The sequence below is a fragment of the Mus musculus genome, chromosome 18, assembly GCF_000001635.26.
Source record: "Mus musculus strain C57BL/6J chromosome 18, GRCm38.p6 C57BL/6J".
Taxonomy (NCBI): Eukaryota; Metazoa; Chordata; class Mammalia; order Rodentia; family Muridae; genus Mus; species Mus musculus.
Window position 1 is genome coordinate 6,738,471 of NC_000084.6, and position 72,089 is coordinate 6,810,559.

General features: G+C 40.1%; 1 protein-coding gene and 1 pseudogene across 2 annotated transcripts; one reads left to right on the top strand and one right to left on the bottom strand.

The window, feature by feature from the left end:
* On the bottom strand, positions 21,603-22,489 carry Gm7466 (predicted gene 7466; annotated as a pseudogene).
* Rab18 (RAB18, member RAS oncogene family) lies at positions 26,697-53,136 on the top strand. Of its 2 annotated transcripts, none has more exons than NM_001278447.1 (7): positions 26,697-26,862; positions 31,584-31,639; positions 40,007-40,086; positions 44,650-44,722; positions 46,100-46,218; positions 46,469-46,535; positions 50,010-53,136. In NM_001278447.1, exons 1-7 carry the CDS (start codon positions 26,795-26,797, stop codon positions 50,183-50,185), a joined length of 639 nt encoding a protein of 212 aa, NP_001265376.1. In that variant the 5' UTR covers positions 26,697-26,794; the 3' UTR covers positions 50,186-53,136. The 2 variants fall into 2 exon arrangements, with proteins under 2 accessions (NP_001265376.1, NP_851415.1); NM_181070.6 differs by having other exon boundaries at positions 40,025-40,086.
* Positions 53,137-72,089: the final 18,953 nt, after the last annotated feature.

Below are 72,089 nucleotides of genomic sequence, written 5' to 3' on the forward strand. Positions count from 1 at the left end.
GAAATGAATTGCCACTGATCATGGATCAAAAGCCTCAATAATACAAAGGTTAGCTTTCTAAAAAAACTAGTTTATAGACTCTAAGCAATCTCATAGCACACACTCAGTGAAATCTCAAGAACAAATCTAACAGATGGACTTTTGGAACATGAAATTTTGTTTCCAAAGTGTGTGCAAAAAGACAAACTCTAAATTTACCATTTGTATGCAAAAGAAAGACTATGGTTAACCAAACTATTCCGAAATAACTCCAGGATGGTACATTCCTTCAAGTGGATTGAAGGTGCCTCCCAAAGTTCTGGAGTGATGGTAGCAGAGTGTCAGCAGGGCAAGTGGATTATGGCAGACATTACAAAAGTACTCCTCTCTTTATATAGTTCATATTCTACAGCACAAGGGACAGGATTGTGGAAAAGCAAAGCTTTGCAGTCAGAGTGTGTAAGCTACTGGATGCCCAGAGTAGGTGAGTCAAGTGAAACTGAGCCTCTAGTTTCACTGCATGCACAGAAATGAAATGCAGTCAGATTTGGGTAGAGAGGGGCATATCAAAATGAGTGCATTTATAAGATAATAGAGCTGACTTCCTTGGGTTTTTAGAAAGAATGGTTTATTGTACCTTAAAATTTCCAAAAGCTCATAACAGAAAGTGTATAAAAAGTCAACTACATTGCAATTGAATTCCATTTAAAAAATAAAAGCTGTAAAAATATACACTAAGTATGGAGTGGGTGTTTTCCATCTACAGAATTGACAGGGAAATAGTTTTCAAAATTCTAAGAATTTTGGAGTAAAACAACATCAACGTTAAAAACTGGAAAAAGAGAACGAGCCTGGCGTGGTGGCACATGTCTCTGGGAAGCAGAGGCATGCAGATACCTGTGACTTTTAAGCTAGTCTAGTTTATATACCAAGTTCCAGGACAGCCAGAACCTCATAGTGAGCGCCCATCTTTAAGAAAGAAAAAGGAAAAGAAGAAGAAGAAAAACAAACAAACAAAAAAACCGATAGAGCCTTCATCTTTAATCTCACTCAAGAGTTTGTGGCACTGACTAAAGCTGCCACAGTGATTACCGAGAATTGGCAAGGAAGCAGAATTGCAAGAGCCAGCATGTGCATGATATGAGGTTGGAACAGGTGATCACGTGACTCTGGGAGCTGTCTGAACTTTATGGTAATGTTCAAGATAAGCTCACCCTATTACTTACAAGTTTTACTTTTTTTTTTTTTTTGCATATAGCATACACACACACACACACACACACAAACAGACAGACAGACACACACACACCCATCACTGTTTTCCCCTCCCTGCTCTCCTTTGGTCCCTCCCCAATCCACTCCTCCATTTCTCTTCAGAAAAGTGCAGGCCTCCCATACAAGAAGACCAAGCTACACAGCTGTTTCAGTCTTAGGTACATTCTAGACACACATACTGGAATCCTCTTAGCAAATTCGCTGATAAGATTGACCAAAACTAGAAACAAAATGGCCAGAGAAAGTGGAGGAAGAGAAGGAGAAAAAAAGACCAGGATGAGAGGAAGAAGAGGAGGAAGAAGAGGAAGGGGAAGGAAAAGGAGGAGGAGGAGAAGGAGAAGGAGAGGAAAGTTGTGTTTCATACAGGAATAAAATAATCACCTGCAATCTAGATGTATCATATGGACAATTAAGAAAATAGCATAGATAGTAAAACTATAAATGCCAGAAATTATTATCATAGAAGATGGAGCTGCAGAGACCTACAATAGAGAGGTGGGGTGGGTTAGGAGCACTGCTCAGGAAAGACGCTACAGGGTAAGCAAGTTTCTATCTTTTCACCTTCATGATACATGGGTGTACAATTTTAGCTATTGACTAAGCATGTGTGTGCATTTTATGCATGGATAACATTTGCAATTAAAATGTATATTTATGTGACTGTGAGAAACAAAGACCAAAAAAACCAAAAGGGATTGATAGTTGGCTTGATTTGTTTGGTACCAATAAACTTACTCACCAAAGCAAGGATTTGCTTAGAAACAGGTTAAAGATGAGAAAATATGCACAATTATAAGAAGAGAAGCCTTTACTATATAGTTCAATCCTAGACAAGGTTTGCAATGCTACAACACAATTGAGCTACAGCATCTTCATCCAGTAACCGCCTTGTTCAGTGCATTCTTGCTGAATCCTCCTGGGTCCATAATGACTTCTGAAACAACAACCTCCCAGTTTTCTCTGAGAAGTAGAAGATTCCAGAACAAAATTTTTCTAGAAATATCTTCTAGCTGAATCTTCCAGTATTAGAGAAGAGAATGACTCTTATCTAGTCCCCTGACAATTTTCTGTCTTTGAGGTAAAGAACTTCTGAAATACAATAGTGAGAGGGAATGATAGTCTAACTTTGGGTTATGTTTGTAAATGTTAAAGATATGTGTTTGTTCTACACTGCTGCAGGTATACTATCTTGGCTTTACCCTGCATAGTTGTAATACAAGCTGTAATTTTTACAGCTATATATAACTGTAAATAGTACTGAGATATTTGAGGAATCTTTAAACTCCTCCGAAGAAAAGCAAAAATAAAACGTAAGATTACTGCTGAGTGCACACATAGGGGAGGGACAGGGAGAGAGACAGATACACACACACACACACACACACACACACACACACATACACAGAGAGAGAGAGATGCAGAAAGACAAGACAGAGTCAGAGACAGGCAGAGACAGAGAGACAGAGTCACAGAGAGACTGACTATACTAGAATTATTTCCTTTAACAGGAACATTCATATCTCTACAATCCCAGTCAAACAAAAGATCTATGTGTTCTGGGAGCGCAATTACAGTGAATATTCAAGTAAAAGGAAGTTAAGGGAACTTGAGGAGCCTTTCTGGGAAAAACATGTCGCTGAGTGCATACCTGGAGTGAATACATGTGTTATGTTCATGACATGGCTAATTTGGAATAAACTGCCTTCAGTTCTGTAATCATCCTTAAGACAAGCAGGTTGGGTTTAGATATGACTAACAGGTGAAGGTAGGCAAGAAGAAGTAGAGACTGTGAAAAGACCACCAGAGGGGATGAATTATGTGATAAAACAATGTTTTAGGAAATGAATGGCTCCATAAGGACATTTTATTTTATTTTTTTTTAAAGATTTATTTATTTATTATATGTAAGTACACTGTAGCTGTCTTCAGACACTCCAGAAGAGGGCGTCAGATCTTGTTACAGATGGTTGTGAGCCACCATGTGGTTGCTGGGATTTGAACTCCGGACCTTCGGAAGAGCAGTCGGGTGCTCTTACCCACTGAGCCATCTCACCAGCCCCCATAAGGACATTTTAAACTTTTGTTAAGTATCTTTTTGAGAATTTCATAGATATGTAAAGTGAATTCTGATTGCTACAAACAACTCTAAGATCAATACTCCCTAATCTCAATTCCCCCTCTAATGTCAACACCCCGGCTAAGCTCCTCCTGCCTAGCTTGTCTCCTTCCTCTTCTTTCTCACTACAAGTCTCCTTCCTGCATTTATGACAATTTGCTTGTTTTGTTGTTATTGTTTTTTGAGGCCTACTGAGTTAAACCAAGGTCACCTGTATGACCATGGGCTTGGTACTTTCCATAGGAGCCTGATGGTTCCTCAGTGGGTATACAACTTAAAACAATGACTACCTCAGAATCTACCAGGAGTCTATAGTTGAGCAGAAAGAAAATGAGTTTTGCTTTGGAAAACTGCAGGATGCTCAGGTGCTATGCTCTGATAAGGGATGCTGGCCTTTCCTATGGTGTGCAGGCCATGCCATGCCAGGTCAGTAGCTCCAGTTCTCTTTATGTTCCTGAAACTGAGGCAAGTGAATCAAGCTCAGAGCAGAGAAGGGAGGGCAGCATGCATGCGCTTGATTTTTCTGTACTTTAGCACAGAGAACTCTTTAAATTTGGAAGTACTTTTGTTGTTATTGTTGTTGTACAATATAGAATGAGACTTCACACTTTATAGATCTAGGTTTAGGGTTCGTTTTCATCTATAAACTAAAGGCTGGCAATATATACTTTGCCTGTGTGTTGTTGAAAAGATCAAGTAAGTAATAAGTTGTGAAGATATGCAGTAAATCACAGATAAACTATGAGTCTGCTGTTGACTGCATCCTTTTTTCCCAGCATCCTTTGTTGTGGACACAGTTCTAACGTGTTGGTGGATCATGTGGCCCTATAATTATCAGTTGTAGGAGGTACAGTGGGAGGCAAAGAAGCTAAACAGGAACATACCCGTGGCTTGGTTCACACAGTTTGCTAGCCACACCCTCTGTTAGAATCATAAGTTGGAAGATGTCCTGAGCGTCGTTGTATGGGAACAGAAAGTTTCTAAGCAACCCTGTCACTAGCTCTGAGTTCTCTCAATCTAACTTTAAGATTAAGATACAGGACTAGAACAAAGGAGGACTCTTACTCAGAAGCAACCACTGTCTTTATGGTAAAGCAACCATCCATGTACTGAATCATTGATGAGTTGGGTACTACACAATTTGGTTTACTTAGTATTTCTAGAGACCAGCATGACTGAATAGGTCTTCTAGATGGTTATATTGTGCAAAACATAATATATATTTGAATGGAGTATAGATATGGTTGTCTAGAGAGAGAAAATCTCTAGACCTTTCCAGGGCAGAAAACACATCTTTTATGGATATAAAAAGCTTATGATCTGAACCTGTGAGCATGTAAGCACAAGGTTGCAGTTAAAGGGAATGTTCTCATTTCTGTTTTTGAGGCTTCCCAGGCTAAGCAAGGGAATCTTGATGCTTAGGAATATTAATATGTGTGTAGGCACTCTGCAGAACAACAACCAACGGTGACCAGACTAACTTTTCTTACCACCAAAGGGTTCCAAGTGAACATATGAATTGGAATACCTCTTTATTGTGGGAAACTATCCTGCTCATTGTACATTGCTTAGCAGCATTCCAGTCTCTGCTTATAGATGCCAGAACTGTTCCACAAGCTGCGATAACACAAACTGTCTGCAGACTTTGCTAAACAATCCTTGTAAGACAAAACTGCTTTGGGTTAAAAAGTATTGCATGAAAGCTACTCATTTAATTTGCTGTTCAAAAGTGTTCTGTCTGCTCCTTAAAAATGTGTGGCTATGAAGGAATTTGGCTTGCCATATAATTGGCTAGTGATTTTGAAATATCAGTAATATTTGATGACACTTGACAATTGATAACACATTTCTGTATTTAATCCTGTGTAGAAGGAAGAACAGAAAAATTATTGGATATTTATTACCTGTTACCTGTTAAAAGACTTATTCCAAATACATTCTCACTCTGCACCCCAGCAGGTCTGTTCATGGAGTCACCCGCTCAACTTTTTATAGACGAAACAAATTTAAGACACTAAGTAGCTTTGTTAGGGAGTCAGCTGTGCTCATCTGTCTTGGAGATTTACTGCTCTTGATCTCATACCCCTAGTTCCCAGGACACACTGATCTTTTACATTGCTGGTGAGGACAGCAGTCAACTACCTATGGGTCAGAAGTAGGCATACTATAATATTTAGTCATTTTAATGGCAAAATTGTACTTTTCTGTTTTACTGTTTAAGAGCCTATTCATAAATCACCAACTTGGAGTATATGCTATTATAGTTTCAGAGCCTCAGAAAGGTTCTCATGAAGCTAGGTCTGCAGGGCGGCAGCATTGACCTCTGGTGTCTGACTTTAAAAGGTGGGATATGGTCTGCATTACTGTTAGTCATCAAAGACATAGCACTTGAAAGAAATTGATTTTGTCCTCATGGAACCCTGGTTAACTTCTAGAAGAGAGATGTGACAAATGCCCAAGCTTGGGGCTAAAAATTGACAGGATTTCATTATTATTTTTTTTTACAGCTGCATAAAACCCCACTGAACACAATCATTTTCCTAGAAGTCCTGTGGCCAGGACATCTTCAGGATGTATTCTCAATTCTGAGCATCTTGCTCCTTGGCTCAAATCCACCACCAGCACTTCCATCCCCTGCCTCTTTTGGTAATGTTTTCTTCCCTGATGCCCAGGTCCTTTCCCTTTTAGGAGGTATAGGACAAGGGAGTGGCTTGCCAATTTCTCCTCATGCTGGATCTACATCTGCACATTGGAAGGCCTGTTTGTCACTTTACCAAACAAGAAGCTATCTGCTCCCACTCACATAGCTCTGAAGAGCTGCCAAAGACTCAGCAATTTCTCTCAGTTTTTTACCTGCCAGCTTCAAGAGTCCTCCAAAGCTCTGTATATAGAATTCAGTATACACAGTTGTTTTTCCATTGATAAGATTTCATTATATGTGTGTGTGTGTGTGTGTGTATGTATATATACATAAAGAAAAAATTGCAAAATTAAAGTTTTCAGATACTGAAACACAAACTATACACAAAAGCACACAAACTATACACAAAAGCACAAATTTACAAGTGCACATTGCTATTAACTTTTATTAACTGGGAGTACTCGTGTAACCAGCCTCCAGAACAAGAAATAGAACCTTACAAGCATTACAAGCTCTGTTCCTTTAGCAGTCAGTGTAATATTTTTAATAACAAAGAGCTTTGTGCTGAGTAATATAGTTTTATGACTGTTGTCTCAAGCTCTAGCACACGTTGGACTACATAGTGAGAATCATGCCAAAATAAAAAGCATATACATGTGGCATAATTGCTTATATGAGTCTGGAAATGCAGCTGCTGCACTAATATTGTTGGTTAAGGGTATGAGAGAGAAAGAGAGAAGCTTGGTTCTGGGATCTCTTAGCATGTCCTCACATCCGTCTCCTGTAGGCTTATCCCCCAGGGCACTGAGGAAGCTCCAGTTCTTTTTTGGTTCTATAAGTCAGGTCCCCATCACTACGGCACAAGGCTGAGATCACCCCGGGAGGGAAGACTTTTCTGGCTTATGATTCAGTGTGCCATCCAATACTATCTGGCTTGTAAGTGTTCATTTGAAACTGTCCCTTGCTCCCCTTCTCTCTTCATTTTTTTTTTTTAATCTTGGCCTCTCCATAATCATCTGTGCTAAAAGAAATTCTTCCTGTGTTCTAGTTAACTATCCACAGGAGGTCAAAGTCCATCAAGGTGTGCCTGCCTAGGAAGAGAGAGCAAACCCCTCTGACTGAGGAATGACTTCCTTCCCACACAACACAGCTCCTTCCACACTGGAAGTCCTAAAGCTAGAGATTTTAATGAGAAAGTGTTTTCTGTTTTCCCTAAGGCTGCCTTTGACAAATCTATTTTCTTCCACCAACTTCAGCCTGCCAGGTATTTGACTGAGCAGAAAACCATGCAAATCTTAAGCTCCTGTAACAGGATCAGGCCTATTACTTTTAGGCCTGTGATGAGTGAGGCTGGCATCCTCGTGAGTATATCAACTCATGGAAGCCAGAAAAAGAGAAGGATGGAGAGGAGGAGGAAGAGGGAGAGGGGGAGGGGAGGGGGAGGAGGAGGAGGAGGAGGAGGAGGAGAGGAGGCGGTAGTTGGTGCTCCCCTATTCACCCTCAAGTGCACCCTCTAAAGTCCTAGTCATTGGGGCCTGGGTATTTCTTTCTTTTTTTTTTTTTTTTTAAGATTTATTTATTATATGTAAGTACACTGTAGCTGTCTTCAGACACTCCAGAAGAGGGCATCAGATTTCGTTACAGATGGTTGTGAGCCACCATGTGGTTGCTGGGATTTGAACTCGGGACCTTCGGAAGAGCAGTCGGCGCTCTTAACTACTGAGCCATCTCGCCAGCCCCCATGGGTATTTCTTTGGAATATATTTTTTGGCATTTCCCATGCTAACCTTTGCTAGTTCTTACAGAAGGATTACTATAAAATAAGCCACCCCAGCTCCTCCTCCCAGGTCTCCTCACTGTCAGTCCCAGGTGCATATACTTGTTCTTTCTTGCACATAGTCCCTCTTTTGACATCCACACCTCAAGATCATGCTACTTAGGAGAAGCCCTTGTCACGAAACTTTATCATGATGCTTGGACTTTGATCACCACTCCTAAACCAAGAGCTAAATTGTAGTTGTATTGTGTGTTTCATTATAGTAAAGCATAGCATCAAGGAAAGTGTTTGCAAATTTAACATTTTTTTTCTGTTTTAAAATAGAAATTAAAATTCCTCTCTTCAGGCTACTTTTAAATTTTTCCTCCTATTTTAGTTGGTCTTCATGTTCCCTTTAACCCTGTGTTGAAAAAGAATGGATATCACCTTGGGTGACTTGCCCCCACTCCAGACTTTTAGGACATATCTTTGCTAGAAGCATACTGCCTGAAAAAGTTTTCCCTTTAAGTCCAGCTCCAAGATAATCTCAAAGCAAACAGTCTTCAAGTCTCCATAGTAAAATCCATGGAGGATGTCTGTTGTTGGTGGCAGTCATGACTAGAGGACTAACTACACCAGTAACAAGAGTCATCCTCGCCTGAAGACTGCCCACTGTGCATACTCCCACATGCTGAGGTAGCTATAACTCATTTCATGTCACAAAACCCAAGGCCTAAGAATTGGGATGGCTTGCTTCTGGTCACCCAGTAAGTGAGTAGAGGGTTTTAGTCAGGTCTGTCTGATTACTATTAGCTCTTCTAAGTTGTTATTTTATGTTCTGAATTAAGGCAGACCTTCTCAGGGGCCTGGTGCTTTTACATCAGCCTTGGGTTTCTGACATCTCCAGTCACATTCCAGCTAAGGCTTTCTTAGTCTCTTCATGTCTGCCTGAAGACAGCATCTTTCTGTTCTCCTCCTAGGGCCCTGCCTTCTTCCAGGAGACAGCTACTCAAAATAACAACAATGTTGTGATCTCTACAGATTGATAAACTCATCTTACTTCTTCCTGGGTAGCTCAGTCACTTCATGAGAGCCACCCAGAAACCATTCCTGAGCCAAGAATTAGAGATTTCCTCAATGGATTCAGGAATCTTTGGTTGAAGAGTAAGGGGAACACAGGCACAACACATTTCAAGGATACAAGGTATTAGATATATAGGAGAGATAGAACCTTTCTTCATCTATTTTCCTACGATGAGGACCTGTGCACTGGACTGATCAAAGGATTATTGAGAGGAGAAAGGTTTATTGGCACCTATAGTGGACACACACATGACAAAAGTCGTGAGTAGCTCCCAGGTGGCATGAGGTGGTCTAAAAGACAAGTTTGCAGAAAGGAGACGGGATGAAGAAGACACTTTAGGCTTTGAGGAGTGAAATCATTAGAAGGTGAATATGCAGGGAGACAAATGGGACTTTGATGCTGTTCTTGCATGGTTCTTCAGTTGGTTACTGAAGCGCCATCTCTGCTTCTTCACTTTCTTCCTAGCCACAGACTTTTGCCAGAAAGAGTATTTATAGTAGCCTTCATTTCTCAAACGTCTCTGCTTTTGTCATAGAAGACAAGCTCTGGGAAGGAGTCCTTCTGTTGAATTTCAAATACTTTCAGATCAAAATAACCCTCATGTCAAAGCGCCATATTGTAGGATAGAAAAGTGTGATTGCCCACAAAAGTAGCAAAGAAAAGATCCGATGAATATGTAAATCTATGGAACACAAAATATAGCACTTTAAATGTATGAAGAGATAAGTCTCTGAACTAAAAGACCCAAACCTAACATTGGATCAAAAAGGAAAAGTGCAGAAAGAGACATATAATTTGACAACATGATGAAATGCGAGATTCTGTAGAACAAATTTAAAGATACATAAGTAGAAAACAATCAACAGTATATAGATATAATAAGCATTATGATAACAACAATCATATCTGGGAGATAGGAAAAGAAGCAGGGAGGATCACCAAGTTCTCCAACACATCCTCCATGTTAAATGTCTTATAGTAAACATGTAAGATGCTTGATCCATGGATAAACTGGGCGTTCATTAGGCTCATCATCTGCTGCCCAGATCAGATATACACATTTAAATATTTCATGATTTACTTTTAAATCATGACTCCTCTCCTAGAAGGATCTGTGAGTGTATGACTGAAAGTCTGGCTTTATGTCAAAAGGCATCACAGGGGCTGTCAGGAGCTAGCTATTGTTGACTCCTAGTGCTACATTCTTCTGTCTGGAATCCAGAAGGATTCGGGTCCTTACTAGTGCTAACACAAAAGGCTTTGCATCTTTCCAGGCCTGTTTTAACGCTGCCAAGCCTTGCAAAAGGAACTTCCTTTTTTTAAACAGCTCCAGTAAAAGTTTGAGAATTACATCCCATGGAATTGAGTTGTACACCCTTCCTTAGAGTAAAGCATTATTTTCCAGGGAGTAAAATACCAGGTAGGCCTTGGTGATATCTTGGTGTTATCCCCACATTGGTGAAATAGCCAATAAGCTCCCCTCAGCTGACATTAAGAGAGAGGTTTTGCAACTAAAGCAGAATTTTCTGTTTGCAGAAGAGACATACTTTGAGGAGTAAGAAACAACTGACATCTATCACAAGAAAAGAACAAAAAGTGATTTATTACTATCATTGCCATTATCTAACATATTTCCCAAATGGTATTTCATGCTAAAGGATATATAAAATATGCAACATGAAAGAATTGTTTTACTTACAAAACACACAGCAGATTTAGTATAGTTTATTGACAAGGAGAACCTGATCTAAAGTACAGGGCACAAGCTTCTTTGGAACAGTAAGTGTAAGTGTCAGGTACATGTCCTTCTAAGAATTATCTCAGAATGAAGGAAGAACGGGACACAGACCCAGAGCAACAAAGCTGGCAAGAATGGACCTGGAAACAGATTCCAGCCAGCTGGCTTAACCTCCAGGGCACTATTAGCTCAGTACACAGATGAAGGCAGTTCATGCATGAGTAGAAGAGAGGCTGGTAGGGTCCCAGCTCTTTTTTTTTTATTACATATTTTCCTCAATTATATTTCCAATGCTATCCCAAAAGTCCCCCATAGCCTCCCCCCCACTTCCCTACCCACCCATTCCCATTTTTTGGCCCTGGAATTCCCCTGTACTGGGGCATATAACGTTTGCGTGTCCAATGGGCCTCTCTTTCCAGTGATGGCTGACTAGGCCATCTTTTGATACATATGCAGCTAGAGTCAAGAGCGCCGGGGTACTGGTTAGTTCATAATGTTGTTCCACCTATAGGGTTGCAGATCCCTTTAGCTCCTTGGGTACTTTCTCTAGCTCCTCCATTGGGAGCCCTGTGATCCATCCACTAGCTGACTGTGAGCATCCACTTCTGTGTTTGCTAGGCCCCGGCATAGTCTAACAAGAGACAGCTATATCTGGGTTCTTTCAGCAAATTCTTGCTAGTGTATGCAATGGTGTCAACATTTGGAGGCTGATTATGGGATGGATCCCTGGATATGGCAGTCTCTGGATGGTCCATCCTTTCGTTACAGCTCCAAACTTTGTCTCTGTAACTCCTTCCATGGGTGTTTTGTTCCCAATTCTAGGGAGGGGCATAGTATCCACACTTCAATCTTCATTCTTCTTGAGTTTCATGCGTTTAGCAAATTGTATCTTATATCTTGGGTATTCTAAGTTTTGGGCTAATATCCACTTATCAGTGAGTACATATTGTGTGAGTTCCTTTGTGATTGTGTTACCTCACTCAGGATGATGCCCTCCAGGTCCATCCATTTGCCTAGGAATTTCATAAATTCATTGTTTTTAATAGCTGAGTAGTACTCCATTGTGTAGATGTACCACATTTTCTGTATCCATTCCTCTGTTGAGGGGCATCTGGGTTCTTTCCAGCTTCTGGCTATTATAAATAAGGCTGCTATGAACATAGTGGAGCATGTGTCCTTCTTACCGGTTGGGACATCTTCTGGATATATGCCCAGGAGAGGTATTGCTGGATCCTCCGGTAGTACTATGTCCAATTTTCTGAGGAACCGCCAGACTGATTTCCAGAGTGGTTGTACAAGCCTGCAATCCCACCAACAATGGAGGAGTGTTCCTCTTTCTCCACAAACTCAAACAAGTCAATGGCCTTTCTCTACACAAAGAATAAACAGGCTGAGAAAGAAATGAGGGAAACAACACCCTTCTCAATAGTCACAAATAATATAAAATATCTTGGCATGACTCTAATTAAGGAAGTGAAAGATCTGTATAATAAAAACTTCAAGTCTCTGAAGAAAGAAATTAAAGAAGATCTCAGAAGATGGAAAGATCTCCCATGCTCATGGATTGGCAGGATCAACATTGTAAAAATGTCTCTCTTGCCAAAAGCAATCTACAGATTCAATGCAATCCCCATCAAAATTCCAACTCAATTCTTCAACGAATTAGAAGGAGCAATCTGCAAATTCATCTGGAATAACAAAAAACCTAGGATAGCAAAAACTCTTCTCAAAGATAAAAGAACCTCTGGTGGAATCACCATGCCTGACTTAAAGCTTTACTACAGAGCAATTGTGATAAAAACTGCATGGTACTGGTATAGTGACAGACAAGTAGACCAATGAAATAGAATTGAAGACCCAGAAATGAACCCACACACCTATGGTCACTTGATCTATGACAAGGGAGCTAAAACCATACAGTGGAAGAAAGACAGCATTTTCAACAATTGGTGCTGGCACAACTGGTTGTTATCATGTAGAAGAATGCGAATCGATCCATTCCTATCTCCTTGTACTAAGGTCAAATCTAAGTGGATCAAGGAACTTCACATAAAACCAGAGACACTGAAACTTATAGAGGAGAAAGTGGGGAAAAGCCTTGAAGATATGGGCACAGGGGAAAAATTCCTGAATAGAACAGCAATGGCTTGTGCTGTAAGATCGAGAATTGACAAATGGTACCTCATGAAACTCCAAAGCTTCTGCAAGGCAAAAGACACCGTCAATAAGACAAAAAGACCACCAACACATTGGGAAAGGATCTTTACCTATCCTAAATCAAATAGGGGACTAATATCCAATATATATAAAGAACTCAAGAAGGTGGACTCCAATCAAATAACCCCATTAAAAAAATGGGGCTCAGAACTGAACAAAGAAATCTCACCTGAGGAATACCGAATGGCAGAGAAGCACCTGAAAAAAATGTTCAATATCCTTAATCATCAGGGAAATGCAACTCAAAACAACCCTGAGATTCCACCTCACACCAGTCAGAATGGCTAAGATCAAAAATCCCAGCTCTTTTTTGATGTGTCTCCACCAGTGTTTCTTGGTGCACTGGGATTACAGGTACATGGCTGTAACACTCAGGAGACAGCACTGTGGCAAGAGATTCGATGTGGTACTGGAATGACTGCCTAGAGTCTGTGCAGAGGAAGGGCAATCAGCCTAGTTGTAAACAGCTAAATCTTTGACAATGTTGAGACAAGCATGGCCCAGTCCAGAGAATGTCCTCCATGAATATCAAAGATTATGAATGGAGGCTGGAGAGATGGCTCAGTGGTCAGTTCTGTCTACCAGAAACCCATTTTAAACACAACCACACAAAGCAAAAAGATAATAGCAATCACATCTCAGTGATAGGGAGCAACTCAGGGATAATCACCAAGTATATCCACCCTGACTTCAATGCTAAACAAAAAACCACCTAATATAAGATGCTCATTCCATAGATAAAGTGGGAGTTCAACATGTTCATTATACTGCTCAGATGTGCATTTTTAAATATTTCATAATATGTAGTAATATTGTTAATATATTAACATAAAATAATACTGTAATAACATATAATTATAAATAATATTAATCATAATAAACTTTAAAAGATTTTTAATAACTATGGTACATATAGACATCAGAGCAGAAAAAACACCAAGCACTGAAGGAATAACTGTAAAACAACAAAAATGTCAGTTAATCAAGAATACAACGATGCTTATCTGTGATCCACAGCAGAGCTTCAGATATCAGATGCAAAGCCTAACAGAATTCAAAGGGAAAGTAGATACTCATATCTGCATGATTAAATGCTCCCCTTTTATAGCAGATACAGCACTAACAAAGCTATGAAAGAGCTGAATAGCATCCATCAACTGGATTGAATGGATGTTTATAGAACTTCAAAACCAGGATATCCACTGCTTTCAAGTGTGCATAGAATACTTGTCAACACATGTCATACGCTAACCCACAAAAGAGATCCCAGCATGTTTAAAGTAGATATAATTATAGCAGTCAAATCAAAGTAGGAACCAGAAACAAAAGAGGGAAAATCTTGAAACTCTTGGGAATTAAAGTATTTTTGTAAAATATAATTCACAGGTTAGAAATGAAGTCCTAGAGATGTAAGAAAAGTCTTTGTGATAAATCACCATGAAAATATACCACCTCTCAGCTCCTGGGATGTCACTGCAGCTGTGAGCAGGGACAAGTATTCTAGCCTTCAGTGCTTGTACTGGGAGAAAGCAGCCAAACCGGCACCAACAATTTCTTTATACAGAACTATAAAAGCAAGGACAAAATAATCTCAAAGCAAGTAGAAGCCAGGAAACAATAAAAGATAAGAAGTATTAATGTAAGTGAAAATTGAAAACTCAAAGAACACCAGTAACACAAAAGATAACTCTTTGAAAAGATTAATAAATTTGATAAACCTCTAGCAAAAAGAGAGAGAGGTAGAGAAAGAAAGGAGACGGAAGGAGGGAGGAATGAGAAAAAGGTGCAGGATAGAAGGGGAAGGAGGGAGGAAGGGAGGGAGATCTGCAATTCTTGAATTCAAGAAGCAGAGGAAGGAGGGCTGCAAGTTACAAATCAAAGTGAAAAGTATTAAATTTACAATTTGCTAATATCAGGAAAAATACAGAAGAAACCCCTATGTAGCTTTCACATAATTAGAGGAGAATGAACCACTCTGTTTACATATATGTGACAGTTCGCATGAACTGGCTTAATTCTCAAAAACCAGCAGCTACCAAACTGACTCAATTAGATAACCCAATGAGTCACATAACAATATAAAATAATTCACTGTTTAAAATGTTGACAACTTGGAGTACATCTTTCCAGGAGTACTCAGCTCTAAATAAGACACCTATATCACACCCTTCCCCCAGGGTTCAAAGGTCATTAAAGAAATGACAGAAAGAATATAAGAGCCAGGGGTAATGGATGTCTTCAGCAAAACATTTGTTGGACATGATGACACCATTGCATAGATGAAAGACAGTGTTTGAGACTGCTTGCACAAGACTTGCATAAGATCAAGCTCCAAAACTCTCAGCATGTCCAGGGAGGGGCAACTGATGACTGCTGGGTGAGGAAGACTACATTTTGCTCAGGGGTGCAATTTCTGAATGGCTACCCATGTTCCACTAGGTAATCCTACACCAATGCACATACAAGGGCTAAGTGGACTCAGGTTTTTTTGTTTTGTTTTTTGTTTATGTCTTTGTTTTTAACTGACAGCACATAGAATTGAGAGGTAAAGAAGGGGTGGGAGAAAGCTGGAGATGAAAGAGGAGTCCATTTGATCAAAAGACATTGTATATATTTATGGAATTCACAATAAGAAATTTCTAGACATTTCTAGGCTGAAATAGTTTTATTGATAAATTCTATGAAGCCTATTAGGAAGGAACTCCAATTCTACTGAATTTCTAAAGAACAACATGAATAACACCCTCATCCAAATTTATAGATACACTGGTGAATTTTAAGAATATTTAGGAAAGAATTAAGTATAAAGTATGTATGTCATTTTTCTAGAATCCCTTTTTAAAAAATTGAAAAAAAAAAAAAAAAGCCAGGCGTGGTGGCGCACGCCTTTAATCCCAGCACTCGGGAGGCAGAGGCAGGCGGATTTCTGAGTTCGAGGCCAGCCTGGTCTACAAAGTGAGTTCCAGGACAGCTAGGGCTATACAGAGAAACCCTGTCTCAAAAAAAAAAAAAAAAATCATCAAGAATGTTAGTAAGTTAATGCTAACTTACTAAGAATAAGCAAACAAACAAATAGTAACTCAGAGCTAATTGTGCTCTATCTAGGAATGTAAGAGTGGACCACTGGTGAAAATCAGACCATGTAATTCATTGCATCAGCAGGGACATGTTATATCAACTGAAGCAGAAGATGCATTTGACAAGCACAGCAGCCATTCAAAATGAAAATTTTACCTGGAAAATATAGAAACATCCTAAACTTTATCAAAATCATCTAAAACATATCCCTTTCAGTCATGTATTGTTGAAGAATGACCACATCCTATATGACAATGTACTATGCATGTGCTGTTTATTTGTGCAATTATCTATGTTTCTAAGCTCTATAGATATCCCACAAATTAAAAGTTAAAGCTTAACAAACACAGTTTTCAATGCACAACTTTTAGATATGATCAGTTTTGAGTACCATCAGATTGCAGCATATAAATAAAACATAAAATTGGATTCTTACTATGGAAATAGCAAAGTCTTTAGAGAGATAGACTTTGAGAAGTAGCCACCAAGCCAGAGGACCTGAGTTGTATCAAAAGAATCCACATGGATTGAGAAAGACAATTTCTGCAAGTTGTCCTCTGACCTCCATATGCAACACACACACACACACACACACACACACACACACACACACACACACACAAAATATATATATATAAATAAATAAATTTAAAAATGGAAATAGTGACATAATGGAAGCTCAGGGGATGAAAGCATTCAACAAATATATTCTCACATTGGACTGGAGTGTAAATATGGAAATCTTACCCCTTGATTTATGCTGTGTTATGAAAATACCCAAGCAGTCCAAGAATTTAAGAGAAGTACAAGTCTCTGTTGAAAGTTAATGTGCTCAATTGTACTGTCTTGTTATCTACAAAGTACTTTTATCAATGTTTCAGAGACTAAAATATGGAAGAATTACAACAAGCAGACAATCACAACGTTTAAGTTTTGTCTCTATAAGTTATCTGGACTAGAGCTTCCATCCCTCAGTTCACAAAGCTTTGCTCTCATCTAGAGTACCATTGTTCACCCACAAAAAAAAAGGGGGTTGGTGATATGACTGGTTCCTTGCATTATTTTTCTTTTTTTTATTAGATATTTCCTTTATTTACATTTCAAATGTTATCCCCTTTCCTGGTTTCCCCTCTGAAAACACCCTATCCCCTCCCTCCCTGCTCCTCAACCCACCCACTCCTGCTTCCTGGTCCTGACATTCCCTCCCGTACACTGGGGCCCTCATAGGACCAAGGGCCTCTCCTCCCATTGATGACCAACAAGGTAAAGAGATTTTCCGTCTCTCTCTCTCTCTCTCTCTCTCTCTCTCTCTCTCTCTCTCTCTCTCTCTCTCTCTCTCTCACACACACACACAGACTTTCTATTATCAACATGTCTTGCCCAATTGGCACAATTGTTATATCTGATGGTCTTACATGTGTACATCATTATCAATCAAATTCCATTTACTTTAGGATTCAGTCATGTACAGTTTATGGGTTTGGAGAAGCTAATAGCCAAGTATCACTGTCCTAAAGTCCCTTGTACAATACTTAATTCCCTCCTTCCTCACAACTCCTAATCTTTGAAAACCATTTTATTCATTTTTGGTCATGTGTATGCATCTGTGCTTATGATTCCAAGAGAGAGGAGGGGAGGGAGAGGAGAGAGGAGAAAGGAAGAATGAGAATTTGCATGCCCACAGAGACTAGAAGAGGATTTTGGATCTCTTAGAGCTCTAGTTATATGAAGTTTTAAACCACTGGGCATGGGTCTAGGATCCAAATTCTGATCCCCATGGTCGAGCAGCAGGCATTCTTAACTGCTGAGCCAGCTTTCCAACCCCTTCCAATCTTTCTGTTGTCCTTTGTTTTTTCAATAATCATTTTATTTGTTTTTACATTTCAATGTTATCTCCCATCCCAGTCTCCCCTCCACAACCCTCCCAGCCCCTTCCCTTTGCCTCTAAGAAGGTGCGCCCCTACCCATCCACTCCTGCCTTGTTCCTCTAGCATCCCCCTTCTCTGGGGCATCAAGCCTCCACAGGACCAAGCGCCTCCATTCCTACTGATGCCAAATGAGGCAGCCTTCTGCTACATATGTAACAGGAGTCATGGACCAGCCCATGTGCACTCTTTTGTTGGAGAGTCCTGGGAGCTCTGAGGAGTCCACTAATTGATACTGTGTTCTTCTTACGGGATTGTAATCCCCTTTAGCACCTTGAGTCCTTCCCCTAACTCTTCCATTGGGGTCCCTGGGCTCAGTTCAATGATTGCCCGTGAGTATCTGCATCTGTCTTAGTCAGGTGCTGGCAGAGCTTCTCAGAGGACAGCTATATCAGACTTAAGTATGCAAGCGCTTCTTGGCATCAGCAATAGTGTTGGGGTTTGGTGTCTGCGGATGGAATGGATCACACAGTGGAGTAGTCTCTGGATGGCCTTTCTTTCAGCCTCTGCTCCATTTTTGTCCCTGTGTTTTCTCTAGACAGGGACAATTCTGGGTTAAAATTTTTTAGATGGGTGGGTGGTCCCATCCCTTCACTGGGTGCCTGGGAGCCTCTGACATCCCTGGTGTCTTGAGATTTTCTAGTGATTCCCAAGTTCCCCACCCCACACTGCTACTTATTTCTATTTGTTTTCCTGGCCCTCTGGACTTTTCCCCTGTCTCTTCCCATACCTGGTCCTACCCCTCTTCTTTTCCATCCCCTCCCTTCTCCCACCCAGATCCTTCCCTCTCTCTGCCTCCTGTTATTATTTCGTTCCACCTTCTAAGTGGGTGTGAAACATCAACACTTTGATCTTCCTTCTTGTTAAGTTTCATATGGTCTTTGAGTTGTATCATGGATATTCTGAGCTTTTGGACTAATATCCACTTATCAGAGGATATTATACCATGTATGTCCTTTGGGGTCTGGGTTACCTCACTCAGGATGATATTTTCTAGTTCCATCCATTTGCCTACAAAGTTCATGAGGCATCATTTTTAATAACTGAGTAGTGTTCCATTGTATAAATGTACTACATTTTCTTCCACTGAGGGACATCTGGGTTGTTTCCAGCTTCTGACTATTATAAATAAGGCTATTATGAACATAGTGAAGCACATGTCCTTGTTATATGCTGGATAATCTTTTGGGTATACGCCTAGGAGTGGTATAGCTGGTGTTTGTATTCTGTCTGGCCTCCATCTGCTACGCTCTCCGGTCGAGTCAGCTGGACAAGCCGAAAGGCTTAAAAGTCACTCATGAGGCAAAAGAGTTTCAAGGAAGCTCTCCTCCTGGAGTCTAGCATTCCCTACCCATACATTAATTTTCCATTCCCGCGTTGGTCTAGTGTATGGATCCACGTGCTCTCTTTCAGTATTTTCCTATTATAAGTGCTTTTTAAAATTGAATTCTGACATGGCTAAAGTCTTCTGCCAGTGTTCCAACAGTCCTAGAAATGTCCTTGAGCAAGATCATGGGCTTAAAATTCAGTAAGATTGTAAAAGCTAAGTCACTCCCTTACACAGGAATTTACCATCACTAAGGAAGAAGGAAGTTTCAGACCAAAGGAGAAACCAGAATAGATACTTAGAACTGTAGCAGAGTTACACCCATACACACACACACACACACACACACACACACACACACACACACACACACGTATTTACAATGGCCTAAGGGGAAGGTGGACTATACAAGAGACTAAAATAGGAACTATGGCAAGGGCGCGAAGCCCTTGACCCTGGCTTCTAAGAGTAGTGAATCTTAGGTGGAGCCCTTGTTGATCCCAGCTGTTATCAATGAATTCTATCCCAGGAGGTTCCCGTTAGACCTTTTGTGTTTGCATTCCTCTGTTTTATGTAAGATTCTGGTTACCTCAATTGTACCTTGTGAATATGTCACCCAACTTCCTTATTGTCCTCTGCATAAAAGGTCTGATGCTCGATTTAAAAATTACACTCAGATTCCACACGAACTCTCCTGTGTGTGTCTGTTTGTCACTCATTCATCCATGCTTTGTCCACCCGAGACTAGAGACCAGTTCCACGCAGACACAGGGACCCAGAGGGTCTGCGGCACCCATCCCCATAGGTACCTGGCAATAGCCAGGTAAGCTCCTCCCCATGGTTACCTGGTAACAGTCAGGTAGGCCTGGCCCTATAAAAGGGGCTGCTTGGCCCCTCCTCTCTCTCTTGCCTGTCTTGCTCTCTTGCAACTCTCTTACATTTTGCTCCCCCTCTCTTCCCATTCCCTTCCCCCCTCTTTCCACGAGGTTATGGCCGGCCTCTACTTTTCTACTCTCTCTCCGCCTTTCTCTGCCTCTACTACTCTCTTAACTCTCCTCCCCATGCCCTGAATAAACTCTATTCTATACTATATACTGTTGTATGGCTGGTCTCTCAGGGGGAAGGGATGCCTTGGCATGGGTCTGCCGGGGTACTCCCTTCCCCCACACTCCACCAGAACATATCTTAATAGCTCTTTCTCTTTTTATGATTACAACAGCTGGGTCTTCAGGTAGAGATATTTCCAATTTTCCAAGGAACCTCCAGATTGATTTCCAGAGTGATTGTACTAGCTTGCAATCCCACCAACAATGGTGGAGTGTTTCTCTTTCTCTGCATCCCCGCCAGCATCTGCTGTCTCCTGAGTTTTTTTCTTAGCCATTCTGATTGGTGTAAGGTCCTTTTGATTTGCATTTCCTTGATAACTAAGGAAATTGATCATTTCTTTAGGTGGTTCTAGGCCATTCAAGATTCTTCAGTTGAAAACTCTTTGTATAGCTATGTATCTTAATCTTTTATTTTCAGTAGAAAGTCATATATCATAGTTAGAATCACATGGTGTGAAATGTTACTGTTACAGTGCTTGGCTGGTATCCATGAGGTTCTGGATTTGAGTCTAATTACAGTAGGAGGAGGAGAAAAGAAAACAAAAGAAATGAAAAGAGGGGAAGTGAGGGAAGAGAGAACAAGGCAAAAAGGAAAAGGAGAACAAGAAAGGGATAGTAGTAAAGATGTAATCTTGTTAGCAGTCAATGGTTTCGGAATGTAATAGGAAGCATTAATGCAGGGATATGGAGAAGTCAGTCATGTCTAAAGGATGTAAAGGAATCTGACCTTTCCCACCTATTCAAAGCTAACAGAGTGTCACAGAGAAGAAAACCGTCAAGTACAAATCATCTCTTAGCATGACATCTCCTTGACTATCTCTTTGGTGCCCTGCTCTCTGCCATGGAAGAACAAAAAGCACCACTTGTCTAAACTTTTATTTATTTATTTTTAAGAGAGAGAGGGGAAGGAAGGAGAGAGAGGGGAAGGAAGGAAGGAGAGAGAGAGAGAGAGAAACATTCTGGTATTGTAGACTCAGAAGGCTATTTTTTAAAATATTTATTTATTTATTATATGTGAGTACACTGTAGCTGTCTTAGACACTCCAGAAGAGGCATTTGATTTCGTTATGGATGGTTGTGAGCCACCATGTGGTTGCTGGGATTTGAACTCAGGACCTTTGGAAGAACAGTCGGCGCTCTTAACCCCTGAGCCATCTCACCAGCCCCCTTGTCTAAACTTTTAACTGGGCTTATTTTCAGTGCTAGAATAATAACAGTTGCTTCCATGGAGTAAGGATAAGTAGAGGAGTTTGGTTTGGGCTGTAGTGAGCAGAACAGAAAGACAAGAGGCAACTACTGACCTCAGAAAGACAAGATAATGGAACAACAGCAGACCCTGGACCACTTTGGGTTAAGTTTCTTTTTTTTTTTTTTCCATTTTAGTGGACATCTTTATTGTTTAATAGATCATCAATTTCTGCAGACTTACAGCTGGGATTTCATCAGATTGCCATGCTGAGTCAAGAACAGTGAGTGACGAAGCTAACCAGAGGCTACATAAGTCAGAGAGAGAGCTCAGCCTTTACAGCTCACTTCCTTTCTCAGGCAGAATATAAATAGACACCCTCTACAATGCACAATGGTTTTAGTCACTAAGGAATTTAAATGGGCTCTTGAAGAACACAGACAAATCCTGATGCAGTAAAGACGAGCTGAGATGCTGTGCAACTGTTTAAGGGTTCCTGGTGCCACATCTCAGCCACTAGCTGAATCTTGCGCTAACACCAAATGGAGATGTGGAAAATACTAGGTTGACTTAGGAGCTGTGCACAGGAACCAAAGGCAGGAAAGAAAATACTAAAAATTGCTGAGAGCATCCACCCCAGGAAGGACTTTACCTTCCAGGAGCTCTAGACTGGCACCGCCCCCAGTGCTCACATGGCTGACTTTATCCTCTGTGTTCTATTTGGCCCAGCAAGTGGCAGTGTCTCCACCACCTATGATAGTGATGCAACCCCTAGAAGTGGCTTTCACCACCTCATCCATGAGTGACTTGGTTCCCCTGGCAAAGGCTTCCCATTCAAATACCCCAACAGGACCATTCCAAACAATCCGCTTAGCTCGGCCCACAGCCTCGGCATATTTCTTGCTGCTCTCAGTACCACAGTCCAAGCCCAGGCAGCCAGCAGATATACCAGAGGCCACAGTAGCTTGGCCAGTCTTGGCATTCTCATCAAATTTGTCAGCAGTGACAAAGTCAACAGGCAAGGTAATCTTCACACCATTTTTCTCAGCTTTGGACATAAGGATGAAGGCAAGAAAACCTGCTGATCATGCTGAGTCATGCTGGCCTGCTGGGGAAGCTGCTCTCTAATCTGGACTCCTCCCACTGACTAATATTTAGTTTCATTTTGGGGCATGCAACTTCAGCAGGAGAGACTATCTTGATTTTTAGTTGGTTAGCAGGTACTTAGTTCACAACACTACCCTGTCATTCTAGAAGGAGCTACTGACCTATTGGTGGTTGATGGCTAGAGCATCAGGAAGGGCCACTTTTTTCCAGGGCTGTCATTGGCACATTGCCCATGTCTCAAGGCAAAGTCCCACATCTGCACACATAAGAGTAGAACTAACTGGACTTGCTGGGTTACAAAAAACAAAACAAACAAACAAACAAACACCAGACAGAAAGTTGAGAGGGAGTGAGCTGGGGAAGCTCAATCAAGGAGGGGTAGATATGATCAAGACATGTTGTATTCATGTGTAAAACTCCCAAAGAGTACACACAGTGGTATTTATTTAAATGCTCCCCTGAATTTTAGAACCATAGCTCTACAGACATTCTGAAAAATCTGCTTCCAAGGATGACTTTCACATAAAATGTAATGATAACAGTATATATTTCCTGCTCACTTCTTCCCCCGTTTTCTATATTATCAGTGGTCCATGACGGGAAAGTGGAGAAACATTTGGTATCTCAGTCATCCTTTTCTTTTCCTTCTCCAGCCAGAGAACAATACCCCCATATTTTTGTACTTATCCCTTTATTGACCATCCCTACAACTTCAGGTAGATATTTCCCCATAAGGTCCCTATGCCTTTATTCCTCTATGTCCTTACTATTGCACGTACATGTGTGCACACGCACAGATGCACACACACTCCCTTTTTCATCAAAAAAAATTTTACTGATGTCTAAAAACTTTTCATACAAACACTGTCCTTGAAATAAAGCACCAACTCCGTACATAAGATGTTAACATTGTACTTAACCGATCTTTCACTCCTTGTAGTTTCCATTCTTGATTATATACTAGCCAGGGCTGGGTCTTTTCACACTGTTGTTTCCTACAGTAGCAGGGCATGATCCTGTCCACCATTCTCATTGAAACTGAACATTTTTTTTCTTTCCTTCAAGAAATTCTGGTTGCTGTTAAGCTTCAGCGACCAAGTGTCAGCCCTCTGCTATCTTCATGTTTCAGATCCTCAAACAAAAACAAAATAAAAATATAGAGTATGTATGTGTGTGTGTGTGTCTGTCTGTCTACATGTTTATGTATGCAGAGGCTAGAGGTCACCATGGATGTCTCCCTTGTTTTGCTTCATCATCTCTATATTTTTTGAGGCAGGGAGGTAAGTGGAAACACTTACCCTGGAGTTTACTGAATGGCTAAGCTGGATGACCAATAACCTCCATAGCTCTGGCTGTATGTATGGGTCTCCCTGACCCATGCTGAGGTTCCTGATTCAGTCCTGCCACATCTGGCTTTTACATGGCTGCTGCTGAGCCAAGTTCATGTCAACATGCTTACATGAGGCTCTTTCCCACCTTCCCATCTCCCTAGCCCCTAAAAGAATATATTTAAATTTCACTTATGCTAAGCATGTATAGATATTTTTCTTAGATTATTTTCTCAAAGTTACAGTTCACCTAACAGTACACAACTGCTTATTTCTGTCCAGCAGGACCTGATAATGGGTGTGTGGCAGATGATACTGAGGGGCCTTTTTCCAACTGAAATGATAAGGATAGAGTTTTAAAAGCTATCCCAATCAATTTTAATAACAGGTAAGGAAAACTACATTGTTACAAATTCCCAAGTTTGGTTTGAGATTTATTTTCTAAATCAACAAATACATTTGGACACAAATGATTCTCTAGGACACATCCCAAGAACTGCTAAAGGAAAGAAGGAAGCTCTTCAGGGAAGGATTGCACTTAATTCTAGAGACAAAAGCAATGACAGTATTATGTAATTCTTCTTTTACCCAAGTTCACTCTAAGGAGTTTTTCTTGGAAGTTTTTCTTGGTAGTTCACCACTGTTGCCTGTAACTCCAGCTTCAGGAGATCTGAATCCTCTTCTGCCCTTTTAGGCCAACTGCTTTCATGCACACACACACACACACACACACACACACACACACCTCACACATACACATAAAGAACAGAAGCACAAACACAATTGGAATACTGCGGGGCACATACTGCCATTTGAGCACAGGACACTGGCAAAATTTCTTAGAGGAGCAGGTACCACAGGCATGGGAGGTATAAAAGAAATCTACTGGAAGAGATAAAATAGCTGGAATGTGAAGTAGCTGTCTTAGCAATGGTGTGTGATTATGTGGAGTGGAAAGGGACCAGGATGAGCACTCCTCCAGGCAGAAGAAGTGTGTACAAGGGTCATGATCACTGAAAGTAAGTTTTGTTTGGTTGTATAGAATATGCAAGGCATAGAACAGCAAAAGATGAACCCAGAGGGATAACAGGAATAGTTCTTAAATCAGCATTTAAAAAGTTCCATTTTGGCTGCAGTATTATGATATGAGGTGAGAGGAAACTAGAGGCAGGGCTCCTGTTGCACAGCTGAGATGGTAACCCAGCTTACAGATGGTGATGGTTGTGGTGATGCTGATAAACATGAAAAAAGGGATCCCAGGTATGCTTCAACTGTGAGAACCAAGAGGATGTGGGAGTAAGGGAAAGGAAATTAGATGGGTGTTAATGTTACTTGTTATAAAGGAAGTCAAGATAAAATCGCACATTGACAGAAGATAATGAGTTCAGTGTTAACTTTGGTTCATGGCAGTTTTTCTTGGAATATATTCAGGAGATACCTTGGCAGTTGTGTGTGTTGGCCTGAACTTGAGGAGAAATAGGTAAACCAGAAATATAACTGTAAGAGTCTTCAAAGTAATGGAAGAAGTAGTGTTGATCCGAGAGACACCAAGGGGGCAGCATATACACACACACACACATATATATATGTATATATATATATATATGTATATATATATATATATATATATATATATATATATATATATATATCGAAGATAAAACTGGTTGAGATTGAAGCAGCAAATAAAATAAAATAAAATAAAAAGTCTAAATGATAAAGAGGACTACACAAAACTCTAGAAATGGCCACTAGGTAAAAACTACAGCTCTTGTCTCACACCGATTCTTCACATTGTCTTTTATTATTAATTATTAAGAAACCTTGCTCTAAGGAGACATCTCTACAAACCATTTGGTTATCTTAAGAAATTTACAAGGCATTTAACAAATTATTATTTTTTGTTTTGTTTTTGAGATAGGGTCTCACTCTGTAGCTATATCTGGTCTCCAACTCTTATGTAAATTAGGCTTGTCTTGAACTCACAGAAATCTACCTGCTCCTGCCTCCCTAGTGCTGGAATTAAAGGCTTATGCCACCATGCCTGGCTAAGAAATTAACTGATTCTAAATTTTATTTATATGTTTTCTTTAACTAAATGTCTGTCACACATGACATTAGTCACAACCACAAGGACAGACACTTTACTAGGTAATTTATAGAATTCTGGTATAGCTTAGTGGAGAGATGGGCATATGCATGTATTTCTCACAGTAGTGACAAAGTCACTCTTATTACAGAAACAGTTGAAGTTGCACCAAAGATTTGCATGTACTGGATCTACCTGAAGTTCCTTTTAAGATAAATTAATATGTGGATTATATTCTTAAGCCTAACTGACCTAAGCCAAGAGGTTACTGCTAGTTCACAACTATCCTTGAGCACTTCCCTGGACTCAGTGTAACCAACAATTTAAAAATTGTTGTTAAAGTGTACCCAACTTTAAAATTGTTTCTGATGTGGGGAGACACTTGAAGAGACTCGGCAGTGCGACAATGCAGTTACATGGTCCTGCTGTGCCTACCTCTATCTAAGACTGTTTGCCCGGAAGGACCAATGTTTGCCCACCACAACAGTAGCCTTGAGGCTGTAGACGTAATATCCAGGAATCCAAGCAGACAGACGGAAGCGGGAGGAGTTACGGCTGGGGCGGAGCTAGCGCCTGGAAGGCCGTAGGAGGATTTACAGCAGCTCTGCCCATCTGCCCCTGCGCACACCAGGAGCCACGCGGAAAAACGCCTGCGCTCCAGGGAGTACGCAGACGCAGAGCCACTTCTGGGCGGAACCAGACGCTCTGTAGCCTCAGCTGCCCAAACATCCTGTAGGGGAGGGAGGCGGTGGTCACAGAGGTGCGCATGCGCTGGCCGCCTTTGCCGACACAGGGCAGCGCTGACGGGCACGGGGGCTGGGTCGGAGTAGAGCGGGCGCAGGATGGACGAGGACGTGCTGACCACTCTGAAGATACTCATCATCGGCGAGAGTGGGGTGGGCAAGTCCAGGTGAGGACGTGCGCGGCGGGCCCTCGGCCGCTGAGCTGCGGGCTGCCCTCCTGGAACGGTCGCCGCGGCCCTGCTGACTCCTCCCTGGCCGGGCGCGCCCGGCACAGGCCTCGCAGCAGGGTTTCTCACTACTGGGAGTCTAGGCTCTGGCCTGGTGCGACCAAGGCGACCCGCGCCCACAGGTCCTGTCACCCCTAGAGTCCAGCTTGTCTGTCTTCCCAAGAGTCCAGCCTGTCTGTCACCTCTAGAATCCAGCCATCCTGACTACCCCTAGAATCAAGCTGGCCTTTCACCCCTAGAGTCCAGCCAGTCGTCACCCCAGGAGTTGTGATCAATAATAACTTTATCACTTTGTGATTTCCATAGAACTATCCTTCAAATACTTAATATTCTACACAGAAACTTTGGTGACGTGTTAGGTCACATTCCTGGCCTATTTTAGCGCAGCCTATTGTTGCATATTTATTTATTTATTTATTTATTTATTTATTTATTTGGATTAGTTCATAGTGAAAGAACTTGATAACTGCTTGAAAATGACTTTTAAAGCACAGGGTACTATTATTGCATATTTATTTATTTATTTATTTATTTGGATTAGTTCATAGTGAAAGAACTCTTGATAACTGCTTGAAAATGACTTTTAAAGCACAGGGTACTAGAGCAAAGGACACCTTTAGGTGAGATTGTTCTTGACTTGCCACGTCAAAAGAAAAAAGGTTGTATTGTCTTTTACGATTTGACTCTATCTTTGGGGGAGGATTAAATTGGCAGTGGGGTTGTATATTAGGTCAGAGGTGGACCTAGGTGGGTGTTGCCAGAGGTTTTGCTTTCATCCAGGTCTGAAAAAAGTTCTTCAGGTGAAGTCATCCTTGCCCTCTGATTATTAATAAATGTTATTGGAGCTTCTCTTGATCTTTAAGCATTATTTATACCCTAGAGAGCATTTTAACACTTTATTTGGCTTTACTTTGTGAGATCTTTCAAATAACTTTAAAGCACTTCACAAAGATTTAAATATTTAGGTAATCTTACAAAATAAACCCAAATCTTTCTGTATTTTTAAAAGTTTGACAATCTGTTTTTATCATTTGTTCCTCTTTAATGTATACTTTTAGTGTCCTGTCATGACATGCTTCTGTGTACCAACGAACAAATTAAAGGGACTTTCTATAAAAAGAGTGGTGTGTGTTCAAGTAATGAATGGGATCTTTATGGTTATGTTTTGCACATTCCTGACTGTCATGTACTGAATATAGTTTTATTAGGAGTCATACACCGTCATGATTTTTCTTTTTTCCATTTTTACTTGTGAAGGATCTCACATCAAGTTTGTTTTGTTGCTTTCAGTCTTTTGAAGTAAGGTGTGATTGAGGCAGGCCTGGAAACTTTTATGTAACTTATCTGGCTTCAAACTAGGAATCCTCCTCCCTCAGCCTCCAGAACACTAAGATTACAGGCATGTATCACCATGCCTGCTTAGAGCTTGGTTTTGAAATCAAGAATAACAGGTTGCCATCTCAACCCAGTGTGTGGTTGGCTGAGACAGTGTAGTAAGTGGGTGAAATTGAGGTGTGTTAGGATTTTCTGGAAGGCCAGTCAGGTGCAGTTGACTCCATAACTGTAGTTCCCTTTGTATTGTTGTTTTTATTTTATTTAGTTTCTAGAGACAGGTCTGGTTACATAGTCAGCCTGGCCTGCCACTTGCTATGTATCTAAGCAACAGTTGGCTTGGCATATACAGCCCTCCTACCTCAGTGTCTCAAGTGTTAGGAATATTAGGCATGTTACACCAGGCCTGGTTCTGATTATCCTTTTAAAGTGAGATGAGTGGATTTCTCTTCAGTTTACACCCCTAGACAATCTTACTAGGGTCAAATGTAATTAAAACATACCTAATGATGAATTACGAACCGCTCACTGAAAAATTTTAACAATTTGACCATTTAAAACAATATTAGGCCAAACATGGTAGCACAAGCTTTTAATCCCAGCATTTGGGAGGCAGAGGCAGGCAGATCTCTGAGTTCAAGGTCAAAGGCCAGGGCTGTGAAGAGAAACAAACCCTGCCGCTGAAAACCAACCACAACAACAGCAAACCACTATTGAGTTAGGGAAGTAGGGTATTTGTCTGTGATGTACTGTGGAGAACAGAAAAGAGCCTTGATGACTTATCCTTGTGTACATGACAAGAATAAATGGCTCTTATTGAAGCCTCTGTCTTTTAAGGCAAATTAGTAGAGAACTATTTGTCCTAGACATAATTCTTGAAGGGTCATTCTAAACAGCAGGTGTTTCTGTTTCTTTACAGAGCTAGATCAGTTGAGGTAGCAGGAGTTGTTGAAGAATTACTATACAGCAGAGGGTGACCTTAATCTGAACAGGTGGGATTTTCTAAGTTGGTTATAGGCTGTTAGAAAATGACGGGAGGCATGAGCTGAGCATTGTGAAAGATGGGTGCTCCGTTTGGAGCCTTGTGTATGATAACTGAACAGTGTAGCACTCTATTGAGAATCTGGCTGAAACAACCTCAAACACCATTAAATGTACACTTCAAGACTATGAGTCTGTGGCTCAGTTCGGTGTATCAGGTCTGGAATGAAATACAGAAATCTGTTGTGTAAATTGTTATCCATTCTACAGTCCTTTCCCCCATTTTCTAAGAAGACTTTATTTTTACAGTAAGAAATATGGGTGAGCTATAATCACAGTATTTCTTTATTGATTTTGAATATTTATTTTTATTTATGTGCTTGTGAGTGAAGGGCCTCTCAGAAGCCACAAGAGGGTGTGTGTTCCTCTGGATCTGGGGTTACATAAGGGTGGTGAACTTCTGACTGTGGGTGCTGGGAATGGGATGGGTGCTCAGTAAGAACACCAAGTTCTCTGTACTACTCAGCCATCTCTTCAGTCCCCCTGTTCCCACTTTGATTTTTTAATGTTTTGAATAGACACTCTTGGCCCAGACCTTTCTGGAACTCACCGTGTAACCCAGGCTGGCTCAAACTTGGAGTAATTCTTTTGTTTTGTTATGTTTTTGCTTCAGCCTTCCAAGTTTTAACATTTCAGGCATTGCTCTCTTCCCCCTCCAGAAAAAGTCTGCCCTTTTCACACTATTTATTATAAATTTAATATTGTCTACGTGGTACATTCTTCCTACATACAGAATATTTTTCTCTTTTAACTTTGGAAATAGGAATGTTTATACTGTGTAAGAACAGTGAATTCTAATTATGGGGGGGGGTTATGAAATTCCTTCTTAATCTCTGTTTCATAGAGAAATAGATTATGCCTATACAAATGCCTGCATACAGTTTATAATACATTAAGGGCTGTTGGTATATCTCTGGCTATACTCAGGGTTTGTATTAAGTAAATTGTTTTGCCTCATATGGTACCAATTCCCTGTCTTTGTTGACAAAGTACCTTTAGTGCAAGGAAGGATTAGCAAGCTCAAAAGACATTTCTGGCTCAGGATCTGGCATAGTGTTGCTAAGTTCAGTTAAAATTCTCAGTACCGTCCTGATCACCTGCATATTTTATAGTATTGCTGTGGCTGCTATTATACAAGGTAACATTAGCCTACTTCTGTGTTTGGGGGGACAGGGGTGGGACAGGTTTCTGTATGTAACCCTGGCTGCCCTAGAACTCCATTGTATAGATCAGTCTGGCCTACAGATACCTGCCTGCCTCTGTCTCCAGAGTGCTGGTTAGCCTTTATTTTGTGGCAGTATTTTCTGTGATGACCCAAGTATAGAGGTATGTTTTTTTGTATTCCTAAATTCTAGGTAGCTGGGTACTTTGGGATAAGATATTTTATACAAGTAACTATTAAGAGTCTAAAGTTTGTTTATTATTTTTAATGTTTTGTTGAGACAGGGTTTCTCTGTGTAACCTGGACTACCCTGAAATTAGCTCTGGAGACCAGGCAAGCCAGGCTAGCCGAACTCAGATTCACCTTTCTCTGACAACAAGTGCTAGGATTACAGGATCACTACCATGCCCTGCAATTTTTTTAATGAAAATATTTTTTAACATATTTTGTTCATTTTTTTTTTCTCTCCTGTTTTCTCCCATATGTCTGATTCAATGTCTCCTTTCTTTCTTTATAGAAAGAAAACAGGCAGGCCAGTAAACAGATCAGAGTAAAAAAAAAAAAGGCACAAGAAACATGTACACCCACACACTGTAAAAACACAAAATCAGGACTTCTAATATATAAGCAAAAGACCAGTAAAATTGCCTGTCTGGACCTTACCCAGCATCCACCTGGCTGTCCTTATTCTCCCTCTGTTTGATCCACAGCTTGATGTTTTATTCCTTGTTATAGTTTGCAGTAACCTTTCTGTTTTTATTTAATGCAAAGTAGTGAACATTTTTGATTCCAAGAGACTATTGTTCCCCTACCAGCCGTGTCAGCATAAGATGTCACAGTGTCATTTTCTGAGAAGAGCACATCAGGACAGATTTGAACAAAAAAGCAAACTGTCTAGGGAGAGCATAGGGCATATGCTTGTTAGTGGATTCTTTAGTCCTGGGAGTCTTGGGAAGTTACAGTTGTGTTAATGCTTTTTCAGTACGCTAGTTCCCCTGCAGACCTACATCATCAGCTCTACTCTCTATATCTAAGTAATCATGTGATAAGATAAAAAGTCGCTTGTATATTAGGTGATTAGAAATAGTTAAGCTCCTAATCTAACCTGTTTCTACCTCTCTTTTAGCCTGCTCCTGAGGTTCACAGATGATACCTTTGATCCAGAACTTGCAGCAACAATAGGTGAGCTAAGTTTAAAAGTCACAAACGTGTGCTTATAGAAATGGCACATATGTTTGTGCCTGTGAGCTCTTGTCTCCTCTTCTCAGCACCCTGTACTTTCTGTGGAGATCTCGTCTGTAATACTTAGCTTTGGTACCCATAAAGCCTTGTCACTTGTCATTTCATTAACACTACTGATATGATTGTTTGCACACACATTTCATTCCAGTACTATGGATTGTTTTTTTATTTTTCAGCAGGTAGTAAGTAATTGGAAGATTTATTGCATGCCAGCCACTATCATTACAGTGATAACACAATACAAACTTGGTCTGTTACAATGGACCTAGCAGCAGAGTCTGTTAGTTTTATACATTTAGTGTGTACTTTTAACTTATATACTTGATAACATTTATTAGTTATTAGGAGTAGTGATACTAGATTGGTCTCTGTTCATGTGTGAGTGTGTAGATGCATGAACACATGATTTGACACTGGGTATTTTTCTCTAACGCCTCCACCTTAATCACTGTGTTTTATCACAGCAGTAGTATTCCTAACTAAGACACACAGTGTGACACTTGTAAATTCTAGGAGTTTTCTTTTCTATTCTTGTTCATGTAGATTTTTACGTTCTCTTTTTACAATCTGTGATCTTTATTTATCTTACTCTCCTGGCTAAAATATGTAGTTCTGTACACATACTGAGTAGAAGTGGTAAGGGTTGATTGCCTTAGCTCTTAACTGACAAAAAGGGAGACCATCCCTAACTTAAGTGTGATGTTAATTGCATGTGTTTTGTAGATTCCCTTTATCAGGTGAAGAAATGCTTTTCTGTCACAAGCTATGAACAGGGTACCTTAGAAATGCATGTTTTTCTGTACCGCTGATCTTCTTCAGTCTAACATACTAGTGCACAGTGCTTTATTCCCAATTTTAAGATGAGCCAGGTGGTTTTTGTCTGTGTTGTATTAAGGATTTCTATTTGTGTTTGTGAAAGACATTAGTCACAGTTTTCTTTAACTCATTATCTTCTAGTTCTGCTGTCAGAGCAATGTAGAACTTAAGGAAGAATCCACTTCAGGGTCCTCTAAGAGTTTGTTTATAATCAATTTGATTGGACTCACGTGGGCCTCAGAGATTTCTTTTCCCTGGGTAGACTTCACTACAGAGTCAGTTTCCTTAATAGATACAGGCCTCTCTGGGTCAGGCATTTACTTAGCTATTTTGTGGTTTTGGAGGTCAGTGTTCATTTATGCTGTGATGAAGCATGCAGAACATGAGCCATATCATTTTGACCATTTTACACATATATTTCACTTACATTCACTGTTATAACACGATGAATTTTCAGACTGTTTAAATAACTGTTGCTGCATCGTCCCTGCAGCTTTGGTGACCTGGGTTCTCCTTTAAGTCTCTGAAGTTTGCCTGTTCTGGGTGCCTTGAGAGAGTGGTATTGTGTAGCACTTGCTATACTGTATCTGGCTTATCTTCCTTAGTGACTGTTCTCAAGGCCAATCCATGCTGTGGCACGTTTCCTTCCCATGTTGTGGCAGTTTCTTTCTTAGGTTCAAATATTGTTTCATTGACTGTGTGTACATCACATTCTGCTGAGCCACTGCTGAAGACTTGTGTTGCTTTAAGGTGTTGGCAGTTGTAGACAACACTACTGTGACTGTGCTGCCCATGCATGTTCTTGTGTCCCCACTGTCACTACTTTGGGTCTATACTTTGGTGTGGTCCTGCGGCCTTTATCCATATGATAGCTGTACTTTTAATATTGCAGAATGCTGTTTTCACAACAGCTGTCACAGCTCTTGTTTCTCTGAAGCTTTGTCTATACTTAATACTTGTCATTTAAAAAAAAATATCTGAGTCATGGAAATAGATGAGAAGAAGCTCATTGTAATTTTTAATAATGATGCCCCTCATGTCCAGGGGAAGTTGAGCATATTTTAATATGCTTATTGGCCATTTATGTTCTTTGTAGAAATGTCTCTTGAAGTCTTGGTGATTCTTGAGCTATGTATTTTTATTGTTTTACTGTAGAGGTTCCTAGATGTGTTGAATTTGTATCTAGATACATGGTTTGCAAATGTTTTTCCCTGTTGTGAGGATTGTGTTTTATATCTTGGCAATGTCCTTTGATGCCATTTTTTTTACAGAATTATTTTTTATAGTTCTGTGTGTTCTTCAGGGGTTTCTGTAGATATTGTAGTGCTGTCCACAATTATATTTAACAAACATTTGGGTAGATTATGTATCCAAATCTTCAATTTGAGTACTTTTTTTTTTTTTTTTAGATATTCTTTCTAAGCAGCTCTTACAATAACTTTTTGCTAGTTTGTATAGTGAAAGTGAAAAAAGTTGGTGTTCCTCTGTTTTTTATCTTTGGAGAAAAACTGTCTTTTATCATTGATTATGCTAGTAGCTATGAATTTGCTGTTTTGGTTTGGATCAAAGAATGTCCTTGAAATCGTGTGGTGAAGACATGCTTTCAGGAGATACTTACGTTATAAGGAGTATGACCTTATAGTATGTACTAATAAACTATATACAAATGGATTTATACTTATCATGTTAGTGGAAGATGATGGAGACTTGCGAAGTTTGGGAAGCAGGCCACCCGAAAGGTATAGCTTGTCCTGTCTTAGCCCCTTGGCTTTCTGATTGCTTGAGCTGAAGAACTCGTTACAGCACATGCTCCCTGGCATGTTATTCTGCCTCTGTAGTGGCTGACATATGTGAGGCAAAGTAACGACTGAATCACCAGAACTGTGAGCCAAATGAAATATTGGTTCACTTTAAGCTGTTTTCTTAGGTATTCTGCCACAAAGACTGAAATCTGACTAACACACTGACCTTTATCATTTTGAGAAACTTTTCTTCTATTTCTAGTTTGTTGAATGTTTTTTGTCATGAAAGTGTATTGTCTTTTGTTCAGTGCCTTTTCTGTGTCAATTAAAATGATCATGTGGTTTTCTCCTTCACTTTACTAATATATTATTTATATTCAGCCATTCTGTAATGAAACGACTGATTACTGATTGAGTCCCTACTGGTTTTTGCATTTGTTCAGATTTTTATTTCTTTGAGTCAATTTTAGTCAAATTGTGTTTCTAGGAATTTGCTCATTTATCTAGATTTTTGAATTTGTCCAGTTTTTATTTAATCGTCTTTTCTTTCTGTAAGATTAACAGCCGAAGTTGAGCATCACTGACCCAAAAAATGTGAAACCAAAAGGGCTGAGAAATGTGCAGCTGAGCTCCACTGCAGTGTATCTCTGCAGACAGCCCTACACCAGGGAACTTCCAGCACAAGCACTTCTGTCCCAAGCAGTTTAGATAAGGGTTGCCCAACCGAAAATACAACTTTCTTTCTTTTTTTTTTTCTGATTTGAATTTCCTCTTTGTTAGTCTGGGTTGTTGCTACGCACACTCCCCACACTCCCGGGTAGTCTGCTTGACAGGCTGAGAAGCCTGGAAGCACTCACAAGGCAAAGAGTTTCAAGAGGAAACTTAACCTCCCGGAACCTTGGCATTCTCATAACCCATACCCTATCCCCGAATTAGTCTGGTGTATGGATCCATGTGTTCTCTTTTAGTATTATTTTATCATAAGTGCCTTTAAAGATTGAATCCTGACATAGCTAAGCCTTCACCAGTGTTCCAACGACCCAGAAAGTCCTTGAAGCCGACAAACTTGGAATTCAGTAAGAAGGTTATCTATTCAGTAACATTCAAATTGACTTCTAGTAGAAACAGTGAAACTAACTAGGCATTACAAAGAATGGAGACGGAATAGCTCAGGGCTGGTCTGCAGAGTGACTACTTAGGACAGTAGCCAGTCTCACCCAGACAAGGGAATACACAATGGCCTAGCGAATAGGTGGGTTTACCTTGTAAGAGTTAGGGAATCCCACTGAGACAGGGATCTTCTCTACAGCCAGGTATAGTAGGCTACATTGCATATTAGAAGCAAGTTGGTGAATTCTTCTGACAAATGGAGATTTGCCACAGATACTTAAAAGTTACACTCATACAAGAGTTTATCAAGGCCTAGGAGATAGAGGGGTTGTGGTATTGCATTATTCCTGAGAAGGTCTGCTAGAGCAGAACCCCCTGGTGCTAGCTTTCACAAGGCTCAAAGGAGTAGCACAAATTGTGACTAGGGTGTGAAATCCTTAGCTGTCATTAAGCTGACCCTAGGCAGGGCTGCTTTATCTTTACTGTAAACATTACCTGGTTCCTGTAAGTCCTTTTGAAGTCATTCCTTGGTTTTGTGTCAGGTAACTTCAATGTACTTTGCCTGCTGTGACTTCCTACCCCTTTGTCTTCCGTATTATATAAGACTGGTGTTCGCTTTGTGACATTACATTCAGATTCTACACAACCTCTTGTGTTGATTTTGTCTGTCATTCACCAACTCCTTTTCCACTTGCAACTAGAGGCCTATTCTATGCAGACAGGGACCCAAGAGGGTCTGCGGCAGTTTGTGGGCTTGTTCATCTTTTCTTTCAGATCAAGGACAGTTTTCTTAGAGTTTAAAGAAACCCTTCAGGGCATGCAAGATGTAGAACTCAGCAGCTTCCTGGAAGAAGGTAGTCAGAGAGGCCTGTCTTGTGAATTAAACAGCTGTGAAGGTCAGTCATGTGGTAGTAGGTAGCCACATGACAGGGAGGGACAGTTTAGAGAGAGTAAGGTAATCCAAGTTTTAGGGAAGGCCAAATTTGTTTGGGGAAGCATGCTTAAGGGAGATAGAAAGAAGAAAAGGGGAAGTTACACCTTACTAGTGATTTAGAGAATAGGGCAGAGTTACAGAGCTGCTGTAACCCTGAAAAACCGGTATACTGGAGGGAGAAGCACATTTCATTAAAGGAATAAGTACCCTGGTTCTCTTTTAGCATGGCAGATGACTGACACACAGCTAAAATGTTAGTTTTCCACCCAGGCCAGAGATTCTATTGTCTTGACTGTGAGGGGTTTTCCCTAAATGGGCTTTTATTGCCAATCTAACATTGTCACCCTCCAAAGAGGTAGCTCTAAAATTATTTAGGAACCCAATCCGAGCTCAGAGCCCATTATATGTCAGGCTTTTCTGGCAGCCAGGCAAGACAGAATCAATGACATTTTTGACTTTTACTCAAGAAAGAAACCGGCCACTTTTCTTTGGGGTCTTTATCCTCAGCGGTGGAACCAGAGTCTCCCTCCTGTTGTCATCATTCCTTCTGAAGAGGTAACCCTAGCTGTCATTGGGCGGCTGAGGTAAATTCCAGTTTGCTTTTTAGAGCTGAATGGGATGGCAGTTTAGCTACACCTCTATAGTGGTCCTATTTCAAAGATCCCAAAAGTTTATCAGTTCATTTATTTATTTATATAGCTGCCAGTTGTTGGGAGAAAGGGAGGGTTTCTTGTTTTTTGTTTTAATACAGATGACAAGAAATAAATGGAAGGGAAAAAATAAAGGTAAAAGTTATTAGCATTACAAGTCCTAGGCTGGCAACCAGGAGAAACCTAATTGTCCAAATAAAGTGCATTAGAATCACTTTATGGGTTCACATGCAGCTATCCATTGGGCTCCTCTTCATTTTTTTCCTTTGCCCTCCAAACCTGGGCTTAAAAATAGTAAACCTCCAATCAGGAGACTCATTTCTGCTAGAAGCTAATTCTCCTCTCAGCAGTCCTCAGTTGCCTATAGTTCGTTCTCTAGGTCTGGGATCCCGTGAAAATGTCTACTTTCCAAATTAACTTATCCATTGTTACTGCCATGGTTCCAGTCTTGTTTAGGAGATAGTGTATCACAACAGACTTCCCAGTAGTCTGGCTCTTAAAATCTTTTTGCTCCCTCTTCGGCCATAGTCTCTAAGTCATAAATTCAGGGGCTGTGATGAACTTACTGTGAAGTGTTGATTTCTGCATTGTGTCCAGTTGTGGATTGCTGGAATAGTCTCCATTTGCTGTAAAGAGAGGTTTCTTTAATCATGGCTGGGAGCTGCACTTATCTGTGGGCATAAGGATAAGATTTAGAATGTGTAAGCAAATGGAAAAAAAAGAAAGAAAGAAAGAAAAGGAGGAGGACATGCTACTCCTAAAGTATGTAGAAGAGTTTTATAGGTACAGGGAAAAAGCAGGCAGAGAGAGGAGTCCTGGCTGAACATGTCTGACAGACTAAACTGGACCATGAGAGGAGAGAGAGAGAAAGCAGCATAGACAAAATAGCTGAGTTCTATAGGAACCAGGTTTGTGGGTGGGGGGAATTGAAGCCCAGCACCCTGGAAAGGAATGGGTAGAGGGAAGGGTGAGAAGTGCTGGGAGGAGCCACACACAGGTGCTGAGTGAATTTGTTCTCAGTTGGAGACCTAACAGTAAGAAATTATGCTGGCCTAGCAAGGTGGAGGTACAAGTTCTTCTCTAAAGTCTGTGACCTCTCTAGACCTGGGAAGTTGGCTAGGTTTCCAGTAGCAAGCATGGGTTTCCTCCTATTGAGTGGTTTTATTTATTTGTCTGCTATGCTAAGTCCTAGCTGTGGGACTTATACTGGAGCATGGAAATACTACCAGTAGCCGTATCCTGAAGGAAGACTGATTCTCCCTCCTCCAGCAATAACCTACTACCTATAGCTCCTCAGTAAAGGGCAGCAGAATTCCTGCATGATTGGGTAGAAGAAATTCTATACTTTAGTTTTTCTTGGACTTTTTAATCAGCACTGTCATTTCATTTATTATTGCTTCTTTTTCCCTAAGCATACCTTGATCAATTCCTTTATTTCTCAAGCTTTACACACCAAATGGTGTGCGTGTGTGTGTGTGTGTGTGTGTGTGTGTGCACATAAATGTCTATGGATCTATATCCTATAGGAAGACTATATTTGATGCATATTTTTACCTAATTTGAACATGTAATGGATTATTGGAAGACTTGTAAAGATTACAAATATACTAGTATATTGGTAACATACTTATTTTAATAATTGTAATACATTAACTTTTAAGAAAGCATTTTGTTTGCTGGTTGTGGTGGCTTACATCTTTAATTTGAGCACTTGGGAAGCAGAGGCAGGCTGATCTCTGAGTTTGAGGCCAGCCTGGTCTACAGAATGAGTTCCAGAACAGTTAGGGCTACACAGAGATTCTCTGTCTTGAAAAACAACAACAAAAACATAAAAAGAAAGCATTTAGTATGTGAGGGTGCTGCTCATCCTATTTGGCTCTGTTTTGATTTAAATGTGACAAGCTTGTAAGAGAAACATCTTGAGTTGATGTTTCCCTCTGGCCAGTGGAGTAGCCTATAAATTATTTCTGATTGTATTTTAAAGACATGAGCAGTTACTGTTCACATGGGTCAGATGGTACATGTCAGCTCCCTTTCCTGTAAAGGAGTAAATGTTTTGTGGCCTTATTTGATTTTTTATGAAGCTTTCCTTACTATAGCAGCTTTTCAAAGACCTTGGGGGCCAAGGTTCTTTTCACTTATGAAGTCTGATAGAGGGATTGGCATACATGTTTTTATACACATTAAAAAAAATACAGTTGCAAGTGATTATTGAATAGGTTATATAAACCTTTTTATTTTTCAGGGGAAAAAAAGTTGAGTTCATAAGACAAGGGGTAGGTAGCCCTTTTATGTGTGTTTGTTAGTGTCCCAGCTACCTACAGCTAAGATCTGCGTTCATGGTTGAGTTTGGTAGATAACACCCCTTTTTATTAATTTTAACCTTGGGAGAATTTCATGCATGAGTATATTGTATGTACATCCTTTCTATGTTTTCCTCTTCAACTCATCCCATGTCTTTCCCATACCTTCTCTTAATTCATGACTTCTATATTTAAATTATCGTTGCTTATATACGCAGTCTACTGAGTTCAGTTAGAGTTACCTGTATGCACATGTGTTTTGGCCCAGACACATCAGATTAGAAGCCTATCAGTTTGTTTCTGAAGTAAACCAATTCTCCTTCTCTCAGCAGCCATTGACCTTGTAGTCTTCATCTAGGGACAGGGCCTTATAATATTTTCCAACTCTGTGTTGGTGTGTCAGGCAACCATGTTGCTGAAAGTTCATGGGTATAGCATCCTTGTCATGGGTAGACAGTACTCAAAACAAAGGTGTATGGAGTCCTTGAAAACAGCCAAAAACACTTGTTTTTGAATTAGTACTTCAGTTGTACAAAACCATCCTAATTAAATGTGAGTTTTCCTTTTTGGAAGCACTGGTAGATGTCTTGAATCCTAAAGCTCTTCCCATTTATACCATCAGTCCTGAATATTGATACCTTCAGCCTTCAGGTCTAGAATTTTCAGAATTTAGGCATTTGATAAAATATTTTCTCTTTTTCTGGTTTTCTTTTTAATGAATATAGAAATCATATTTAATGATGATTCACCAGAATTTTCATTTCTTCAAGGTGTTGACTTTAAGGTGAAAACGATTTCAGTGGATGGAAATAAGGCTAAACTTGCAATATGGGTAAGAATTTTTAAAATGTACTTTATAAAAATTATTTTTATTTTATATGTATGTCTGTATGCCACGACAGAGTTATGCAGGAGTTATGGGAAGTTACGTGTTGCCAGGTGTGGATGTTGGGAGCCAACTTGGATCCTCTGGAAGAACTGTGTCTTAGTTAGGGCTCTATTGCTGTGAAAAGACACCATGACCAAGGCAGCTCTTAGAAAGGAGAACATTTCCTGGCTTACGGTTTCAGAGGTTTAGTTCATTGTCATCGTGGCAGGAAGCATGGTGGCACACGTGCAGAGTATAGTGCTGGAGGAGCCGCTGAGAGTCCTTCATCAGGGTCTGCAGGCAGCAGGAAGAGAGAGGCACAGTGGGCCTAGCTTCAGCTTCTTAATCCTCAAAGCCCACTCTAAGTGACACAGTTCTTCCAACAAGGCCACGCCTCCTAATGCCTGCCACTTCTCCTGAGCCTCTTCATTTAAACTCCACGTGCTGCTTAGTGCCCTCAACACATGTGCCATCGCTCTAGTCCACTAGTATGTACTTGGTATTTATTTAAATTTAATTTCATGTGTATGGGTGAGTGGTTGTTTCGTTTTTGTGTATGTGTGTATGGGCGTTTCACCTATATGAATATCTACACCATGTATGTGCCTGGTGCCATGCCAGGAGGCTAGAAGAAAGTGGTAGATCCTCTGGAACTGGAGGTATAGACAATTGTGAGGTACAGTGTTTCCAGCTAGTACTTTGCAACAAAGCAGAAACTGATTTTATTTACGGTTATATAGGTGAGTGGGCAATTTGTATTAAATAGCTTTTCTTGGGAGATTAGATAATACTGAAAGGGTGTACAGTAATGGTAATTGTTTGTTATAACTGTAGTTGAGTGTATGCTTTTAAAATATTTTTGAAATGTATAACGCCTTTAGGATGTTTCAAAATAGAGCAGAGTACTAAATTTTTCTGTAGTGTGCCAGGAAGGTTGCTGTTGTCGAACATGTCCCATTATAGTGTTTAAAAGAAAGCTGCCTACTCAAGTGACAGTTATAGAGTGAGCAGCAGGCATTCCTGGCTGTGTCAAGTAACTCATCTTTTTTAAACTTTTAGTCTACTTGCTCACCTCCCCACCCCCGGCCAAAGTGTATTTAATATCAGTAAGAACAGTAATGTCTAACAGAAAACACTCTGAAAAATGCTGCTGTGACATCATAAAGTATTTTAAACATTTACCAATTCTAGCTTTTGTATTAACCGTTAGCTTTCCATGCTTTCATGGCTGAATTGTGATCTTTCTGCCCTGTTGCTTACTGCTTTGTGAGGGGAACACTGGGATAGGTTCTGATGTTGTTTTTAGTTTGCTCTTCAGTTACTTTCTATTTCTACTTCCATGCCTCATTAAACTGCCAGTTGTATTGTTGAAGAGCCATCCTTGCCATAGGCTTATTCATATCTTTAAAACATTGGTTTCCCTGTGAACAGAACAGTAATATTGGACAATTCTAAAGTAATGATTAACAGTAGGAAATCAGTGGAGGAAAAGTTTATCTTTAATTACTGTGTTGTTATTAATAAGCATACTTGAAAATACAGGGATTTGTGATATATACTACTAAATATGCACATAAGCCATTTTGCAAAGAAAGGAGTCTATTTTGTGTTTTTGACCTGTTCATTTTCCTCTGTGCCCTATCCATTGGCATGTGAACGTATTTCTGTATCAGTAAATATAGAGTACAGCAGTTTGAATGGTCATCAAATGCTTCATTTTGTGCTGTATTTTAGTTGGATTAATCCTTAGTCAGAGGTACTTGACTTGATACCAGCTGTTCACAAATATAACTTGTTTCTATAAGCATCGCAATCTGCATCTGTATGTGCTTATCCAGTCACATTGCAGTTACAAGGCAAGAAGCAGAAATGGTGGTTATAGAGGAAGGAGACCTATTTGTGTTTCTCTAATAACCTTTTTACTTGGATTCCTATTTGAGTATTTTCTGATATTGATCATATTTATAAATGAATTACTTCTATTCATAGTCAGTTTTATATACTAATGTTTATTTTTCTATGATTTAAAATTTTACATGAAGAGTTATGTTTTTTGTAAACATAATCTGACATGTAAGGACTGGTAGATACTTTCATGCTGGTTCTATATCTTTATAATAGAAGCAGTCAATAAGATCAGATAAATTCTCAAGTTTTCTAGGCATAATAAAGAGATTTTATGACTTTTGTATTTTTGATGCTTAAACATAAAATACTGACACATCTGTCTGTTTACTTTGAACTGTGAATTCTTACTATAATAAAGAACTATTCCATCTGAAAAATAAAATCTTTACATAATAAAAATGCTAATTCTTGGCTTGTTATGTTTTTCTACTCTGTCATTTATCTTTAAAATTTTGCTTAAGGACAGTATGTGCTTATATTATTATGCATGTGCATAGATAATTTTCTACCCTGTATGGCTCCAGTTTATCACACCGCTTAGAGCTTGATGAAGATACGGTGGTATAGGAGGGAGACTACGGAATACTCTTGCTGTATCAAAGCTTTCCAGTATTTACTTGTTTTCCGTATAGCATCTGAGTATCAGATTTGGTAGAGAGGGGCTTTCAGACAGTCTACCAAATGTCTGAGTATGTAGTTTACCCTAATTATGCTGAAGTTGGTTTGTAGGAATTTGTTGAGTGGGCTTCTCTCCTTATTAGCTGAGTAGCCCTGCCCTCACTGCCTCCAAAATGTACACTCACGTTACCACACAGCCTTCGGGGGCTTGTTTTCTCTTCCTTTCTGCACACTTGCCTCACTTGGACATTTTGAATCTTGTTATTAAGCCTTCTTTGGGTTTAATTCATAGCTCTCTTCAGTAATCTCTAATTTCCTTGCCTTATCCCATATGAAAATAAAACCATAATATGCAAAAGGATTGGCCTCTGTCATCCGAACAAAGATGTCAATATACTTAACACATACTTCTCATTTTGAAGACAAATACAAGCCAAAGTTTAATGTCTGTTAAACTTTCACAGTTTACTATAATTTAGTACATAGTTATTATAAATCTAGTCTAATGTTTTGGTGCAAGATTTTGAAGTTTACACCCAAAATTATCATACCAAGACATTTGTATAGGTGAATTTAAAAATACCAAAATTTTAACATCTGGTCCTTGTTAAATTTTCACAAAAAGTTAGTCAAAATTACATTGCATGCGTGCATGTGTGTATGTGTGTGTGTGTGTGTGTGTGTGTGTGTGTGTGTGTGTGTGTGGTGTGTCTATCTGAATGAGTGAGGGCACACAGCATGCTTGTAGATCAGGAATAGCATCTGTTTTCTATTACCATCGGATTTCGGGATTATCCAAAGGCGGTTTTTTAAGTTGTTCTCAAGAGTTCATACTAGATTGTCCTGTGCTAAGTCTAGAAGTTAAATTATTTAAAATTTCTGATTCACAACTGATCGTTATAAAACTTTTTCAGTTGTGAAACAGTTTTGCTATCAACAGCTTTTTTTTCTGTTCCCTCTCTTTCAAAACAAAGATTAAAACAACAATAAAGAAAAAACAAAACAAAAACCTGGAATATTTAAATTCTGAGAATTCCAGTATTGTGGATACTGAATGCTTCTAATTTGTTATTTCTTTGTATGTAAGTAAATTGCTTGAAATTGTTTCTCACAATAACTTGCCTTTTTGTAGCATACTTTTTATGTGTTTACCTGAATGTATTTCTGTGTACCAAGTGCATATTTGGTGCCCCCGCCCCCCGAGGCCATTTACCTGAATAAATGGACGTAGCTGCTTTTAAAACTTTAGTAAACTTTTATAATAATGTAGATTATAATAGGCTGAAGCAGCAGTTTGCCAGATTCAGCCCCGTAGGGTCCTAGATACCTTGAAACATAGTTGAAGGGTTCTAGAAAGAAGACCAGAAAGAGCCCAGGCCTGGAAGAAGATGAAATTAGTTGCGTCCTCCTCCAACCTTCTGACTTCTTTCCCTCTCTCTTTCTCTTCCTCCTTTCTTCCTTTTCCACTTATTCTCCTCCTTCCCCCTCTGTAATGTTTTGTTTTATATGTTTTAAGAGAAAGTACAGCATTCTTTTTAAAAGCATAACTTTAAAATCCCTTTCCTCAAATAAGATACTCCAGTATATCTCTTTAAATCAGTGGTCCTCAGCTTCACTTCTTCATTGGAATAACCTAGGAAGATTATTTTTTCCTGTTCCTAACCTGGATTGATTCAGTCAGAGCCTTTTGGGATTAGACATAAATTTCCCAGTTAATTTGATTGTGTAGCTGAAGTTAAGAATTATGACTTTGAAATAAATGTATTATCATGTATGATAAAAATTGTGAGACTGTAATGGCAGAAAACCTTCCCTTGTGTTTTTCTAAGAGATGACCTAATATTAATTGATTTTTACTTATGTGACATGAATAAACATACATCATATTTAAGTTTTGAGTGTTTTTAATGTGTTTTTGATTTGCTTAAATATGTTCAGTAGCATTGAAGATATGCTGTTTATACTTTGCTTTACTTAGTGGTAATTGATTATCATTTTCAGGATACAGCTGGTCAAGAGAGGTTCAGAACATTAACTCCCAGCTATTATAGAGGTGCACAGGGAGTTATATTAGGTAAGTATTTTACTTTAATATACTATTTAAAATACTATCTATTAGAGTTTCTAATCTAAGAAAATCAGCATTTTCATTTTCTTTAGGTCTACTTTTTTATGTTTGTATGTTCAGATATATGTACTTTAAAGTGATAGAGACTTTATTTGATATTTATTTGATATTATTTGATATGTATTTGATATTATTGAGCATTAAACTAAACATTTTTCAACTCTATGTGGAAATTTTAAAATCTTTGGTTTAAAACTGTTGATGAAACTATAAATTGAAAATGAATGCACATCTGTCCTAGAGCATTATCAAAACTAATCTTCATTTATCAGTAAATTAACACTTGCTTCAGTCTGTAAAAAGAGTATTTGTAACTAAGTAGAATATGTTTTTATCAAAAGTAGCATTAAACACCATTAAGGATTCATATTCAATCAAAATTGGAAACCAGAAAATTTGGTTTCAGATAATCTGCTAAAAAGTTCACAGATGTCCTGCATTTGGCTGTGCTGTTTTGAAGGGTAGCAAACAGTTTTATGATGCAAAATGACACAAGACAAAAGTGACAATGAAGGGAACCACTCGCGGGGTCGCTTTCACTGAGTTTCTGTTAGAGTTCATGCTTCTCTTGCTGTGAGGAAACACCATGACCTGGGCAGGAAAGACTTTATCTGGCTTATACTTCTGCAACGTAGTCCATCATTGGAGAAAGTCAGAGCAGCAACTCAAAGAGAGCAGGAACCCGGAGGCAGGAGCTGATGCAGAAACTGTGGAGGAAACTGGCGGTTGGCTTGCTTCCTGAAGCTTGCTTGGCCTGGACCATCAGTCCATGTTTGACAATACCTACAGTGGTCTGGGCCCTCCCATATTAATCACTACTTAAGAAAATTCCCTACAGGCTTGTTTCCAGCCTGATCTTATGGAGGCATTTTTAAAATTGAGGTTTCCTCCTCTCAGAAAATTCTAGCTTGTGTCATAGTGGCATAATACTAGTGAACACAATAACTATACCTACTTCTTTTAAGTTGCAAATTCTGCTCCTTGTTATAAAAAAACAAGAGGTTAACAGATGTTTAAAGTCATGTCATATTTTGATATCTTACTAAGATTTAGATTAAGATCATTTGGGCTTAGATGACCTTCCCTTATCAAGCTGCAGTTTTGTTGTAACTAACTGCCAGCTGCCAACAGGATTTAATTTCCTTTCTGTCACTATGTGTGGTAATGATTTAAGTTTGTTTTAAGTACTTAGGATTACACAGTGAAGGATTAATATAAAATAGACTTGCTTATACACTAATGTTAGCTTTTAGTGACTATGAAAAGTAAGTCATTGATCTTATTTTATGTGACTTTAAATTAGTGGTTTTGCTTTTATTTCAGTCTATGATGTCACAAGAAGAGACACCTTTGTTAAACTGGATAACTGGTTAAATGAATTGGAAACATACTGTACAAGAAATGACATAGTAAACATGCTAGTTGGAAATAAAATTGATAAGGTAAAAAGTAGATACTTGACATTTGGGTAGTTCTTTTGGGGGGGGGGGGAGAGGCGGAGGAGATAAGAGATTTGAACCCAGCACTTCTGCAAGTTCTACCATGGAGCTATAGCCCAACCCATTTTAGTTTTGTCTTGTTAACTTGCCCAGGCTGGTCTCCAAAGTAAAATCCTCTCGGCCTTGGGAGTACTGCTGTGCACACCACCCATGCAGGTAGTAACTTTTAAAACGCACTGCCTTTGTCTTTTAGGAAAACCGTGAAGTCGATAGAAATGAAGGCTTGAAATTTGCACGCAAGCATTCTATGTTGTTCATAGGTAAGTGTGTAAGTGAACATTTCTAGTCTTAAGGGATAATTTTTAAATAGTGATTTCGTTGAATTATTTCCTTAAGAACCATAAGCTATATGTAGTTCAGTGTTGTCTTATGATACAAGATCTAACAGTAGAATGCGATTCCTTTTCTCCTGTTCCCACTAGTACACAGGGTATCAGCACCGTCTGGGACTCTCACACTAATAGAAATGCTTCACCCCTGGCTCCGCTCCAGTGTTTTAATTGGAACCTAAAGTTTAATGATATCTTTGTATAGTTCCTGTGCATTAAAAATTGGAGGCAGAAGGTTGGCAAACTAAAACATGGGCCATTCCCCCCATATATTAAGTACAGACATGCTTATTAATATACTTACTACGTTTGGCTGCTTCTGTGCTATGCGAGTGTTTGGTAGTTCTCTTCAAACCATATGGCTCACAAAGCCAAAAGTACTCTCTAGCCTTTTGTAGAAGTTTGTCACCCTTTCTAGAAGAGCGACCTGACTGTATCCGAATCAGGTTTGAACTTTTTTCTCTGCTGCCACAAGAGCAAATGTTTCTTAAACATAAGCTCAGACTGGAGAGCAGCTCAGCAGTAAAGCATGCTTACACTCCTGCAGAAGACCTAATTTGGACTCTCAGCACCTATGTAGGTGACTCATAGATCCAGGGAGATCCTTTGGCTTCTGCAGACACCAGCACATGAGTTTGCATGTGTGAGTGAACACGCGCGTGCACACACACACACACACACACACAGTCTTGTTTAAAACAATTACCCACACTGATTCAGCCGTAGCAGCAAATTTATAAATTCCTGACATAGTCTATGTTGTTCAGATAGTAGGAACTTGCAGGTGGACTTGAAGACTTCTACATAGACAGAGCAGAATGTAGTAAGCTGCTGTTCTGAAGGGAATTGGATGCCACCTTTACTGTTGATTGCAGCATGTCCCACATCTCCATGAATCATCTTTCCACTTTTCCTGAGCATGGAGGATAGAACGCTGAACAGACAGACAAATATTCTGCCCTCCTAGAGCTTGCTTTCTAGTATAGAAAGCAGGTTTAATAAGTAAGCAGTGCTACGTAGGAATGAAAGGTGCCAAGAACAAACACAGTGACCACTCAGGGAAAGCTTTTGACGTAGTGTGCTGCTGCACAGAAATGTCACATCTAAGTGTAACCCCTAGATGTGGAGACAGCAGCAAGTATTTTCAGAGGTTGGGTTGTGTAGTGTGTTTTAGAACAGGAAGGAAGCGCTGAAGTGAGAGTGAAAGTAGCTGTATCTTCTCTCCATGCGGCCCAGAGGAGTGAAGGAGTGATGTTACTTCCAGTGGGTCAGAGTTTTCTGAGTGCCAAAACGAACAGGATATGTGGAAAACTTGGACAAGGACACCAAGTAAAGAGAACAGTTAAAGACACCTCCAGGTGTTTAGTTTGGTCAAATAGTAGGTGGCTTATATTCCTGTTATTTGTTGTGGCAAACTGAGGTAAAACAGATTGGTGTGGGGAAGTGGGAATTAAGAATTCTACTCAGACACAGGACAAGACAGTGTTCAGATATCCAGTAGACAGGCTAGTTGTTTAGGTGGTATTTAAAATGCCATGATTAGAATGATTGTTTCAAGAATGTGGATCCAAAAGGGCTGAAGATTGACCTCTGGGATACTCAGTTAGGACCAGCAGAAAGGCCATGAGTGACATGCTATTGAGACAGAATTACTAGCAATGCTGACTGTTCTGGAGAGTCACAGGAGCAAGAGAGGGTTTATTAGTAATACCAGATGCCAGAGACATCAAGTAAGGTTAGTGTGCTCAACTTGACCAGAGGAGCCAGTGCTGACGATTGCTAAAGGAATGTCCGTAATGGAGTCGTGGAAACAAAAGCCAGGTTAGATGGTGCCCTTGTACGCCGCACAGCACGCTTTCTCACAGTTTCAGTTACTCGGCCAGTCTTGCTCTGCAAGCATGAAGAACAAGATTTTACTACACTATATTGTCATAATTGTTTAATTTTATTATTGGCTATTATCATAGGTATGTGCATGTAGGTACATACAGGTACATGTAGGCTTGTCCTGGTGCATGTACCCCTTGCATGTGATTGTCTGCTGCCAACTGAGGAAAGCTTGTGAGGTGAGTCGGGGAAAGCAGCATACAGAGCAGCATATGTGACAACATTGAGATGAATTCCATGGAGAATGTGGAGACACTGAGGGGAATGGGGGAATGGGCTCCATGAAAGGCACATGGGCTTTAAGACAAGTCTGGCTTATAATAAGATGGAAAATATTAGCAGACACTTAGATGGAATGATAATGTCGTAAAACAGTACATGGGCCCTCAGGAAATGAGGAGCAGCACAGTCCTGGGAGCTGGAGAAGGGCTGGTTTGGGCAGCAGCATAGGCAGCTTACCTTTCCCCAGAGTAATAGTACAAGCAGGGAGCTTATAAACTTTAATAGTGGGATGACCAGAGAAGCCATGCCAAATTAGTTCTGGGTCCTTACTCCCAAACATCTTTTTTCACACTAGATAAGGAGCTGAAGGTTTAGCTCTGTGGTAAAGCACACATGCCTGTATGCTCAAAGCCCTATGTTTAGTCTTCAGCACTAAAGAACTGGCACAGACACTGGAGCGTGAGCTGGGTTAGAGTAGTAAAGAAGGAACACAAGTCGTCTCCTTAGTAAGACAGACAGGGAAGCACTCAGTAAGACAGACAGACAGGTAAGCACTCAGTAAGACAGACAGGTTAGCACTCAGGAAGACAGACAGGTAAGCACTCAGGAAGACAGACAGACAGGTAAGCACTCAGGAAGACAGACAGACAGACAGACAGGTAAGCACTCAGGAAGACAGACAGACAGACAGGTAAGCACTCAGGAAGACAGACAGACAGGTAAACACTCAGGAAGACAGACAGGTAAGCACTCAGGAAGACAGACAGACAGGTAAGCACTCAGGAAGACAGACAGACAGACAGGTAAGCACTCAGGAAGACAGACAGGGAAGCACTCAGGAAGACAGACAGGTAAGCACTGGGCCTTGAGGGTTTGACCATGGGCACTTGATCTGTGGGAATAAGTACTTAGTTACACATTTAGAAAAGCCAAGGTAATCGTTTGTGCTGGAGCCTTAGTTTCCTTATCTTAAAGTAGGAATGCTATCTGCACTGGGGAGTCATTTAAAGAATTAACTGAAAACCTAAGAAAAATACTTAAGACACAATAGGGTCTTACAAGTTGTAGTTGCCTTATAAACCCTTAGGGCTAAGCTGATAAACTAGTGGGCAGAGTTGAAGTAGTTCTCTGTGGGGAGTGGAGGAAATTTACTAATTTGTAATTACTAAATGTAGCAAAAATTCCTGGTTTGATTGTCAGTATCTTGTAGGTTTCTATTTATGCCGTAATCAGTAGAAACACATGAGATTATGTGCAATAAAAAAATATACTATGATCCTTTTCCTTGACTTTTAGAGGCAAGTGCAAAAACCTGTGATGGTGTACAGTGTGCCTTTGAGGAGCTTGTTGAGAAGATCATTCAGACACCTGGCCTGTGGGAAAGTGAGAACCAGAACAAAGGAGTCAAGCTGTCACACAGGGAAGAGAGCCGCGGAGGAGGCGCCTGCGGCGGTTACTGCTCTGTGCTATAAACTCTGGGAATTCCATCTCTTGCATATTTGATCAGATAGTGACATCTTTCTGTATATAAACTCTTAACTGCTATTAGGGACCTTGCAGTTTGCACATAAGTGTTTTTATCATGGCAGTGAGTATTTGCAAGAAACTCCCTCATTGGCTTTCCCAGGTGAAATGGTATGGTAAGCATGCAGTTTTCAGTCTGTAGAGTTTTTTTGGGGGGAGGGGAGGGGATTGCTGTTGTTTTGTTTTGGGCTTTTTTTTTTAATGTAACGTAAAATCGATGTCGCTTCATGGCACATGTGATTTTATGGTTTGCATTTATCATGTCATTTTAAAACATCATCTGTCTGTATGTGTTGCTGCAAGTCTGCTTTTGTTCTCCCTTCTGCTTAATTACTGAATTACTTGTTATGTAGAACTATAACCATGGGAAGGTTTCCCTTGAGGAATAACAAAGCATGATTCACAGCTTTTCTAGGATGCTTTAGACTCTTAGTACTAAGTAAAATTCTCAGTTCAGAATACAGCCCAGGCCAATTCATAATTAAACCTCTATTTGTTCTGATGATGCTTCCAAAATAGAATTGCTAAGTTAAGGAAGTTTGGTATGTTAATTTACACCAGTGATGAACTCAGCTACGCAGGGCACTAACCCTATGTTGCACACGCTGGGTTCCTGATCTTGGTGCGATGTTTTGGTTACATGGCATCTGGCAGGCTTTCTGCCATTTGGGTTTCAGAAGAACATGAACAGTATATTATTATAGCTCCTTTAATTCTTCCACTTTTAAAACCAACATGTTTTTTCACAAGTGTTGGTAGTGTTTGTCCGGGTGCCTCAGTTGTAACTTGTTGTATAATGACTGTCTGTATCTTAATGGCTTCCATAAATGACTAGTTGCTATTCAAAACATATTTTTGTGATTTGAAGATGGGGAAGGAAAACACTAAATGACAATTTGAGAAAGGTGTATTGTTCCAAATTCTGACTGGAGGGGAGAGGCTCTTGCAGTGAGATCGTTGATAAGTTACTGCAAAAGTAGCCACTAGTTTATTAAAAACCAAACTGTACAGATTAATAAACCTTTTCCACAATATTCAGTTTTCTAACTCCTTGTTGCCGTACAGTGTATGTTTTCTTACTCATACATTATTTAATTTCTTTAACCTCTGCTATTTATGCTCCACAAGTAAAATGTACTTAGACTGGTCACTGTATTGTCCCTTATTAAGATGCTGATATTAATTTTTACAGTTTATTATCTATGTACAATGGTAAATGATAAACATTTTGTGTACCTTTGCAATATGTGTGTTACTGGGTTTACTTCGGATTGATTTCTTTCTGAATAGGGTGTCTTCATATGGAAACCTCACATTACATCATTTATATTTGGTGGTCTACATGTGATTAGAGCTTTTATACATTCTGTATATTTTTATTAAATGTAAGACTTTTGCTTCTATAATGTTAGAGGAAGGTAGCTCACACATGTATTTATAATTTAGTCACATTACATTAAATTTTAGATTTATGTACATTTTGTGTCTTGTCTGTCTTAACAAGACTTCTGCTTGTTCTTGCTGAGTCATGCTGTCGTTATTACCATTAGATCATCATCTTGATTTGAGCAGAACTTGAGTATATGAGTCGCATGAATATAGCTTTGAAAATTTGATTGTTGTGTCTAGAGAGGTGGTTCATTGGGCAAAGTACTTGTTTCAGAGTTTGAAGACTGGCATTTGCATCCCAGAACTCACCTAAAATGGCAGGTGACATGGCAGTCAACTCTCACTCTCCAAACAGAAGATAGAGATAGAGGCTCCAGAATCAAGCAGGCAAGCTAGAGTAGTCATGTTGGCAAGCTTTGGGCTCAGCTGATACTTTGCTTCAAAGCTACAGTGAAAAGCAGTATAAGAAGCCTCAGTGTCAACTGTGGGTCTGTATACACATATGGACATACATGTACACCCCCACATACTTGAGCACACACACACACACAAATTAATTTTGACAGATTTATTTTAGAACCTTCTATTTGTTATATCTAGGTGGATTTGATCAGTGTTTCTTAGTGAAGGTTTTGAAAGTGATTAACACATAGAATCAGGCACCTATATAACAGCTTTGCTAGTTATTTCAGAATTCCATAATCTCCAGCTCTTTGCAGATGCTGTTAGAACATAAAAACCCAGCATAGACTTAAAGTACTAGATTCTTTCACTGAGTAGTAGTGAGCATTTATTTATTGATTTATTTATTGAAGCGTCTTTGGTGCCTGGTGTTCTATGTACTAAATTATCTTCTAAAGCCTTAGAATGACTTAGTGATAATTTGTACTACTATTGTGCCTATTTTATTACTATTTTTTTAAGTCAGTTTTGTTGAAGTTTGGGATTTTATTTATTTATTTTTTGGTGGTTTTTGTTTTTGTCTGTTTGTTTCTTTGTTTTCTTTTAGATCATCTCACTGTGTGTCCCAGACTGGCTTCAAACTCTGTCTCCCTGGTGCATCCTCCAGGGGGTTGGATTGTGTATGTGTCCAGCATCTCAGGATATGTCCATTCTAATGAGGAAGGTGATCAGACAGGTATGTAATGCAATTTCTCTGAGGTTATATGCTCAGTGATGCAGCTGGATTCCTGTCAAGGAGATTTTACTCATGACCCTGAATTCTTGGTCTCCTCATTGGTTAGTTACTAGCAGCTTAACCCAGCTGAGCTGAGTTTGCCCATATTTCATCACAATATGTTTGGCTATATGTAGTAGAAGTATTTCAGATCTGTTCTTTGTGAAATGAATCCTATAGATAGCAACCTATCCCTAGCATCATTGACCTAAAAAATCTAGGCAGCAGAGCAGGTAGAATAAAGGTCTGAGACTTAGGAAAGATACCAAGGCTTACAGTGACAGCACTCCCTATTTGTTTTGGCTAATAAAAAAGAAATGTAGTCTGGAAATGATCTGGCTTTTGTTTTTTTGGTTTTTTTTTTTTTTTTTTTGGTTTGTTTTTGTTTTTGTTTTTAAATCAAGACTGGGTGAGGGTGTGGATTTATGTCAAAAGTTGAGTTGCCATGTGTAGATTCATTCTGGCTAAATGCAGCCAAGTTAGATTTGTTGTGGTGTGCACACTCAAGAGAAATAATTGTTTGCTCATTGTAATACTGTAGTACACTGTAATAATTTGCACCAGTGGTTGGTTGTCGGGGGATAACCCAGACAGTCAGATCCACAGTATCTTTTTAAGTATAGTTTGGGTATATTTTTTTTCTGCATGTTTTCTAAGGATCAGGAAAAAATAGATATTATAGTTTAGATCTTATGAGTATACAAGTATTTGGCTTCTATTAATATTTCTTGTGTCTACTTTACTAGTAATACTTAACAAGATTTTTTTTTCTTTTGTCCACAGAGTTTCCCTATTCCATGGTTGTTAAGAAGCACCATGATCAAGGCAGCTTTTAACAAAAGAAAACATTTAATTGTGTACAGTGTTAGAGGGTTAGTCTGCGATTATCGTGGCAGAAAGTGGTCAGGCAGGCACTGGAGCAGTGGCTGAGAGCTTTACAACCTGACCCACAGGCAGAGAAAGTGACACTGGGCCTGTTGTGCGATTTTGAAACCTCAAAGCAGTGACACATCTGCTCCAAGAAGGTCATGCCTAATCCTTTACAAGGACAGTTCCACCAGCTTGGGACCAAGCATTCAAATACATGAGCCTATGGGAACCAGTTTCATTGTAACAATCACATAGGTCATTTTTCTTTGTTATTCAGCCTAAATGGTGACATTGTATTTCTTTGATTCTGGGGGTAGGGGGTGCTACTGGATGTCTTCCTCAGTTGCTTTCCACCTCTGTTTTTGAGGTAGTGTCTCTCCTTGAACAGGAAGGTCATTGATTTAGTTAGGCTGGCTAGCCTCTCAGTTGGCACTTCTCTCCCTGCAAGCTCTGGTGTTACAGATGAGTGTGAACTCTCTTGGCATCGGACCTCTGGAACTGAACTCAGGTCCTTAGACATGGGTGGCAGGCACTTTACCAATAGAGCTATCTTCCCATTCTTACATACATGTGAAAAATGTACTAAAGGCATTGCAGGAATGCCTCAGTTGGTAAAGTACCTTGCAAGCTTGAGGACCCGAGTTCATCTCTCCCTAGAACCCATGCAAATGGCTGGGCACACATGTAATCGAAATGTTGTGGAGACAGATTCTACTTGGCAAAGCTCCAGGTCATAAGAGCCAGCCTGAAAGAGGAAGGAGGCAGCTGAGGACTGACAATGAAGGCTGACCTCCACAAGCTCATGATATCATAATTAAGTAGAGTTCTGCATTCTGTGTGTGTGTGTGTGTGCGCGCGTGTGCGTGTCCGCGCACACGTGCATGTATATGTGTGCTTGTACAATCTCTAGATTCCACATTCAATTGCAGTGTCTAGTTAAGCCGCTACTTAACCATGAACACTACCATTGTTTTTCAGTGGCTAATAAAGGGGTATAGAGGATATAGTTCTAAGGTAACTAAAAAAATTACTGAGTCATATTTTAAAGAGACTGGATATGTTTTAATATGTGATGTGTACTTGTGTCAAAATCAAGCCATATGTTGTTCCTAGTAGCATACATTGCTTGTACATTTTGATTTCTCTTTCCTTTTGCTTTCAGCTATACTTGAGGCAACCACAGCTTTTTGGTTTTTTTATTATAGAGCATGGTGTGATTTGGTTTTTGAGACAGGATCTAGCCTGAAGAGATGGAGCCAGAGTGGTCCTCCTGCCTGAAAACTTGAGTGTGCTGGGATTTCAGGAGTGTGCCACTTTACCCAGATACGTATAGAAATTTTCACCTGTGTATTCTTAGCTTCCTTTTGTCCCTCTTTCATTTATCTCTTTTCCAGTTTGCATAACCTGTATACATATTGTAACATATTGATGTTCTTCTTGAACTTCACTAGTATAACTTGTTCTTTAAGCCCTTTGACATCATAGTTTTGGTGGGAGTGTGTGCCTGAGCTTGTGGAGGGCAGAGACAGCCTCCATTGTCAGTCCTCACTGCTTTCTCCCTCCTTGTGTGAGACAGTCTCTCTTATGACCTGGAGCTTTGCAAGTAGAGTCTGTGTCTGCAGCCTTGGGATTACACGTGTGCCTGCCCAGCCTTTTGCATGGGTTCTGGGGAGATGAACTTGCGTCCTTGTGCTTGCAGGGTGCTTTACCAACTGAGGCATTTTTGCAATCCCCTTTAGTATATTTTTGATATTTTGGCCTAAGAGCCAACTTGAGCTTGGTTGTGCCTTCTGTTTCAGAGCAGTAATTTTAAAAATCCATTTTTTTTGTGGACAGAACTAGTTATCTTTCCTTTAGAGTTTCTGGATTTCTCTTAAGGCAACCCTGGGCTGGAGCAGAGGTGTGGTTTAGTTTTTGAGACCAGATCTAACCTGACTCAAAACAGGGTAAATGTGGTTGCCACTAAGCATGCCAATCTGAGTTGAGTTTCCAGGACCCACACAGTGGGAGAGAACCAACTTTCCCAACTCTGACCTCTGCACAGGCACCGTGGCAATGCACATACCCATGCACCCACACATAAATACATTTTTAAAAGAGCAATCCCATCCCAAGAGTATACAAATAAAATACCTATAAAGTTGGTCCTATTATTTCATAATTGTTGACTGGCTTTTGTGTCGATTTCACAGTATGTAATAATGTACCTGAAATTTGTGTTGTTTTTATATTTTCTTCCAAGCTAGTCACAAACATACCATAAAATATATTACCTTGAAATGCCATAATGCATTGATTTATTCAGCAACCGTTTATTTCATCCTTCATGTTTGCCTGAAACTCTTGGCCCTAGGAAGTGTAGTGAATGAAGCAGACCTCGTGCCACAGTTTAGTATAGTGGATGACTTAGAGTAAACAAATTATATTATCTGGAAACAATAATGGATAGGAGAAAATACCACACAATAGTCAATTGATATTTAACCAAACAACATTTGAGCTGAGACTAATAGTGGGAAAGGACTTACTATGTAAGTCTGGGAGAGGAACATTCAGGCCAGGGCAGGCCAGCCTGGGGTGCCTGGGAACATAACAAGGCTGTGCTTGTGGAGCATAGCAGTGAGTGGGAATGAGACCACATGGACTTTATAAACCCAGTAGAGTTTAATCTCACACAGAAGGGTTTCGTCACTTAGGATTAGGGTCTGTTGTATGTAACAAAGTTCAAGATGATCCATTGAACATCAGTGAAGAACAGAAATGGTCGTTCGGTGATGTGCAGTGGCTGTCTCCATCCTTAGGCTTTCTTCCTCAGGAAGACCCACGGCTCATACTGCTGCAAAGCAATGGGGCTCGTTTTCTCGTATCTGTATTCCACATAGTAGGAAGGAGTGGCTAGCACACTGCCTTACAGTGCCCATGCCTTTTAGAGAAATGAGACTTCCCATGGACATCACTACCTGGAATGCAGTCACCTCGCCATACCTAATTATAGAGAAAGTTAGGAAAGTTTTATAAGAGACCAATAAGATGCTTCAGTAGATAAAGGCACTTACTGTCAAGACTGGTGACCTGAGTTCAGTGCTTAGCACTCCCATGGTAGAAAGGAAAAATTGACTCCTACAAGTGTCCTGACTTTTCCATGGATGTGGTGACATATGTGCACACACACAAGAAATTAAAAGTTTTGTAAGAATGAGGTGATTGAGAAGATAAATAGCCAACGGTGTCACAGAAGTAATGTAATCTGGTACTTGTTTCAAAAATTGCTTAACCGAAGTTGGAAGAAGGAGTAGAAACAAAGACCTGAAAGAAAGTTTCTCAGGGGTGACAGAGAAAGGATTGCTACCATAGTCCAAAAAAAAGTGTTTGACTGAAAAACAGTGGTGACAGTGGCCAACAGTGGATGAAGGTTGAGAGCTTGGCAGACAATTCCCAAGTGCTGTCCACAAAAAACCATGGAACCCGTCCAGAGCCCTTTGGCATTACGTTAGAGTAGTGTTCTCAGTCTCCTTGTTAAAAGAACCCCCGGCACCAGGAAGTCAGTAACTAAACCACATCTTTCACAGGTGACTCAACCAGCACTGTGGCTCCAGAGCCCATAGATTTCTGACTGCTCAGAGGCAACACAAGAACAGAAAATGTAGGTTTAGATTTGGGAATATTGAAGCCATTCATAAGAGGCAGTTTGAGAATTGTAGATAATTAACATGGGTGCTATTACAGAATGTATAATGATAGGAAGGATCTGCTAGAGTGACAGAGGCAGGTGTGTAGAAGCCCTTGCTGGTCCAGTGCTAAGGCTCTTGATTCTGAACACCATGGTAGAGTGTACCATGGGCAGGAAGATGAGCCAAGAGCAGATGCCCCTGAGAATCTGTCCTAAAGAGTTGTAGCACCTCTAAAATAGTGCCTCCAGCTGGAAACTAAGCATCTCTAACAGACCAGACTGGGATTTCTTTAGGGTCTAAAATGGTAATAGATGCAGATGCTATTGAAAAGCAAATGTAAGGAGCTGATAGAAAGCAGAAGAGAGAAGGAAGGCCAGTAGATAACAGTGACATCAAAGCACAGTGCTTCTGTTGGGTGAGATCTTTTGGCCAGGTTTTACCAAGTTCAGTGAACTGGAAAGATAGAGAATGGCAGACCAATGTGAGAGACAGGCCAAATTTATATGCTTGAGGTGAGCTGAAGGAAAGAAAGACATCGACAGGAGTCCAAGGTACTGTTAAGGTCTTGCGCTCGCTCGACTGGCCAGGAAGAACGACGCTGCAACAGGATCTTCTATTGGGAGAGCTTGATTGTAGAGGCGAAAAGACTTCGAGCCCAGAACTGGTGCTGCTTTTATAGGCCTAGGAGGGGCGTGTCTCACACCCGGATTGGTTATGCACTAAGCCTCATTTGCACGTTCCTCATCTGATTGGCTACTCTCTCTCAGTACCTTACAGAACCTCATTATCATACCTCATTTGCATGTCTCACATCTGATTGGTTATACTCTCAGTACCTTATAGAACCTCATTATCATGCCTGGGCCAGGCAGTGTCTTTGCAAAAAAATTTACTGCATATGTACACGTTGGTTGTTTGTCCAATCTTATGCATGGTGGCCAGCAGTAGTCAGTGCCACTCAGCAACGGCACATGTGGCTTCCCACATCTCCCCCTGTTTGTTTTAATAAAATGAGGCTGGACTAGGCCTGTGCAATTATAGGCAACTAGGCCTATCCGCCGTGGCTCCTGTTTTAGGTCGTTCCTCTAATGTCACAGCCTTACCCGTCATAGGGTAACCCTATCGCCACCGGGCCCCATGTCTTAGGTTGGACTGTGCATGAGGAAAGTTGCCCGTCTCTGGATACCGCAGTGCTGTGTGACAATAACTGCTAAATGACCTAGGGCGAACTCTGCAAAAGAGGCCAGCCAAAAAATGAATTAGTGGGGAAATCATGATCACCCTATTGATGAGCAAGGGCTGATCAATGATCGTTGAGTCTCTCTCATCCCATCTCATGCTGACGAATTCTTGAGCATAGATAACCAAATTTCAGGGGAGGAGCCGTTTTCAATAGCTAAAAGTGCCTGAGTTATAATCACCTTGTCACGTTTTTGTTGGGTTCTGAATTTGCATACCAACCAGAGCATGAGCACCAGTCCACAGCATATGGCAGCACCAAACAAAATCACTCCCACCCATTCCTTAAAGTAAGAAAAAGCAGAGGTAAGAGGTAAAGTCTCCGAGGGTCACTGGTTCCACTCTGGTCCCATTAAGGTTCAGGATCTGCATCTGCAGCCTCGTCCGCAACCTTTCCAGCTCCTGCGACCAGTTCCCCTTCAGGAAATTCGATAGGTCTGTACTTTTAATAAAAGAATTATTAATATACCTATTGGGAGTAATGCACACATGCGATGTAGATGCCACACAACTCATTTGTATGACATCCATCATCTGTTCCATGTCATGTTGTAAAATATCCACTCTGATTCACTAACATTAACCCTGAGGTGATATGAGAATCCACTCTTTGCAGGGTAAGCAATGCCTCAGACGTATTTTTTGTTTTGTTTTGTTTTGTTTTGTCTTGTTTTTGCTATCTGACTTATAGTGTCAGCAGTATTAATTTGATCTGCCCAATTAGAGATAATCTTTTTCTTTAAAAAAAAATTACAGGGTGTAAAAGGTTTATCCACATTATGCACAAAGCATAATGTATAATTTAAATGAAAACTAGTACTATTATACACCTGTGGCTCTTGAGGAGTTTGTCGTGCATAAGGCACATCCAAAAAACATTCCTTTGCAAAAAACAAAGGCTAGGTAGAAGAATTGTAATGTACCAGTAAAGGTACTGGCCATGATCTTACTATGGCCCATAAAGGTATACTTATCCTGGTTTCAGTCATCAGGAGCAGGAGAATCATCTTGGGGTTCATCTTGCTCTTTCAGGGTCCTTGTCAGTTGCGTCGGGACCCAAAGTGGATTTTCTTCATCCTGTGGAAAAACACAAATAGCTCCCCGGGACCTGATTAAGATAGGATCCGGGCCATACCATTTATTATCAAGGACATTTTTCCATTTGACCATTTCATTGGGCGATTGAGGCCATTGTCCATGCCTTTCAGCTGGTGATCTTCCAGCATCATCTAATTTTAGAAAATTAAGAGTAAATATTGCAAGGGATAGAGCCATCTTTGGCGTCATTGCCTCTATTCCCCCTTTCTGTTTTTGCAAATATTGTTTCAGAGTGCGGTGGGCTCTCTCAATGATGCCTTGGCCCTGTGGATTATAGGGCAATCCAGTAATATGTTTTACTTGCATTTGTTTGCAAAATTGGCTAAATTTAGAAGAAGTATATGCAGGACCATTATCTGTCTTTAACACTAGGGGCTTGCCCCATGCAGCCCAAGCCTCTAAGCAGTGAGATATGACATGAACTGCTTTTTCCCCTGTCAAGGGAGAGACATGTAGGACACCAGAACTGGTATCGATGGATACATGTACATATTGTAATTTCCCAAAAGATGGGATATGCGTGATGTCCATTTGCCAAACATCTAGGGGTCGCAATCCGCGAGGATTAACACCCACGGAAGGTGCATTAATAAATTCTACACATTTACCACACTGTAGGACAATATCTCGGGCTTCTGTTCGTGTGAGCTTAAATTTTTGTCGTAATGTAGAAGCAGGGACATGATAAAGCTGATGAAAATTCTTAGCACTTTCTATAGACCTTTGTGATAGGAAAACCATGTCTCTGGTGGCTGAGTCAGCAATTGCATTTCCCTTAACCATAGGTCCAGGTAATGATGTATGTGCTCTAATATGTTGAATATAAAAGGGATGCTCACGCATCAAAATACAATTTTGTATTTTCCTCAAAATTTCAGATACTGGACTAGACTGCTTAAAATTTCCGGCAGTCTCTAATGCTAGAACCGCATTAACTACATAAACAGAATCAGAGATAATATTTATGGGCATAGGAAATCTTTTAAAAACTTCTAAAACCACCAAACATTCTACCAATTGAGGGCCTCCTGGTGTAAATTGCAACCTTACAGCCTTTTCATTGATTACATAACTTCCAATTCCTGTTTTTGATCCATCTGTATAAATATCAATGGCTCCCTTTATAGGGGTATTAGCCGTTACCTTTGGAAATATTACTGGATGTAGTAACATAAAATGTAATAACGGATGTTTAGGATAATGATTATCAACTAAACCAGAAAAACTACATCTAAGAATGGCCCATTCATCTATAGTAGCACACAGTATTTGCATTTGTGCGACAGTATAAGGGACAATTATGCTATCAGGCATTTTTCCAAAGTGAGTAATTGAAGTTTTTATCCCTTTGTGTGCCATGTTTGCTACCATGGTGGGATAATGCTCTATAGTCTTATTAGGGGATATATGTGGATGTATCCATACTAAAGGACCATCTTGCCATAACACAGCAGTTGGCAAATTTATGGTTCTTAATATGCATAGGTACAAAGGTTCTTGCTCATTTATACGAGTTAACTGTGCTATTTGGATCGCCTTTTCCACTTTCCTAAGAACATCAGAAGCCTCAGGTGTTAATTGTCTCAATGAGGTAATATGTGAGTCTCCTTCTAAAATTTGAAATAAAGGTTTTAATTCCGAAGTAGGGATCCTTAAATAAGGTCTAATCCAATTTATATCTCCTAATAATTTTTGAAAATCATTTAATGTCTTTAGATGATCTTTTCTTATACTAATCTTTTGTGGGGTGACACATCGTAAAGTAATAGTGGCTCCTAAAAAATGACTAACATTAGACTGCTGTACTTTTTCTGTTGCAATAATCAAGCCATTATTTTTTAAAGTTTCATTAAGCAAGCCATAAGCTTGCTGTATACTTTCTTCTTCAGGTCCACAAATCACTATATCGTCCATATAATGACAAATTTTTAAGGAGGGGAAACCATCCCTAACCGGTTGCAAAGCTTTTCCTACATATAACTGACATATTGTAGGGCTATTTGCCATTCCTTGGGGTAATACCCGCCATTGGTACCTTTTATTAGGCTCCATATGATTAATAGAAGGCAAGGTAAATGCAAATCTAGGTTTATCTTTCTTATTTAATGGAATGGAAAAGAAACAATCCTTAATATCTACTACTATAATTCTCCAATCCTTAGGTAGAGCTGAGAGTAGGGGGAGTCCTCTTTGTACAGGACCCATAACTTGCATTTGTGCATTAATGGCTCTTAGGTCATGTAACAATCTCCATTTACCTGACTTCTTCTTTACAACGAAAATAGGGGTGTTCCAGGGTGATTGAGTGGGTTCCACATGTCCCAGGTCTAATTGTTTTTGTACTAATTCTTTAGCTGCTTTTAACTTCTCAGAGGGTAAAGGCCACTGAGGCACCTACACCGTGTCCTCCGTATGCCATGGAATGGGCAAAGGCTCCTCAGTGGCCCCTAGAAAAAACTCAGCCCTTTCTTATCTACTTTTTCTGTGGCTTTAACTGGTGAAATTCTACCTTGTAAGTTTTTTCCAAGACCTAGTCCAGGTATATATCCCATTCCTTTCATCATTTCCTTGCTTTTCTGAGAGTAATCATTAGTCAATATAAAGTTCATGGCTGACAACACATCTCTTCCCCAAAGGTTTACAGGTAAAGGGAGTACATAAGGTTGAAAAAGCCCTGTTCTTCCTTCTTTATCTTTCCACTGTAAGGATTTTGCACTTATAGTTGGGGTAGCCTCATATCCTAATCCTTGTAACGATTGTGACGATTGATTAACAGGCCAAGAAGCGGGCCACCAATTACTGGATATAATGCTTTTATCTGCTCTTGTATCTATTATACCTTGAAAGGTTTTTCCTTCTATTTGTAATTGTAAAGTGGGACGATTATCCAAATCTAAAGATATGTAGGCCACATTAGTTCCTGTAGAACCGAGTCCCTTATCTCCTCGGGAATCCTGGCTACTAGGGAACATGTTATGCAAACTAGGAAGAATCAGTAATTGAGCAATGCGATCTCCAGGAGAAATGGCTACAATACCTCGGGGTGCAGGACACATAATCTTAACTTGTCCCTCATAATCTGAGTCTATAACTCCGGGATGTATCATCAATCCTTTCAAAGCAGAAGAGGACCTACCCAACAGTAGGCCCACTGTATCCTTTGGTAAGGGACCTCTAAAGTCTGATGAAATAGGTTGGCACCCCATTTGAGGTGTAAGAATTACTCTGGAGGTGGCACAGATGTCCAATCCTGCTGAACCCGGAGTGGCTCTCCTCGGTCTCTGGGTGGCCTCATGGACACTGTGGTCTGAAATGCCCCATACATTTGGGGGCCCTGGGGACGGGGGCCCCTCACCCCGTTTTTTGGCTGTTGCACTTTAAACTGAGGTATTGGCCTTCCTTTTATATCTCTGACTGATCTACATTCATTTGCCCAATGTCTTCCTTTCCCACATTTTGGGCAAGTACCTGGTTCTGTCTTTTCAAACCTACTCTTTCTACCCTTTGTACACTGCTTTTGCATATGACCTGTTTGTCCACAATTATAGCAGGTTATTTCTTTTGCTTGCGCCATCAAAACTGCGGCAGCCAGCCCTGCATTTGAAAGAGGTCCTCCTATTTCTCTACAGGCTTTCATCCATGCTTGTAGCCCTTTCCCTTTCCATGGTGTGATAGCATTTCTACATTCTTTGGTACATTGCTCATAAACTAATTGTTCAATTAATGGCATTGCGGCCTCAGCATCACCAAATATACGTCCTGCCGCTTCCATCATGCGAGCCACAAATTCAGAGAATGGCTCATTAGTTCCCTGAATAATTTTTGTCAAGTTACCAGATACCTCTCCTCGATTAGGCAATGCTTTCCAAGCTTTCACTGCTGCCTGATTAATTTGATCATAGACCTGCACTGGGTATCCTAATTGATTGTTTGTCCATATACCCTGACCTGTAAGCATTTCAAAGCTCCATGCTTGTTGCCCTGCAGTAGCATTAGCACAGGCCTGACTCAAACACAGATCATGCCATATAGACTTCCAATCTAGATACTGTCCCATCGTAAGACATGCCTTTACCACACTCATCCAGTCAAAAGGAGTCATGGCATTGTGAGCCAATCTATCAATTTGGGACTGAGTAAATGAGGCATTAACTCCATAGGTCCTTACTGACTCTGCTAGCTCTTTTACTTGTTTATGCGATATTGGCTCATAATATCGCTGTTGAGCATGATCCTGAAAAACAGGAAAAGCCTGACATATTTTTTGCAACCCTTTAGGAGTGCAAAAAGAGTGACCATTGCCAATTGCTTTCTTATCTGCATAAGGCGGAGTAGGTGGGGGAGCACTGAAACTCCTCCCTATTGGACCAGATCTTTCTGCTTCATACTCCGCAGCAGCCTCCTTCAAATCTTCCTCCTCTCCTGTTGATAATTCGGAATCCTCTGAGCTAGACAATTCTAACGACTCAGAGTCCTCGAGAGGAGGGTAAATTGACTTAATTTTCTGCTTTTTACTATTTTTTATACTATTTTTTGTATCTTTACATTTTGGGAGTTGACAATTAAAGCCATGATATAAGATCAAGGCAAGAAAGATAGCAACCCCAGCAACAATTATCAGATCTATTTCGTAGGAGAGCATGCCTCTCACATTAATTTCTTTCTACTTACTGGTACCACCGTTCCTCAGCTGAAGAGTTCTGAATCCACTCTGGATCCTTCTCAGCAGTCTGTTTTGCAGGAACACTTCATTACCACCGTTCCCCAGCTGAAGAGTTCTGAATCCACGCCGGATCCTTCTCAGCAGTCTGTTTTGCGGGAACCTTTATTAACTGCTCCTTCCCCGTGATGCAGTTCTGAATCCTCCCTGTAGCAGGTGGTCTTCGCTCGTGCCTGAAGATGTTTCTTGTCCCGGGTTTTCGGCACCACTTCTTGCGTGCGCACTTGACTGGCCAGGAAGAACGACGCTGCAACAGGATCCTTCTGCACACGTTTATTGGGAGAGCTTGATTGTAGAGGCGAAAAGACTTCGAGCCCAGAACTGGTGCTGCTTTTATAGGCCTAGGAGGGGCGTGTCTCACACCCAGATTGGTTATGCACTAAGCCTCATTTGCATGTTCCTCATCTGATTGGCTACTCTCTCTCAGTACCTTACAGAACCTCATTATCATACCTCATTTGCATGTCTCACATCTGATTGGTTATACTCTCAGTACCTTACAGAACCTCATTATCATGCCTGGGCCAGGCAGTGTCTTTGCAAAAAACTTTACTGCATATGTACACGTTGGTTGTTTGTCCAATCTTATGCGTGGTGGCCAGCAGTAGTCAGTGCCACTCAGCAACGGCACATGTGGCTTCCCACATTAAGGATCAAAGGTAAGTTCTTGAATGCAGTTGAGTTTCTAGAATATTCCTACCCATCAATTTAGTTCTTTGCTGAAACTATTCTGATTTAAAGTATATTTAAGAAGCCAATTCTCTCTTTTTTTCTCTTTCTTTTTTTAAAAGCCACGTAGGCAAACATTCTACTGATCCATAACAGAGACCCAGGGAATTCTGTCAGGAGCTGTTATTGAGTTCATATATTATTTTATTAAAGTGACATTTCATAACTCATCCCATCCAGAGACATGACATGTCTTTCCATTTATTTGGCTTTTATGTCCTTTAATAAAAATTGAGGGCTTCATATTGGCCCTCAGTATATTTATTAGTGCATTTTATCTTTTTTTGTATATCAAACTTTATGTTCACTCCTATCCTCATTTTCCCTATAATAAAAACTGCCATTTTCATATTTCTTATAAACCTTTTACTAGATTTGCTATAAATGCTAAGCCCTTTTTTAATGTATTCTAGATTTTTATTTTTTTCTGAGACAGGATCTCTATATAGCTCAGGTGGCCTCAAATTACTGCATCTCAGGCTGAACTTGAACTGCAGCTCTTCTCCCATCCCAGCTCGGAGTTCTGGCTTCACAGGTGTGAACCACAACACCCAGCTTGTCTTCTAGGCTTGTAACATGAGAAGGAATCATTTTATCTGCTGTTCATTTCATAGCAACAGTTTTAGTATTTTATATTTTGATATACTGTCTGCTTTTTGTTTTACTTCAAGAAAGAAAATAGACTTACTATTTTAATAATATTCAGTCATTCAGTGAATAACAGCTAGTTTTTCTTCCATCAGTTGATATGATCAGATCATTTTGCTGCTTGACTTAATTTGATAAATTATGTTATCATCTTCCATTCACAAACCATGTTCACATTCTTGAATTCATTGTCTGCATTGTTCTTTTCAGTGGCTGGCGGATCAGCTTGCCCTTTGCTTACGCAGTGAAGTGAGGGACATGTGATCTGTGCTTGCTAGCCTAGGAAGTGGCCTTCAGAGCCAGCTCTTCTGCTTTGTATAGTTACTTAGGAGGTTTACTTACTGAGGATGGTTCATGCTCGCGGCTGTGTCCTCCCTGCAGGCTTTTAGGGGGTTGCATGGGACTATGCAAGTGGTGTCTGATGATGGAAAGTCAGCAGAACAGCGGCTACCCCGAGACACCCACTCTGTTTAGACTTCAGCCAGTCCTACTATACTTTACATACAATTTAAATTTCATTGCTGTTGACTTATGTGTCTGAGTTTCTTTTGTCACTGGGGTTTTATCATTTCTTATTCATGATTGTATATTATATCTTTTTCCCACTTGAGCTGGCTTTAAGGGTTTAATATGTTTTATTTTTGTTTTTCAGAAGACTTCATTTTTACACCCTAACTTAAAATTCTATCTTTTATTTTGAAGTAATTATAGATTTGCAAAAAGTTGCAAAACACTGCGGAGCACATGAATGAAACCAGGATGTCAGTGTAGCTCGGGGTGTGTGTGTGTGTAGCACACATGCGTGCACACATACATACTATTTTGTGACATGTAGATTAATTAGCAGTACTGCTACTGCATCTGATACAGAGAAGTTTTCTCCTCACAAAGGTCCGTCTTTTTTTTCATCCTTTATACTTACACTTCCCCCATTACTCACCTCATAGCAGTAATATTACCATTTTAGGAATGTTAATATAAAGGCTGGCATAGTGACCCTGGCCTGTAATCTCACTACTCAGGCTGACACTAGAAGATGGCAAGATCAAGACCAACCCAGGCAACTTAGTGAGACTCAGTCTCAAAAAGGAATAAGAGGGGCTGGTACACTTACTTCCTTGCAGAGGCCCTTAGTTCAGCTCCTGGCACCCACACTGGGCAGCTGACAGCTGCCTATAGCTCCAGCTCCAGGGGATCTGGTACCCTCTTCTGGTCTCCAAGGGTACTAGTAAACACATGTGTTCTCATATTCTCTCTCTCTCTCTCTCTCTCTCTCTCTCTCTCTCTCTCTCTCTCTCTCACACACACACACACACACACACACACACACACACACACACACACAAACATATCACATATAAATCTTTAGAAGGTTAAAAGCAGCTGAAGATAATGGTGGGCAAGTAGCCTGTGCTGACAGCTAGGCTTAGTCACCAGTGCTAAGAGATTAGAGAATCACATGGCATGGGATCATTGAGGCATGATATAAAATGCTTCCCACAAGCTCATATATTTGCATATATGGTTGGTCCCTAACAATTGGTGTTGGTACAGTTTGAGGTTACAGAATCCTGGGGTGAGGATCTGCCTGGTGAAGCTGGGTTAATGGGGTTGGCGTTTGAGCGTTACAGTCCATCACAGTTTCAGCCTTGTCCTCTGGGACCTGTTGATCGGGATGTGAAAATCTTCTGCCATGCGCTTGTTCACACATTGCCCTGTGATGATGTTCTCTTCCCTCCAAGTCCTGATGCTAATTCACCTTCCTCCCTGACACAGTGCATCCTCACAGTGAACCCCAGATGTGTGTTATTAGCAGTGTTTTGTGGCAGTGTCATCACACAGTTATGTTTAGTCATTCACTTATTTTAGGGCATGTTTCTGGGCAGTAGCATTCTAATGGAAATAAATATGTTGTGAACGTGTTCATAGAGGCTTTCATAGAGGCTTTGGAGCCATCACCTGGGGTTCTCTGTGACTTCCTTTGACATCATATATATATTTTTAAGTTCTTCAATTGTTTATAGAACTTGCTTATTGTTAACATAATCTTTTAAATAATAGCATTCAAACAGTGTTTTCTTCAGAGTATAGTTTACACAGGTCTTGTAATGGCCCAGAGTGTCCTTGAACCCTGTGTTTGTTCCCCAAGGAGTTGGGGTTATAGGTACACTCCCTCTTACCTAGTTCTAAACATTTTAGTATCTAATATTCTTTTGTTTGCTTGGTTTGGGGGCGGGGTTGAGACAGGGTTTCTGCCTCTGCCTCCCTAGTGCTGGAATTAAAGGCATGCGCCACCACGCCTGACTAGTATTCTTTTAATCATAGTATCAGTTTGAGTTATAGTTATGCATGGGGGAATGGTTTTGAAGAGGGGATTGCATGAACTTATTTCCCCTAGAGTTGTTTTTCCAAACTGTAAATTTATAGTTTATAGTTGTTATAGGAACAGAATAGGAAACATGAGAGTTCTGAACTTTTTGGTAACTATTAAGTATTTCTTGGTAAAGAACTTGATTTGGTGTCTGTTTTGGGCCTATCTGTTTCATTACTTATTTGCACAGGGAAGTCAAGGTCAAGAGCAGTCCATCTGGCACACATGTATGTGTGTGTCTCAATTAGGGGATTTATTGCTATGATGAACCCCATGACCAAAAAGCAACTTAGAGAGGAAACAGTTTCTTTCAGCTTACAGCTGATAGCTTTGTGTTGCTGAAGACATGGAAAACATACTCCCCTTTATTGTTCTTCTTTATCATCATCCAGTTTAATTACTCAGTGCCTCCATGTATGGGACTGTTCTGCTGCTCCTTTGCTTGCTAGGATACTTTTCATCTTTATAAAATGTATAACTAATATAAAGTGGAATATGAAGACCAACTATTGAAATCCTAGTGTGTATTACAGGTGGATGGTTTGACTCCGTTTTGAAGTCTTCTTTTTTTTTTTTTAAAAAGATTTATTTACTTATTATTATATGTAAGTACACTGTAGCTGTCTTCAGGCACCCCAGAAGAGGGCATCAGATCTCATTATGGATGGTTGTGAGCCACCATGTGGTTGCCGGGATTTGAACTCAGGACCTTTGGAAGAGCCAGTCAGTGCTCTTAACCGCTGAGCCATCTCTCCAGCCCCCTGAAGTCTTCTTAAGTTTCTGTATAAATTAGTCTTGATAATAAAATTTAAAGTAATTTTTTTCTTTCTCACCTTTTGAAACATGTTTGAAGGAGAAGCAAAATATGAATCCAGGCATTTAGATGTGCTTGCAAGCTCTCCAGAGTTTCTTGTAAATAGGAGTAAAGACTGGGAAGAAAACTACAAATTTATAATGGAGTTGACAGGGGAGTGGATTTGGTCACAGTATTTGAAGAGAAGACACAGAACAGCTGTTAAAAGCTACTTTCGATCTCCACAGCGGAGCATCATCTGTGAAAAGCTCTTACTGACTGCCGTTGCTTCTGGACTCCACCCCATATTGTGGCACTTCTGCAGAGACAATGTGTTTGCTGTCAAGATGTTGTAGAGAAGATGGTCAGGAAGTCTCAGATTCTATTTTTAATTTGCTGTTCTCCAACAGTGAAGTTTAGCCATGATCACTGCACAGTGCATGTTAAGGGCAAACTGCAGCATTTCCTATCACAGTAGTTTTCTGTAGTCAGGAACAGGGTTTGACTGATGCCATGTTTAAATCTGTATGATTATCTACCTCAGTTGCCCAAGAAGAAACCATGTTTTCCTCCTTTCCTGTGAATGTGCTATATGGCTGTCAAGAGTGGAATGAATGTTTAAATTTATGTAGCTATAGCAAAAACAAAGATTACTGCTATTGATGAGGTGCAATGCTTGGCTTTGTTACTTTAAAGGGAAATCATATGTCAGGAAGAGATGATCTTCTTTAAAGAGATACATGTCATGGTTGTGAACTCTTTATTTTTCTGGGAAAAGAAAAAGGGCAGGGACTAGGGATATGACTCAGTAGATAAAGAACTTTCTATAGAAGCATGAAGACCTGAGTTTGGTACCAGAGCTCACTTTAAAAAGTTGGGCATGTTGGCTCCTGCTTATAACCGAAACAGTGGTGAGATAGATGGGCATCCAACCCTGGGCTTACTGGCCAGCTAGCCTAGCCTAATTGCCAAGTTCCAGGCTAGTGAAAGATCCTGTATTAAAAACAAGGGTGGTTGCCTTCTGGCCTCCCAATACACACATGTGCCCAGGAACACAAATGCCACCATGCACTCACACCAAAAAAGTGCCAGCAAGAGGCAGAATCCTTTCTAAAGGATATCTTGCTGTTGTCCAGGAGGTGGCAACAGCTGTTCATAACCCAAATGAGTGCCGACCAAGTTGAAAACAGCCTGAAACACTATCCAACCGAAGATGTTCACAAGTGCGTGCGTGCTTTTGACAGATCTAGTCTGTGATTTTGTTTTCTTTTTGGCGAAGTTCATCTGTTAATCACCTTTTTGTAAGCACTGAGAGTTTATGTCCTGCGATGACTTGTCCATGCTGAAGTTAGTAGGCAGGCATCTAAAGAGACCCACGTGAAGGAAGCATGATTGGTGTTGCGTTTTGGAAGAGAGAATGGCTTGCTTGCTGGGTGTGTGATCAGTGTGTGTGTGTTTGCTTAGGGCTCCAGGTTTGGTTTGCTTAGCCACTGAGTTTATTTAGGATGCTTGGAGAAGCATGGGCTACTTATAAAGAGTTTGGGGGAACTCAGTAGAGGGGTTAGCAGGAAAAATGAGTATGTTGTAAAACCGAATTACTTTAGGGGTTTAAACTTTTCACTTGTCAATTAAACTCATTTTTAAAGATTTAAAATGAGATTATACCAGGCATCTTTTTTCGTGGAAAGAACTTTTCTGGAAACACTTAAAGTGTATTTTTAAATTGTTTTTCATATTTCACCAAACTTTTAAAGGGAATTGTTGGGTGATTTGGACTCCAGTGTGTTGAATATATTTCATTCTAGCAGACTCCTCCAAATGTTTCTGATTAGGAGACAGTTCTGTCCTTGTCCTCCTCCTCAGAGTTTAGTGGTGCTCCCCTCCCCCTCCCCTTCTTCTTCCTTTACTTGCTAATGACTGGTTCTGGGCAGTGACAGGCATCTTCAGTGTGAGTACATACATTTCTGTGTTAGAATCTCTTTAGAAAGCTCAGAAGTCTTTTCAGCTAACATTCTGTTCCAACTCTTATTTTTTCTTTCTTTCTCTCTTTTTTCTTTGCCATTCACTAGTATTCTTTATCACATTTGCCAAAGAATATGATTAAACTATATTGTATGAAAAAATAATTTTAAAAATAGAGAAATATATTGTATTGCTGATACTTCCACTTTAAACTTTCTTTAGCAATTACTGGCTATTCCCCCCTCCCACCCTACCCCCTACCTCTCTCCTACTATTTATTTTTTTTCTGGTCACAGAAGAATCAAGCTGCAAGAGCAATTTCCACCCCTGCCCCCAGCATGTGATGTATTTGTTGTAATTAGTGAACCTTATACTGGCACATTCTCCATCAAATTCCACAGTTTCCATTAGTTGATTTTGGTGTTGCACTTCTGTGGGCTTTGAGAAGTGCTTAATGATATCTTTCTGTCACTGTAACATCATGCAGAGCAGTCGTACTGTCCTGACAGGTCTCTATCCCAGTCTTTGCCTTCATACCTGCCAGTCACAGGTTTAGTGTTTCCTGAAATAATGGCAGGATTGTGTTTTCCTGTTGGCCTCTTTCCCCTGGTATTCTGCTTGTAAGCTCTTTTATCTTCTTTCAGCCTGTCCTGTTGGTGCTTTTTAAGCACTGACATGTGTTCCATCCTCAAGCTGTACCATAACTTATGTATCTGCTTACTTGTGAAAAGATATCTCAGGTACTTCCAGATTCTAACAAGCATGAGTGGGGTCATTTTCATAGACATATGCTTCTAATTTGGAGAAACACTAGACATGACCAAGCCGTCATTCTCCTGACTGGGTCTTTTGTTTTCTCACTGAAGGAAGGAGACTAGAATCCTTGCTCCTCATTCTCTCCAGCATGGAGTACTGTCAGTGATTTGTAGGATGGCTAATCTAGTGAGTGTGTGGTGCTGGCTTATTATCCTTTTAATTTAATTTTTACTAACATATTGACCATGTTTTTATTTGCCTAGTATCTTTAAGTATGGTACTGTGAGTCATCTTTTTCAGTTGTGTTATCTGCATATTATTGAGTTGTAACTGTTCTTTACAGGTTTTGCACAAGTTTATTATCTCTGAGTATTTTTTTAATGTGACTTTTCTCCTATTGGAACTTGCCTTTTCATTTTTTGACCATTC

Bases quoted from the DNA above. Each gene is read 5' to 3' on its own strand.
- Rab18 (NM_001278447.1), top strand. From the start codon at position 26,795: ATGGACGAGGACGTGCTGACCACTCTGAAGATACTCATCATCGGCGAG. The intron at 46,219-46,468 runs GTAAAAAGTAGA...TTTGTCTTTTAG, and splicing joins TTGGAAATAAAATTGATAAG to GAAAACCGTGAAGTCGATAG. The intron at 46,536-50,009 runs GTAAGTGTGTAA...CTTGACTTTTAG, and splicing joins GCATTCTATGTTGTTCATAG to AGGCAAGTGCAAAAACCTGT.